Below are 72,089 nucleotides of genomic sequence, written 5' to 3' on the forward strand. Positions count from 1 at the left end.
GTTGATGTTAATCTTATATCCTTCTTTCAAGACATTGTCCATTCCGTTCAACTGCTCTTCCAAGTCATCAGCGAACCTCAAAGTTTCTATTTCTTCTCCATGGATTTTAATACCTACTCCAAACTTTTCTTTTGTTTCCTTTACTGCTTGCTCAATATACTGATTGAATAACATCGGGGATAGGCTACAACCCTGTCTCACTCCCTTCCCAACCACTGCTTCCCTTTCATGTCCCTCGACTCTTATAATTGCCATCTTGTTTCTGTACAAATTGTAAATAGCCTTTCGCTCCCTGTATTTTACCCAGTCACCTTCAGAATTTGAAGGAGAGTATTCCAGTCAACATTGTCAAAAGCTTTCTCTAAGTCTACAAATGCTAGAAATGTAGGTTTGCCTTTCCTTAATCTTTCTTCTAAGATAAGTCGTAGGGTCAGGATTGCCTCACGTGTTATCTAGTGAGATAAGCCTCTACATCCTTACATTTGCCCTCTAGCCATCCCTGCTTACCCATTTTGCACTTCCTGTCGATCTCATTTTTGAGACGTTTGTATTCCTTTTTGCCTGCTTCATTTACTGCATTTTTGTATTTTCTCCTTTCATCAGTTAAATTCAGTATCTCTTCTGTTACCCAAGGATTTCTATTAGCACTCGTCTTTTTACCTACTTGATCCTCTGCTGCCTTCACTATTTCATCTCTCAAAGCTACCCATTCTTCTTCTTCTTCTTCTTCTTCTTCTTCTTCTGTATTTCTTTCCCCCATTCTTCTCAATCGTTCCCTAATGCTCTCCCTGAAACACTCTACAACCTCTGGTTCTGTCAGTTTATCGAGGCCCCATCTTCTTAAATTCCCACTTTTTTGCAGTTTCTTTAGTTTTAATATACAGTTCATAACCAATAAATTGTGCTGCCCCTGGAAATGTCTTAAAATTTAAAACCTGGTTCCTAAATCTGTCTTACCATTATATAATCTATCTGATACCTTCCTGTATCTCCAGGCTTCTTCCATGTGTACAACCTTTCATGATTCTTGATTCAATTGTTAGCTATGATTAAGTTATGCTCTGTGCAAAATTCTACCAGGCGGTTTCCTCTTTCATTCCTTACCCCCATTCCATATTCACCTATCATCTGCGGAGCTAGTCGGCATATAAGCTTTTACTACTGTGGTAGGTGCTGGCTTCGTATCTGTCTTGGCCACAATAATGCTTTCACTATTCTGTTTGTAGTAGCTTACTTGCATTCCAATTTTTTTTATTCATTATTAACCCTACTTCTGCATTATCCCTATTTGATTTTGTATTATCCCTGTATTCACCTGACCAGAAGTCTTGTTCCTCCTGCCACCGAACTTAACTAATTCCCACTATATCTAACTCTAACGTATCCATTTCCCTTTTTAAATTTTCTAATCTACCCACCTGATTAAGGGATCTGGTATTCCACACTCCGACCCGTAGAACGCCAGTTTTCTTTCTCCTGATAACGTCCTCCTGAGTCAGGCTGTTCCAGCTCGTCGGCTCCGTTGTGAGCCGCGGAGCGCTCCCTGCTCCAGGGAGCCGCGTTGCTCGCTGTGGCCAGTCAAGTGGGCCGGCACGTGGCACGGCTGGCTGAGGCAGGCGGCAAGGCAAGCGTTTTGATGTGCCAGCTGCATCTTACAAATTGGCAACCTCATACCAGGAAATACGATGTTCAGGAAATAAATAAGAAACAACTGTTTTACCATAAATTGCATACCAAATTTATTGGGCCTCTGTAGCTTGACATTTTCTTTTCATTACAAGATCGGAAATATCAGGCGTCAAAGTGTTCGCAGCGTTAAAGCGGAGGATGGCCTTAATTGTTGCATCCTGAAGAAACGATCGTTCCTCACTTTTTACTCTTTTGATCGCTGAGAAAAACTGCTCACAACAATATGTAGATCCAAACATGCACATGAACTGAGTGGCATTGTTGTGTAGCTTGGGAAATATTTTTTGCTGTAATGAACGATACCATCGTGACAAATCCAACGTGTTGTAGTACCTCTCTTTCAACAAAGTTGAATTTTGCAAATCAATAATCTCCAATTGAAGAGACGATGACAAGCTCTAGTGTTTCAGTACACAGTGCCTCTTGGTGAATAAAACAATGAAGAGTCACAATGTCTTTCCCAAATTCGTCCCTGAGTTTATTTTACAAACGAGAAGCAAAACCTTGGTGACGCTCGATCATTTGTGGTGCACCGTCTGTCGCAACAGAATGGAACTTATCCCACGGCAAATTCATATTGTCCACTGATGCACAAACAGCTTCAAAAATGTCACGTCCTGTTGCGGTGTAATCGAGTGGTACCACATCAAAGAGTTCTTCAGTTACTTGCAGCTCCATGTCGACACCACGCACAAAGACTGCAAGCTGAGCACAGTCCGATATGTCGGTGCTTTCGTCAAGTGCTAGCGAAAATGCAACAAAGCTCTCCGCCTTTTTCCTGAGCTGTGTCTCTAAATCCGCTGCCATGTCCAGGATTCGACGAGACATTGTTTGCTTAGACAGGCAAACCCCTTCAATTGCCTGCACCTCCCTTGGAAACAAACATTCTGCAACTGCTACCATGCACGATTTTACGAGTGATCATACCGAAAACGGCTTGCCACTCGTTGCAATGATGTGAGCGACCCTGTAGCTTGCTCGAATTCCAGACTCGGTAGCGTTTTCTCCGCTCTCATTCACCTGAAAATTATAAACGCATTACAGAACACGAACTATGTTGCATGTTTTGATACCCTCCGTATTACGAAACAGTTTTTAAACTTACGTCTCCTGGTATGTCGTTCTTAAGCCTGGCTACCAGTTCTCTGCGTGCAACGCCTTCTATAATGATCGTAGTGCGCTGCGTGAAGACTTCTATAATGTCGTTGTATATTGTACGTCTTCGCAGAATTAAACACTTTATGACATACAAGACACTGCGGACGACCATCCCTCTCAATGAAAAGACAGGTATCCTCCAATAGAGGTACAGGGCTCCCGCGGCTAGTCATAGTTGTCATTGAACACAGATTATTGCGCCAGTTGCGGCTGCATGCGGCCAGGGGGCAATGAGCCCGCTTTTCCCCTCCACGCGGGCTCGGAGCTGCCGCAGTGAGCGCTCCGGAACGCTCCGGCTCCCTGTAGCTCTGTTGGAACAGCCTGTCCTGAGTAGTCCCCGCCCGGAGATCAGAATGAGGGACTATTTTACCTCCGGAATATTTTACCCAAGAGGACGCCATCATCATTTAACCATACAGTAAAGCTTCATGCCCTTGGAAAAACACCCATTGTACTTAATAAATAGTCACTCTCTCTTTAGAAATTGCATTTTTCATGATTCCAATTACAGATGTAGCATGTTCTGTGGGAGCGGTCCAATGCTGTTACTAGAGCGGCTGCATGAAGACTGATGCCTTCTTACCAAAATCATTTCTTATAGGAAAAACTGTTGCATCCTTGAACCTCCGGTTCTCGATGTACCCTCGTCCGGTTAGTGGCTGATGCCACAGTTTTCTAAGTCCAGCACGTGTGTTATCCCGGACAAGCGCTGAGGTCTCTTTAGCAGTGCTCGTGTTGGTGTGCGGGCAGAAATAAGTGTTTGCGTAATCACTGAGATAGGCTCTCACAGAGTGCATCCCAGAGTGCCACTTTTGAGCAAGCGAGTCTCTTAATTGCAGTGGAGTACTGCTGATGGTGGAAAACTCTTGCCCTTCCACTCCATCTCACAGCATGTTATATGGTCCACAAATTATATAGGTGTGTGTGTGTGTGTGTGTGTGTGTGTGTGTGTGTGTGTGTGTGTGTGTTGAAATGTTTAACCTCTCAGTTTTGAGTCCATAGTTATATATTAAACATGCATTTCCAGTGAGTCTATGGAGGAGCCATGCCAACGATTTTGTGTGACGCTGGGAGCCGGGCCTCAGTGGTGGTCCTGATGCCCCCCATGCCGCATGTAGTGTGTCTCCAATCAGCACAGAGGGCAGCGGCGTGGGGAAACAGAATGAGCTCTCTGTGAGCCGACCATGTGAATTCAGAGATATATGTCCTGTAAGTATGACTTTTATAATATTGTTGCTTTTGTAATGTGTGGCGGTGGTTATAATGCTAAAACATTAGCATCACCTATTAATTAGTCTCATTATTATTTAGCACGGATAAAATGTTCTGGTTATGTTAGTGTGAACATCAATTACTGGTTTATAGTGAAAAGCTTTATATTCCCTACATTAATAAATTATTTGCAGTAAATTGCATAATGTAAATCAAATACTTCAAACCCAGCCTATTAACTCTGAGACCTCACCTAGCTTGAGAAAGGAAACTTATGAAGTTATGCCCCTAATTACATACTGGATACTTGAGATGTAGTTACTCGGGTAATGTAATTCCAGTGTTTCTACTTCAGAAGCGAAGTGTCTGTCAAAGTAGCTTTTTGTCTGCATGCACCAGATAGGGGTTTTGGAAAAACATTTGTTGTAATTTGCATGCTTGACATTTATCTCCACCATAAAAATACAGATTTTGTCAATTTATGTTGACATTTAACAAAAAGTTATTTAAAGAGACTGACATGTAAGTAGGGTCCAGAACCCACAAATGTCTTTTAGCACTTTTTACACACATAGATATTGTATTTTTCGTGTGCGGAGTCATTTGTTTACTCTCATTATCTTCAGTTGTCTGTTTAATTTAGAAGTAAAAGTGAAGAAAATGTCAATACAATGAAAAATATAGCAAATATTTTAGGTGATGTTTACACAACATATTTTATGAAAAAAATATAAATAAGTCTTCAGAATTACCTCACACTTGGAACATACAACAGTTTCCTTGTTTACCACACATATCTCTTAAAATTGTCACAGATTGTTGTTCTTTTGTTCGTTTTTTGTACTTTGCTGCTTTTGACTAACTTTCAGTAGTACACAAATGGCATACACATTCACCACCATAAACGTCTTGTTTACTGAAGTACTGCTTGATTTCCGTCTGAGTCCCTTCCATGGCTGAAACCTCAGACTCATGGAATTCTCAAATATTTGTAGCCCTTTCTTCAATATGTGTTTCATCTTTTGAAGAAAGTCGTCACCTTTTAGACTTTCAGTCTGGGAAGTTTGTGTAGAAATAATGTGTAACCATTTACTGGTGCTGTGTCCACATGAGTTTAAAAAATATAGTGGGTACCTTGTAGCTCTTAGTTGAATATTTGCTTGCCATTTGATAAATTTAGTGCAGCCTGTGGTCTCTTTATAATATAAATAGACTTCTCTTGTTCTTGTCAATAAGTGAACCAGCTGCAGTGTTATAATGTTGAGATAACAGCAGGAGGTTTACTTTGGGTTATTCATGGGACATATGAAAAAAGTGTTTGGATAGAAGCACTGGGAGCAGATTTATGAGACTATAACTCTCTTGTTAAGACACATTTCACTTCTTGAGATTATATATATATATATATATATATATATATATATATATATATATATATATATATATATATATATATATAAAGAAAGAAAGATGATGAGACTTACGAAACAAAAGCGCTGGCAGGTCGATAGACACACAAACAAACACAAATATACACACAAAATTCAAGCTTTCGCAACAAACTGTTGCCTCATCAGGAAAGAGGGAAGGAGAGGGAAAGACGAAAGGATGTGGGTTTTAAGGGAGAGGGTAAGGAGTCATTCCAATCCCGGGAGCGGAAAGACCTACCTTAGGGGGAAAAAAGGACAGGTATACACTCGCACACACACACATATCCATCCACACATACAGACACCTGGTGTGAAAAGAGGCGAAAAGGGGTTGGTTGGAGCTGGGTTATGTTGATCCTGTGGTGAAATAGTGTAGGTAGAAAACGATGTGCATTAAGGTTAGGTGGTTGTGTTGCCGCCAAAACACGTTAAAGGGTGGAGAAATTCGGGAAAATTTCGAAAAAACTACGTGAGGATGTATTAAAAGTAGTGGTATGGTGGTGGCAGATTATGGAAATGAGGCTAACAATTGTCTGGTGGAGAAATAATAACGTTAAAACCTGTGGGAAGCGGCTAAAAATGATCGGTGATGTGAAAAAACGGAAATCGAAATAAAGCAAAAGTTATTAAAACTAGCCGAAAAGGTTGTTTAATAGCTGAAAGGAACTGTTTGTGAACTAGAAACGGTGGATTTTATAGCAGTAGCGGAAGAAAAAATTTTTTTGGTTATGGTTTGGAAGTGGGTTACGTATTATTACGTATTGTTGAGTATATATCGGCGGGATAAAATTGTATAGTGGATTACGGTAAAAAGCAGAAGGTGAATACAAAGGGAAACTACTGGCAAAAACAGAAGGAGGAAATAAGACGACAGAAAAGACTTCGAAATGTAACAGTGACAATAACAAACGTCATTGTTGGGTTCAAATTAATGATATGAATATAACAGAGGGAAACATTCCACGTGGAAAAAATATATCTAAAGAAAGATGATGAGACTTACCAAACAAAAGCGCTGGCAGGTCGATAGACACACAAACAAACACAAATATACACACAAAATTCAAGCTTTCGCAACAAACTGTTGCCTCATCAGGAAAGAGGGAAGGAGAGGGAAAGACGAAAGGATGTGGGTTTTAAGGGAGAGGGTAAGGAGTCATTCCAATCCCGGGAGCGGAAAGACCTACCTTAGGGGGAAAAAAGGACAGGTATACACTCGCACACACACACATATCCATCCACACACATGGTGTCTGTATGTGTGGATGGATATGTGTGTGTGTGCGAGTGTATACCTGTCCTTTTTTCCCCCTAAGGTAGGTCTTTCCGCTCCCGGGATTGGAATGACTCCTTACCCTCTCCCTTAAAACCCACATCCTTTCGTCTTTCCCTCTCCTTCCCTCTTTCCTGATGAGGCAACAGTTTGTTGCGAAAGCTTGAATTTTGTGTGTATATTTGTGTTTGTTTGTGTGTCTATCGACCTGCCAGCGCTTTTGTTTGGTAAGTCTCATCATCTTAGATATATTTTTTCCACGTGGAATGTTTCCCTCTGTTATATATATATATATATATATATATATATATATATATATATATATATATATATATATATATATATATATATATATTCCACGTGGGAAAAATATATCTAAAAACAAAGATGATGTGACTTAACCAAACAAAAGCGCTGGCACGTCGATACAAACACAAACATACACACGAAATTCTGGCTTTCGCAACCAACGGTTGCATCGTCAGGAAAGAGGGAAGGAGAGGGAAAGACGAAAGGATGTGGGTTTTAAGGGAGAGGGTAAGGAGTCATTCCAATCCCGGGAGCGGAAAGACTTACCTTAGGGGGAAAAAAGGACGGGTATACACTCTCGCTCTCTCGCGCGCGCACACACACATATCCATCCACACATATACAGACACAAGCAGACATATTTAAAGACAAAGAGTTTGGGCAGAGATGTCAGTCGAGGCAGAAGTGCAGAGGCAAAGATGTTGTTGAATGACAGGTGAGGTATGAGTGGCGGCAACTTGAAATTAGCGGAGATTGAGGCCTGGTGGATAACGGGAAGAGAGGATATATTGAAGAGCAAGTTCCCATCTCCGGAGTTCGGATAGGTTGGTGTTAGTGGGAAGTATCCAGATAACCCGGACGGTGTAACACTGCGCCAAGATGTGCTGGCCGTGCACCAAGGCATGTTTAGCCACAGGGTGATCCTCATTACCAACAAACACTGTCTGCCTGTGTCCATTCATGCGAATGGACAGTTTGTTGCTGGCCATTCCCACATAGAATGCATCACAGTGTAGGCAGGTCAGTTGGTAGATCACGTGGGTGCTTTTTCACACGTGGCTCTGCCTTTGATCGTGTACACCTTCCGGGTTACAGGACTGGGGTAGGTGGTGGTGGGAGGGTGCATGGGACAGGTTTTACACCGGGGGCGGTTACAAGGGTAGGAGCCAGAGGGTAGGGAAGGTGGTTTGGGGATTTCATAGGGATGAACTAAGAGGTTACGAAGGTTAGGTGGACGGCGGAAAGACACTCTTGGTGGAGTGGGGAGGATTTCATGAAGGATGGATCTCATTTCAGGGCAGGATTTGAGGAAGTCGTATCCCTGCTGGAGAGCCACATTCAGAATCTGATCCAGTCCCGGAAAGTATTCTGTCACAAGTGGGGCACTTTTGTGGTTCTTCTGTGGGAGGTTCTGGGTTTGAGAGGATGAGGAAGTGGCTCTGGTTATTTGCTTCTGTACCAGGTCGGGAGGGTAGTTGCGGGATGCGAAAGCTGTTGTCAGGTTGTTGGTGTAATGCTTCAGGGATTCCGGACTGGAGCAGATTCGTTTGCCACGAAGACCTAGGCTGTAGGGAAGGGACCGTTTGATGTGGAATGGGTGGCAGCTGTCGTACTGGAGGTACTGTTGCTTGTTGGTGGGTTTGATGTGGACGGACGTGTGAAGCTGGCCATTGGACAGGTGGAGGTCACCATCAAGGAAAGTGGCATGGGATTTGGAGTAGGACCAGGTGAATCTGATGGAACCAAAAGAGTTGAGGTTGGAGAGGAAATTCTAGAGTTCTTCTTCACTGTGAGTCCAGATCATGAAGATGTCATCAATAAATCTGTACCAAACTTTGGGTTGGCAGGCTTGGGTAACCAAGAAGGCTTCCTCTAACCGACCCATGAATAGGTTGGCGTATGAGGGGGCCATCCTGGTACCCATGGCTGTTCCCTTTAATTGTTGGTATGTCTGGCCTTCAAAAGTGAAGAAGTTGTGGGTCAGGATGAAGCTGGCTAAGGTTCCCACTTCCAGCTCCACTCCCTCCAAAACCTCAAAATTCCAATCAATACAATCTGGAACCACAACACCCTAATTTGGTAGTTAACTTTTCCTCCAAACCTCTCTCCCAATCCGAAACCTCTGTCCTATCCAAAGGCCTCACCTTCAGCCCCACTCCCAGATTCAACCAAACAGCCCTCGTCAAAGATTTACTGTCCTACACTCGTACTCTCTGCTGGAAGTATCACTTTGCCACGAAGAAAAATGATCCTAATCCTACTCCTAATGATCCAACTCCCCAAGACACTATCCAAATTGAACCCTGCCTGGAACAATTCCGTCCTCCGTCGCAGCGGGACCCACCTCCTCTTCCTCAAAATCACCCTCTCCAAACCTTCCAGGAATTTCTGACTTCCAGCCTTGTCTCTCAATCCTTCTTAAAAAACCTTAATCCTACTCCCAACATCACCACTGCTGAAGCCCAGGCTATCCGTGATCTGAAGGCTGACCGGTCCATCGTCATCCTTCCGGCGGACAAGGGAAACCATCCTTGTAACCATTGATGCCACTTCCTTATACACAAATATTCCGCACGTCCAGGGCCTAGCTGCGATGGAGCACTTCCTTTCACGCCGATCACCTGCCACCCTACCTAAAACCTCTTTCCTCATTACCTTAGCCAGCTTCATCCTGACCCACAACTTCTTCACTTTTGAAGGCCAGACATACCAACAATTAAAGGGAACAGCCATGGGTACCAGGATGGCCCCCTCATACGCCAACCTATTCATGGGTCGCTTAGAGGAATCCTCTTGGTTACCCAAGCCTGCCAACCCAAAGTTTGGTACAGATTTATTGATGACATCTTCATGATCTGGACTCACAGTGAAGAAGAACTCCAGAATTTCCTCTCCAACCTCAACTCCTTTGGTTCCATCAGATTCACCTGGTCCTACTCCAAATCCCATGCCACTTTCCTTGATGTTGACCTCCACCTGTCCAATGGCCAGCTTCACACGTCCGTCCACATCAAACCCACCAACAAGCAACAGTACCTCCATTACGACAGCTGCCACCCATTCCACATCAAACGGTCCCTTCCCTACAGCCTAGGTCTTCGTGGCAAACGAATCTGCTCCAGTCCGGAATCCCTGAAGCATTACACCAACAACCTGACAACAGCTTTCGCATCCCGCAACTACCCTCCCGACCTGGTACAGAAGCAAATAACCAGAGCCACTTCCTCATCCTCTCAAACCCAGAACCTCCCACAGAAGAACCACAAAAGTGCCCCACTTGTGACAGGATACTTTCCGGGACTGGATCAGATTCTGAATGTGGCTCTCCAGCAGGGATACGACTTCCTCAAATCCTGCCCTGAAATGAGATCCATCCTTCATGAAATCCTCCCCACTCCACAATGAGTGTCTTTCCGCCGTCCACCTAACCTTCGTAACCTCTTAGTTCATCCCTATGAAATCCCCAAACCACCTTCCCTACCCTCTGGCTCCTACCCTTGTAACCGCCCCCAGTGTAAAACCTGTCCCATGCACCCTCCCACCACCACCTACTCCAGTCCTGTAACCCGGAAGGTGTACACGATCAAAGGCAGAGCCACGTGTGAAAAAGCACCCACGTGATCTACCAACTGACCTGCCTACACTGTGATGCATTCTATGTGGGAATGGCCAGCAACAAACTGTCCATTCGCATGAATGGACACAGGCAGACAGTGTTTGTTGGTAATGAGGATCACCCTGTGGCTAAACATGCCTTGGTGCACGGCCAGCACATCTTGGCGCAGTGTTACACCGTCCGGGTTATCTGGATACTTCCCACTAACACCAACCTATCCGAACTCCGGAGATGGGAACTTGCTCTTCAATATATCCTCTCTTCCCGTTATCCACCAGGCCTCAATCTCCGCTAATTTTAAGTTGCCGCCACTCATACCTCACCTGTCATTCAACAACATCTTTGCCTCTGCACTTCTGCCTCGACTGACATCTCTGCCCAAACTCTTTGTCTTTAAATATGTCTGCTTGTGTCTGTATATGTGTGGATGGATATGTGTGTGTGCGCGCGCCCGCGCGAGTGTATACCCGTCCTTTTTTCCCCCCTAAGGTAAGTCTTTCCGCTCCCGGGATTGGAATGACTCCTTACCCTCTCCCTTAAAACCCACATCCTTTCGTCTTTCCCTCTCCTTCCCTCTTTCCTGATGAGGCAACAGTTTGTTGCAAAAGCTTGAATTTTGTGTTTATGTTTGTGTTTGTTTGCGTGTGTATCGACGTGCCAGCGCTTTTGTTTGGTAAGTCACATCGTCTTTGTTTTATATATATATATATATATATATATATATATATATATATATATATATATATATAATTTGCCTGTAATATTTCTAAGAGAGTTAGCTTGGCATTGCCCCACAAATCAGTCAAATCAACTGAAATGTAACATTTGCCAGTGGTGACATATGTAGGAACCAACTAGGCATTTTACAGTTTTGTGAAAGACACAGAGACATTATGAAATAAATTTTTGATAGTGTACAGCAGCCAGCAACAAATTGGTTTTAGGTTACTTTATTCAAAAAGTACTGCTAGCAGTTTCAAATTTATACAGTTTACCATCAGTTGGCTTTCATGGTTTCGTCAAAACATTCAATGCGTTGGTTTCAACTCAACTGCAGCTGAATATGGTTGTTGTGTGCCATCATTTTTCTTTCTTGTATACATCTTGCTGATAGCACATCTTGCCTTAGGGTCAGTAGGCATGTAAGTACACCGTAAATGTTCCAGGATTTTTCTTGCTGAAGACCTTGAAGGGACAATTACCATGGGACAATGACATAATTTCACGTATAACAGTGTGCATCCCAGCAGAATATCTCGGCAATATTTCATTAATTTTATCAAATACTTTTTGTATTGAAGTGATCCCTGCATTCATTTCATATCTGTGATAAAATCTGACTTTTAGTAAACTGCTGTTACCTATAGAAACGAAATTTTCACTGTGCAGCAGTGTGTGTGTGTGTGTGTGTGTGTGTGTGTGTGTGTGTGTGTGTGTGTGTGTGCTGGTATGACACTTCCTGGGAGATTAAAACTGTGTGGCAGACTGACTCAAACTCGGGACCTTTGCCTTTCATGGGCAAGTGCTCTACAGACTGGGCTACTGAAGCACGATCTGTCCTCACAGATGTACTTCTGCCAGTACCTTGTCTCCAGCTGTCCCAAGGTAAAGCTGTGACAATGGGTTGTGAGTCATGCTTGGGTAGGTCAGCCAATATAGCCCAGTAGGGTTAAACCTAAAAATTAGACAAATCAGAAATAATTGCTACAAAAGGTTTTATTGTTTTAATGGCTTCATTTGTGGCCAAATATGACATCCTAGGTTTTCCAGCTCGGCGGAGTTGAAAAATGGTGGGGGGCAAAAATGTACCCGAAAAAGGGGTATTTTTTCGGTTTTGTGATAATATCTTGTAAATGACTCACAATATCGAAAACATAATGGAATTAAAAATTGTAGGGCATGAAATCCTGCATTGAATGAGACCATCCGCATATTTTTTGGACCACACGTTTCCATACTAGTGCTCTTCAAAATTGGACCAATTTTACACGTTCATGGAAAAATTTTCGTTTTAACCTCTGTTTTTTTGGTAATATCATTGAAACTAACCCATCTATCAATAAAGTAGTTCATACAATAGATATAGAGGAATAAATTCTGCGTTTGATGAGACCAAAAGTGAAATGGACCACCCGTTTCTGTATGGCTAAGTTTGTACTTTCATTGCTGTGCATGTAAGGTACTTCACATTTACAAATCTAGGTATCTAGATCAGTTTTATGCAGAGAACTCAAAAAACATTATCATGAGTGTTGTTGTGGTCTTCAGTTCTGAGACTGGTTTGATGCAGCTCTCCATGTTACTCTATCCTATGCAAGCTTCATCATCTGCCAGTAACTACTGCAACCTACATCCCTCTGAATCTGCTTAGTGTATTCATCTTTTGGTCTCCCTCTAATTTTTTTCCCCTCCACGCTGCCCTCCAAAACTAAATTGGTGATCCCTTGATGCCTCAGAACATGTCCTACCAATTGATACCTTCTTTTAGTAAAGTTGTGTCACAAGCTTCTCTTCTCCCCAATCCTATTCAGTTCCTCCCCATTAGTTATGTGATCTACCCATCTAATTCTCAGCATTATTCTTATGAGTAAAGATTGGAAAAAAAATTTTTTTTTAGTTTTTCAGTCACGGGTAAATTCAGAGATAAGAAATTTAAGGTCAACTTTGACAGTCCCTTATTAAACGGCAAAGCCTTTTTGCACCTTTTTATTCTGCCTTTGTCTATATGTTCTGCCTGGCAAGCCAGTGTAATAATGACAAAGGTGTATCTTCTGTAATTCCTAAGGTAATCGTCCAGAAAGTTACCTTCAAAAAATCAGAACCCTACGTTTGGCCAAATTTGGAGGCAAATAAAAAAAAAGAAAAAAAAAAAGGCACCTCTGATTTCAATTTAAAATGTACCATTTGGAAGAGCAGCTTTTGCTTTACTAGAATATCGTGCATAACGTGTGTGTGTGTGTGTGTGTGTGTGTGTGTGTGTGTGTGTGTGTTACCAGGTGGCAGCATCCTGCGTCCGCCCACTAGGTGACACAGTTAATTGCTCTCTAGTGGCGCCTGGCGCCAGCCGTGGACAAAAGGACAGGTGTGGCCCAGGCAAAAGCTTTTCCTGGATGGGTCTCGCCAGTTCCCACTTTTCTTCCGGGGTGGACGCACACCAAACGACGCAGTTATTTACCCATAGACAACAACATGCCATGCAGCGATAAGTGCCGGTGTTTCGCGTGACCGCGACGTGCAGCGTGCCGCGACGCCAACGTGCCTCTGCGCCTCACACCCACGCCACGCCATGATGTGTTTTCCTCAGGCCACCTCTGACACATTTACGCATCACCTCACTGCCCTTGTGCCATAGTCACTGCTACCGTAAGAAAGAGCACCATGTTTTTGCATATCAATACATACATTGCATATGACAAGTTGCGTCATCTTTAAAGTTCTATAATCATTCAACCCATAGAGGACCAATGACAGAAATAAAGAATGTCTCATTAGCTTGCTTATTTCGAGGCTTGAGATGAAGGCCTCTCAGTAAAGCAAGCTAATGAAGACTCAGACCACCTAATTGTTGCTACAGCACTTGAAGTATCACAGGAACATTAGAAGGTTGTGGTTGTTGGTGGGGATATGGACCTTCTCATCGTGCTCAATGCCCTAGCTACACCATTGGCAAATATATGTCTTGAAACCTGGAAGAGGAAAGACCTCATCACAAGTATTTGGTTCCAGAAGTTTCAGACTGGCAAACATCAGAAGGTCACTCATATTTCTCCACGCCATAAGTGGATGTGAAACAACTTCAGCACTCTTCGGTCAAGGCAAGAAGAAGGTGGTCAAAAATAAATGTCTTCTGGAAGATATCAAACCTTTCTTAGAGCATGACACTCAAGCTGAAGCTCTTGTCGAAGCTGGCCTCCGATTTTTAACAACCCTCTATGGAGGTACGGCAGGAGACACTTCAGACAAATTGTGATTTGACCTGTTTTCCAAATCGATTGTGAAATTCAGATTCACCCTAGCATCCCTACCACTACCGTCGGAAGCAGTTTGCCAGCATTGCTTGAGGACCTACTTAAAAGCACAAATGTGGATAGGACACTAGATGGATCTGCTCCTCTGGGGATGGCAGGCTTCAGAGTTTGGTCTTGGCTCCCGTTCCTACCTCCAAAGAACCAACTCCACAGTCTCTTCTCTCACCAATTTCCTGCAAATGAAACAAGCGGGCTGTGCAGGTAGTTGTGGGTGTCAGAAGGCTGGTATTCAGTGCTCATTAATTTGTCAACTGCAAGGGGACAAAAATTACTGACTTTGAGGAGCTGAGTGACGGGGCGTCGGACTCGGAAATTAGACTTTAAGGAGCCGAGTGGTGCAATGACAGTCAAACTTCATCAGTGAAATTTGTGTACATACATACTTTTGCCCTTTTCATCCTGTACATTTATGTAAAATTTTGTAATTACGAAATATAATAACCACGTATCTGACAAAAGACAAAATTTTACAGGGGAGCTAAAAAACATAACTTTTTAATAAATTTTTTGATTGCTTTGATTTTTTATTTAGAGCATAATCATTTATTACTCTCAGGTTGTGCATTGTCTTTTTTTCATCATTTTGTTATAACAATTTTTTTTTTCACTTAAAAGTTTTTTGAGCCAGGATGTTTTCTGACATCTCAGGTACGAAGTCTCAGTTCTTAACCCTCGAGATATGAAAGACATTTTTAATATTATTTTTCAGATTTTACAACATTATTTTATTCTATTACTATATTTAATAAAGTACAAGACAATGGGTTGCTATAGTTCTGTATTTAAGAGAGTGTACATAAGAATTACTAAAGAACTACATTTGAAATTGTCTTCATTGATGATTAGAAATGGTCCAACTTTAGTGAGGAGGAGCTGCACACAAATGGGTGGTCCAATAAATTCTTTTGGTTTCATCAAATGCAGAATTTCTCTCTCCATACCATTTTTATGGAAAACATTATTCATCGGTGGGTTAGTTTCAACGATATTGCCAAAAAAACAGAAAATGTAAAATTGGTCCAATTTTGAAGAGCACTAGAATGGAAATGGGTGGTCCAAAATATATGCGGATGGTCTCATTCAATGCAGAATTTCATACCCTACAATTTTTAATTCCACTATGTTTTTGATATTGAGTCATTTACGAGATATAATCACAGAACCGAAAACATACCCCTTTTTCGGCTACATTTTTGCCCCCCCCCCACTTATCCACAACTCCGCTGAGGGGGAAAACCTAGGGTAGTCATACTGGGACACAAATGAAGCCATTAAAACAATAAAACCTTTTGTAGCAATTTTTTCAGATTTGAATGCTAATTCTACTAGACTAGTAGAGCACTTGCTGCTAAAGGCAAAGATCCAGAGTTTGTCTTGGTCTGGCACACAGTTTTGATGTGCCAGAAAGTTGCTGTCACCTAGTGTGGCTTAAGGTAACAGTATAAACATTCACGAAGTGCTGGACCTTAATAATGTTGTTGGGAGTACTGTTGCTGTGCACACAGAAACTTGATGGTTAGGTATCATATATTACCACAACGCATTTATTTATTGAATAAGGCATCTGTTGTGAAAAGTTGTATATACTACAAAAAGGGTAGACTATGATTACTTCAGGTAGACTTTATTTTTTATAAAGTTTAACTTAAAAGTTTAAAACAATCGTAGAATCGTTTAGAATTCTTTACAGTTTTTTCACAGTATTAAAATATGACTTACATTACTAGATTGCAATATTTCCAAAAGGTTGGTATAAACAAGAAGTCCCACCTCCCACCCCATACAGAGTGGTCATGCTGGGGTTAATGTTGATTAAAACATTGATTTTAGCATGTGTAGGCTGACAATTACTGTGCATTAAATAGCAGCCTCATACATTGCTACAAGCTGAAAAAAAGCCCTTATTTAATAGGGCAATAACTTTGATTAGTTAGTTCTTAGTATTGATTCCTCTAGTAAGGCAGTTGTTGCCATGATTAGTAACTACCCTATGATTTTAGTCGTGGGTTAGAGGAATTTATTTGTAATCTATATTGTGATGGTTTGCTGCTGTGATGAATTTTTTAAATGATTTCATGCTGTCTTCAGCTGACATAATCTTTATTTGATGAACAGTTGGACAATTTCAACTTGAAGCCTTTGTAAAGTATCTGAAATGGAAGCATTATACATTGGATACTTAAGTATCAGTTACGTATTTAACATAGGAACAAGTCATATCCCAAAATATACTAAAAGAATTATAACTTATTTTATGGAAGATTCATTAATGATGCATTATGCGATGTACATCTTTGCTCCTATGACTAATGTAATTGTCATAAAATAAATTAGGACTAGTTTTACTTTAGTTTATGCAGTCATATTTACACCAGTGGTGGTTAAATATGATTGAGAAAAAGAACAATATAGTTTGATCAAAAAGTTTCTATAAAATTATAATCTTCCTAGTTGAAGTACATTAAAAACATAGACATTAAATGTAAGAGCTTTGCAACAGCTGTTCAAAAGTAACATGCTTGTAAAAAAAAAAAAAAAAAAAAAATTATTTTATAACAGTTACATGCAGTCATAGGAACAAAGACATAGATGGCCTAATATACCATTAAAGAATTGTCCATAAAGTTATTTATAATCCTCCTAGTATATCTTGGGATATGACTTGTTTGTATGTTACCGTATTTACTCGAATCTAAGCCGCACTTTTTTCCGGTTTTTGTAATCCAAAAAACCGCCTGCGGCTTAGAATCGAGTGCAAAGTAAGCGGAAGTTCTGAAAAATGTTGGTAGGTGCCGTCACAACTAACTTGTGTCGTCGAATATATGTAGCGCTACTCAGGCATGCTTCGCAGGCACAAAGACAAATACTGGCACAAAAACCTCTGCGTCAGTAAATAAATAAAAAAAAAGGTGGAAGACGAGCTTTTTTTTTCTCCGCCCCGAGTTTCGACCACTGCATTTTCATACATTATCCAATGAAGTAAATACAAATTCCGTATTGTCCCTCTTCGAACGTAGCAGCATTTCAATGTACTACGAAAATCCGACTGGCAAAACTGTTTGGGATATTTGTCAATATGGCCAACTCTGCTTTCTGAATTTTTTCCTAACTTTGAGAAGATATGGTTGCTAATACGAACTTTTATGAATTGTGAATCACATACAGTATTCTCTTCACCATAAGAATAATATGAATATAAACATTTTGCCATGTATTCTTTCGTGTTTGCTGCTATCTCATTTAAATCCTGTCCGCCTAATAAACTACGAAACTAGAGTGAGACAACAGCAGACGCGGACGAATATACATACCATGTCATGTTCATATTCGTATTATTCTTATGCCTAATAGTGATACAGTCAGAAATGAAGCACGGCAATTGACTAGATTTTTAAATCTAAGATGACTAATTTCTGTGCAGAATGTAATGTACAAAAGAGGCGTCTGCAAAGATTTTCAAACGGAACAAATTTTCGCTAAATTCTCGTTCAGAAAATCTTCTATCATACACAATCTATTATTTGGTTCTTGTTGATCATTATCAAAGAAAGCAGCAGTGTAAGTAGCAACGAATAGCAGTCTCTTGCCATTGTTTCGCTAATGAGACGATTCCTCTTTGTTTTTTTAATTGTAAGCGGCGGTAGCGTGCACAAAAGCAAGCCATGCCGCGAGCGGCGACAGACCGTAAACCCTCATTTTCAGAATGCGACAAACAATGCATGACACAGTACAGCAATGCATTTTCAGCTTTGAGTGACAGAAACACCTATAACAAAGAGAACTGCACCTATCAGATCAAAGAAAAATAAGCAATCAATTCAAACCAGACGAAGCACGTGAAAAAGGAAGGCTACCCGTATAAATACGGACGGAGCGCCTGACGCATAACGGCTACCTGCTAAAGCTTAACTGCTAAGCTTACGACGACTCGAACCAAACTACTACAGCTGTATCGTCATTCATTCAACCTAAATTGTGTCTCGTATTACAATGGACCAACTTTGTTTCGATTTGGAAGTGCGGCCTAAAACTTTTCTCTCCCCTTGAATTTAGAGTCTCAGATTTCAGGTGCGGCTTAGATTCGGGAAAATTTTTTTTCCTCGATTTCGAGTCTCATTTCTCAGGTGCGGCTTAGATTAGAGTGCGGCTTAAATTAGAGTAAATACGGTAAATACATAAGTGATACTAATGCATCCAATGTATAATGCTTCTGTTCTAGGTACTTGAAAGTGGCCTAAGGACAAGTGTACTGTCATTTCAGCTAAGACAGCATGAAATTATTTTTAAAAAATTGTTGGTTGTTAGGAAATTATATTGTTGTACAGGGATGAGGCATGGTGCAGGAGTGTTGTACGTTATCAACAAACAACTACCCATTTGTGCAGGTTGTTTCTGTTTATATAAAACAGTTTGACCCACTCAGTCAGTACTGTTTTGTAAGGTAAATTCATGACTCACTTTTTACAGGTTCTGTGGTATAACCAACCTGCAGACTCCACTCAAGTGAAGTCATTTAAGAGTCCCTCCCCCTACACACACACACACACACACACACACACACACACACACACACACAAAGTGAAGAAATGAAACAATGTTACACACAGTGCTAAAATGCTGTCAGTCAAACAGTAGTACAGACTACTCAATAACCTGAGCAAATTATACGAAGTGTATTAAAACAGTAATATAAATTTTGAAATTTTGCATTTTGTATTAGTCAGATGTGCACATATTTCATTGTTCATTTGGTAAATATTCCCAGGAAGTGTCAGTACAGTATTAGCCATGCTGCAAATTTAGTCATTTGTCAGCTGATAGTATTGATGATTGAATTATTTAAATACAAAATAAATACAGAATTTGTATTAATTTTGCTGTAAGAATGGAATAAATAAAACTGTTTCAGGAGTGATCAATGTTGATTCTGGTGAGTGTGCTATGAGTAAAGCAAGGGTTTTTACAAGTATTATAAGCATTTAGAAAAAGCTGTAAAGATGTTGATGACAAGAAACATGGACATCCCAGCACATCCTCAACCTATGAAATTGTGAAAAAAGTGAAATAAGTGATTGCCAAACTGAAATCAGAGAAGTCTGATGTTGGTGTATCAATTGGCTCATGCCATTAATTTTTTTATGGGTGTTTTAGATGTGAAACATATGACAAAGCAAAATTTGTTCCAAAAATGTTGAATTTCGAACAAACCAGCTGCAATTGCAAGTTCCTTAGGAGTCACTAGGTGAAGTCAACAATAATATAGAACTACTGAAATGTGTCAAAATAGGTGAAGAGTCATTCCATGTCAAATCAATACTGAAAAGTACACTTTCCAACCTGACCCTCATAAATTTCCATACAATTTGGTGTGCTCATTGCACATGACGAGAATGAAAGGTGCCAGATTACAGAATTTTAATGAAAGTAAGACAAGAATAATGTCCGCTTGAAGTTCTAAAAAGTGCAGAAAATTTGACAAAAACAGTTGTAACTTCTGATCTAATAAAGATAGAACAATGAACCAGGTATTTTGGAAAACCCTTGTAAGAAGCTTTTCAGCTATATGCAATTTCATCAAATTCGAAGGAAGTACAATATTACGTTTAACGACCTTGACCTTGAATATCTCAAAACATGTCACCTTCAAAATTGACAAAAAAAAAAAAAAGGCTTCTCCATGTTATGCTATACAACATTGTAAAAATTCCAACTGGGCTGGCATGAGATATAAATTAATACATACACAGTGTGTTGCATTAATACAAAATAAATTGTATTCAGACTCAGTGTGACACAAAGCACTGAAAACATGTTTATTGTTAATAGGGTGGTGGTGTAACAATGTAAGCAGGCCAAACTCAAGCTATCTAGTATTTGATGGCAGTGTGGCTGTTGCCTGTAAAGTTAGTTGCTGCAAAAGCTGTTGTGTATGAAAATTATACAAATCTTATTTGAAGATGGAGTTTGAGAAGATCATGTATCACTGTAATCCATTCAGGAAAGATGGACACAGCAGATACAAGAAATATGTATGTAAAGTGCAAATGTGGACGGTTGGTATGATTGATGCATAATGACAGTTACAAAATATGTGATAAATGTAGGAAAAATATTAGCTTGTTGACAAGGGCCTGTGGCTGACTAAACTACATTGAAACGAGTGGAAACCACAAACCAGCGTAGCTCATCAGGTGAGTCAGACAAATCTGTAGCCACAAAAATTGCTTTAGATGCTTTAAATGATAGTTTGGTATGTCCTGGCAAGTCCCCAGTGGAAAAGAAGACGCTTGGGGAGAGTGAACATACGTGCAGAAAAAGATCAAGTGTGTGAGGTATTCTGAAGTAAATACATACCTAGTGTGGAAGAAAATGCATATTAAGAAACAAATGTTGAATCTGAAATGATGCAATTGAAAGAGAAATTCAGTACCAGCACCACAAGCAGTGAGGTTCCAGATTAGAGTTGACATATGATGCAGACTGCCAACTTTGCACCTATAAACAATATCTTGCTCAGATCATTTGTAATCCTGCATGGGCAAAATGTAATATGTCCACTTGTGAAAACTACCCAGGTACACATTCTACCAAGACACACATACAAGAGTTGTTTGATCAAAATGGAATTGGTGAAATAACACACAAGCTGTGGATATGTACAATAGAAAAACTCTCTAGACACGTGTATCATCTGTGGAAGACTTCTTGGAAAACCTTGCAGACAAATTAAAAAGCTTCTGTTGCATTCATTCATAGCTGCCGAACAGTCTGAATTTCTGCATGTGAAAGAAACACTTAGTGACAATGAGTGCATATGTGATTTTGCAGAAAATTATGCATTTATCATGAAGGGTGAGGTGCAGGGGTGTCATTGTAACAATTCACAGGCCACCATTCATAGATTTGTTGTTTATTATAGACATCCAGAAAACCATGCACTTCATCACACTTCCTTTGCTATAATTGCAGTATACCTTAAATGTGACACAGTGTGTGTTCATCTTTTTCACCATCACTTGGTTAGCTTTACAAGATCTCATTTCCACAGAGCACCAAAATGTGTGTACTACTATTCAGAGGGTGCTGCTGTGCAGTATAGGAATCACAAGAATTTTGCTAACATAACTTTTCATTAGGCTGATTTAAATATCTCTGCAGAGTGGCATTTCTTTGCCACATCACATAGCAAAGGACCATGTGATGGTATTGTTGGTATCATCAGGAGACTATTGCCCATGCCAGTCTGCCAAGCATCTAAAACTGACACCCAGACTATTATTTGAATGGTGCTTCAAGAACATTGCAGTGTGTCACTTTCGTTATACAACTAACAGTGAGTATGATGAAGTATCTGTCCTTCAAGAGCAATTTGCCCAAGTTCACACAACTGCAGATATCCCCCCAAGTTAATGTGTTATTCCCACAGGCTATTAGAATATTCAGACAAAAGTTTTCAACTCACCAGACATCAGAAATGAATCTCTAACTAGGACCCAACAAGACTTGTACCTGGGTGATATCACAGGGTTTGCTGCATGCATGTACAAAGGTCACTGGTGGCTTGAATGTGTTTTGAATGTTACTGCAGGTACTAGTGAGGTCCCATTTAGTTTCCTACATTCTCATGGGCCTTCACCCTAGTATGTATACTGTAAGAAACCTGACATCTTACCTGTGGGCAAGTACAGTCTTAACAAAGGTTGATGTGAGAACAGCAACAGTATTTCCTTGCACCAAAAGATGCATAGGCAAAGCTATATGTTGCTTCCCAGTATTGAGACATAGTAAGTCTAGATGATACACTTGTCATGTTTGTTTCTGTAAATATGAACCTGTTTACCTTGCCTTTCAAGCATGTGTTCAGCTGGGGTGGTTATTTCATATTTTGCATTTTTGAAGGTCAGATGCCCTAGTGTGACCTTGCATATTATAAATGCTTGCTATTGGCCTGTTGACTGTACTAACTTACTGTGCTATAACACCTGCTTTTTAACAATAAACATGGTTTTCAGTGCTTTGTGTCATTGTTGGAATCTGATTAAAATTTATTTTGCATTAATAAAACACATTGCTGTATATATCTTTGCTGAGTCAATTGTGATCCCAAATTAGGTATTTTATTATGATGTTTAGTGTAACTTGAAAAGCAATTATTTTTTTTTAAGGTAACATATTTTGAGATATTAAAGGTCAAAGGTAAAGATCACTGACCTTAACTGTGTACATCCTTCAAATATGATAAAAATTGCATATCATTGAAAAGTTTATTTAAAAATCTTTCCAAAATTACCTGGTTAACTGTTCTATCTTCATTAGAACATAAGTTACAGTCAATTTTGTCAGCTGTGTTTGTCAAATTTTCCGCACTTTCTAGAACTTAGTGGTCATTGCTCTTTCCAGACTTGCGTTAAAATTCTGTGATTTGGTAGTTCATTCCCTTATCATGTACAATGAACACACCAAATTTTATGAAAATTGAAGAGGATCCATTGGCACCTGTGTTGATTTGACATGGAATGACTGATGAAACATAGGTTTATAGATACGATGTTGAAACTAAGCCACGATCATCTTCGTAGAAGAATTTAGGATCATAGGTGGGAAAAAATCTTGGCAGTTGCGATCAAATGTGTAGGTTATGCTTACTGTGTGTTTTTAGATTTGAATGGCACAGTGCCACAAAATCAAATAATTAGTAAGAGTACTAATTAAAAGTTCAATACATTTGTGTGAAGCTATGCAAAAAAAAGTGGAGGTTTGTGGCAAAACAATTTGTGGCATTTGTACTGTGGCAGTGAATTCTACTCGCACTTTGTTTGTCCATGAAGTTCTAGCCAAAAACAATACTGTAATGACGCGTCAGCCTCCACACTCACCAGACTTGGTCCTGTGACTTTCTATTCCCAAAAATAAAGAAAACGTTAAAGGGCTACTGTTTCACAAGCATAGATAAGATCACACACATTGCTGAGAAAACTAAAAGTTATTCCAAAGATAGTTGTAGAAGCAGTTTGAAAATAACTTGTGCAAAAAAAATTCTTTAAGACTTTCATGCATATTGGATAAATTGATTTAAATGAATAAATTACATAAACACTTTTATCTAATTTTTGTCAGTCTCCACACTTATCAAATAAACTAGTTGATTAGGTTTTGAAGTTTTCACTGGTCTGTACATTAAAACTTCAGCTAACTTACAGGATTTGTGTAATAATACTCAATCTAATGCCATATATCAACTTATTTCCAGCAACTTGAACTGTCATAGTTGTAATTTATTTGAACTTTAGGTGGGGAATGGGTATATGAATATCACAAACATCAGCTCTTCAAACCATTGTACTGTATGCTGCATGTCAGCAAATGGCACTTTCTTAACACAAAAACAGAATCAGTAACGGATATGGTCCTGATTGCTCAGTGGGTTGGCGAGGCTATAAATCTTAATTCATGATGCTCATTCCTCACCCCCACAGCAATGGTTTTTATGTGAAAATGCTGAACTGGTCTGGGTTCTTAACTGCAAACATGGCAAATGAAAGAGCAGCAAGTCCAAATGATGAATATTTGGTCTGTTTATAACTTGTCTGCTAAAAGGTCAGATGAAGACATCATGAAATGTAACTTCACACATTAGAGCATTGTTCTGTTGACTTGTTTACTTAGTTGTCGTTATCTCCAAATTGCTTTATGTTGTAGGATGCTTCGAAGATTTAATACAAAATTATATATGACGGTATTATCTGTTCCCGAAAGAACAGTTACCGTGGATGACCATGCAGCTTTGCTAGAAATGAAATGATAATCAACGCCTGTTTGCAGCTAGAGTGTCCATTTAATTATCATTTCATTTAATACAAAATTGTCATACTGATATGGATTTCACTATAACAACTCTGTGGTTACTCTTACCTGTGGGTATTTTTGGATGTTGTTGTAAGAACTGATTGGCTTACTGATATTGAAATATTGCTGTGAGGTTTGCATTGCAAGTGATTTCCAACAGGATGATAGATAAAACTGTAAGTATTGTGGGGTGGGGGGTGGGTGGGGGGAGGAGAAAGAGGACTTTGTAAGTGTAATACTCAGCAATTTCATATTGCAGTTCACTAGTGTCTTGAAAATAGTGAGGCAGTATTAGTCACTAAATTACTGGATAGAATTGTTTTCTGGACACGTGTGGTGCCAGGGAAGTAAATCAGTAAACTGCAACTTGGAAACTAAAGAAATATTACACCTGCCGTGGAGGCTGTGCATCATCCTCTCAAATCTGACAGTAGTGTGTCCCATCTGTGACTAATATATTAAACATCAGATTACCTTAAAAATTCATTTACTGTGTTCATCTTTGGCTTTGTATTGTCTGACAAGTGCACTGCAAGCCAATAAAGATAGTTGCAGTCGTCTAACTAGGTAGCAAACAAAATTGGCACCTGGGAAATAATTTTGTGATTTTTTTTTTTTTTAATGCATCAATTTCATTTTTATGTACTCTGAACGTTAAATTTCTTTATTTTGTTATTTTACAGGAAAAAGAACTGCTAGAGGCAGCAGAGCACCATGAATCTCTTCGTTTAACTTTCGTGTTACTGCTAACAGAAAATACACAAGTAAGCTGGGAAACAGTGTTATGGAAACAGCGGCTGTATATACAAGTGCCAGGGTGTATTTTGCCTGAAGGATCAAAAGAAGGGTTGGTTTACTTTTTCATACAAATTTTTAAGCTATTTAATATTTCACTTAGGAAATTTCAGGTAAATTTGATACAGACTACTCAACATCCCTGATATATTTAGCATCAAATTACCTTTATAATGAAATTGTTGTATTCATTGCAGTGTTCCCTTTTCTGAATAAATGAAGGTTGTCTGAATGATAAAAGTGTAAAAATAAAGGAATTCTGCTGATTGTTCTATAATCCCATTCCCTACCATAGCAAATTATGTCAACCATTGCTTGTCTCAAGAGTGTCTTAAATTTTTAGAATTACATATTTGTCTACATTGATGATAGGCATTAGAAATGATGAAAAAAGATTTAGGTAAAACATGTTCTTAACATGGAATGAACAGTGAAAGACATAAAGATTCCAAATACATAAATTGTAAGTAGAGATGAGACCTGGATAAGTTGAAACATTCATAAGTTAAGTGTTTCAAGGGGAGCATTAGGCAACAATGAAGGGAAATGTAATAGAATATGATTGAGTAGCAGTGAAGACAGCAGAGAAACAATTACACAAAAAGACAGGGTCCAGCAAATATATTTAATTTTGGATTTAGGCATCACAAAAGAGAATGGGTGTCCAAAGAATTAGTCTTAAGTGTCCAAAATGGCTAAGGAGAAATGTAAAAGCATACATAACTGAGGGGGAGGTAAGAACCCTCTATAGAAAAGTGAGAGGTCTTTGCAGAACATAGTAGCATCTGTACAATAGTTCAGATGACAAGTAAAGGGAAGGCTGAAAGGTGGAAGGAATATATAGGACAGTATTATGTAGTTGTAGAGTTGGGAAATGTGCAAAAATAATTTGAGAATATTGAATAACATAAGGGGAAAAGAAAACATTCCCTTACAATTAGAGATTCTTGGGAGAACCAACAATGACAAAACTATTCCACCAACTATGTAAGATACTCTTGAGACTTACCCTCGCCCTGCCACCCCTCCCTCCCTCCCTCCCTCCCTCAATATCGATGCTTGAATAAAAAATAGTCGGTTTTCAAGCAGTGTCAATTCAAATAAAATCCTCGGGCTGTCGATGACCATCTCCACCATCGTCGTCAGGAGTTCACTGACTGCCGAGGCTGCTACGTTTTCTCACTTCTATAGGCATGATATCAACAAAAGAGACATCGCAAACACTTTCAAGGGCTGCTGACGAAAGGCACCTGGTGAATCGGAAGAGGCCAAATGGACTGTATTCGTGCCATACTGTGGAGCAACTTGCAGTAAGTTAGGACGTCTGCTGCAGAAACATAGGCTAAGACCTGTGTTCTGGCCCACCCCGAAGATATGAGATATGTTGCACTCTGTTAAAGATGATATTGCTCTTAGTGTATGGTGTATCCTGTGACTGTGGCAGCATGTATATCGGACAAACAATTCGCATGGTTTCAGAGCGTTGTACGGAGCACAAGTGCCATATAAAACAAAGGGAGCTTGACAAGTTGGCCATAGCGGAGCATTGCCTAAAAAATGGACATAAAATACAGTTTGAAAATACAAAAGTGTTGGCTCGTGCGTCTACATATTGGGACTCTGTTGTAAAGAAAGTGACTGAGATCTGTTTAAACAACAGTAATTTCAACGGAGACCAAGGGTACACTCACCAGGATATGGGGGCGGGCTATGGACATTGAAAGAAAGCAAAGACAGATGCACGACGCGGGAGTGGCAGTTTCAAATGTGGTGCCCGCCACCTGACGTTACTGGTGCTGCCACGGGCAATAGCTCTGCTAGCTGTGCAGGTAGACTTATGCGCGCACACCACATTGGGTCTATCTGATTGGCTGCTGATGATGTCATCATGCCTATATAAGCGAGAAACTGTAGCACCCCTGGCAGTCAGTGAACTCCTGATGACGATGGCAGAGATGGTCATCGAAAGCTCAAGGATTTTATTCGAATTGACATGGCTTGAAAACGGAGAATGTTTTATTCATGTATTCAGTCGCGAAAGACTGAGGATGAACATCGATGCTTGCTGATAAAGTAACAGCCCAAGAGGGAGAGTGAAGTTCTCATTTCCCAAAAGTGACATTTACGCAGCTGTGAAACTACACAGTAAAGATGCAGGTCATATATAATGTTGTTTTTGTGGTCTTTAATCCAAAAACTTGTCCGATGCAGCTCTCAGAGCTATTCCAAAGTGCAAGCATCTTCAGCTCTAAATAGTTACTGCAACCTGCATCCATTTAAACCTGCTTGTCACACTTATTTTGGTCTCCCTCTACAGTTTCTACTTCCCACACTGCCCTGCAATCCTAAATTTGGCTTAGAATGTGTGCTATCAACTGATCTTTGTTTAGTCAATTCATGCCACAGTTTTTCTTCCCATTTCTGTTCAGCATTTCTTCATTAGTTACATCATTCATCCACCTCATCTTCAGCATTCTTTTGTAGTAAGACATTTCAAAAGCCTCTCTTCTCCTCTTTTCTGAACCGCATATTGGCCATGTTTCAGTCCTCTAAAAGACTACACCCAATCAACCACATGTCCCTTCTGTACAAGACTATACCTCAAACGCCTGTTGAAAAGATTTTCCAACACTTAAATTTATATCTGACGATAAACTTCTCTTCTTCAAAACACTTTCCTTGCGATTGCTAGTCTACATTTGATATCATCTCTACTTTGGCCATAATCCATTATTTTACTGCCCAAATAACAAAACTCTTCCACTACTTTGTGTCTCATTTCATAATCTGAGTCCCTCTGATTCACCTTAGTTAATTCAACTGTGTCCCATTACCCTTGTTTTTACTGTTGTTGTTCATCTTATAACCTCCTTTCAAAATAATATCAATTCTATTCAACTGCTCTTCAGAGTTACAGAAAATCAGTGTCATCGGCAAACCTCAGTTTTTCTTTCTTTTCCCTGAAATTTGTTTCCCAAATTACTCCTTTGTTTCATTTACCACTTGCACAATGAACAGATTGAATAACACAGGGTATAGGTGACAACCCTGTGTAACCCCTTCCGCAACCACTGCTTCCCTTTGATGCCCCTCAAATCTTATAACTGCTAAGTGGTTTCTGTACAAGTTGTATACAACCTTTCTCCCCTGATACCTTCAAAATTTCAAAGAGTGTATTCTAGTCCACATTCATAAAAGCATTTTCTAAATTCCACAGAAGCTACAAGTTTCCCTTTGCTTAAACTATCTTCTAAGAGAAGTTGTAGTATTGCAACGTATGTTCCTAGATATCTCTGGAAACCAAATTAATCTTCCCAGAGGACGGCTTCTACTAGTTTTTCCATTATTCTTCTTCTGTAAAGAATTCATGTTAGTATTTTGCATCCACAACTTATTAAACTGATAGTTTGGTAATATTCACACCTGTCAGCACCTTCCTTCTATGGTATTGGAATTATTACGTTCTTCTTGAAGTCTTGACTATTTTGAGAGTCCTATATATCTTACACAGTGGGTGGAATGGTTTTGTCGTGGCTGGCTCTCCTGAGGATATCAGTTCTGGGGGAACATCAGCTTCTGCAGGGACCTTGTTTATATTTCGCTTTTTCAGTGTTCTATCAAATTCATCACACAGTATCATATAACCCATATTGTTGTCTAGTTCCTCTTCCCTTTCTATAATTTTACTTTGCAGTTCATTTCCCTTGTGTAGCCCGTCTGTATATCCATTCCACCTTTCAGCTTTTCATTCACTTCGTACACGATTTGCATTTGAGGTATTGATGTCCATAAAGCTGCTCCTACTTTCTTCAAAGATTTAATTTTCCTGTAGGCTTTATGTATATTTTCTCTAGTTTTATGTCCTATAGATTTGTGTGTGTCCTCTAGCCATTTTGTACTTTGTCAGTCTTTTTTAAAGACATTTGTATTTACTTTTGTCTGCTTCATTTTCTGCATTTTTAAATTTTCTGCTTTCATGAATTAAATGCAATATCTTATGTTATTCACAGATTGCTACTAGGCCTTGTCTTTTTGCTTCTTTGATCTTCTGCTGCCTTCGCTACTTCAACTCTCAAAGCTACCCATTCATCTTCTGTATTCCTTTCCCCTGTTGAAGTCAATCATTGCTTGATTTTTCCTTCTGAAACTCTTATCAGATCTTTTCAACTTATCCAGGTCCCATCTCCTTAATTTCTACCTTTTTCCAGTTTCTTCAATTTTAATCTGCAGTTCTTAACCAATAAATAAATTGTTTGGAGTCCTTTTTTGCCCTTGAAAATATATTAAAATTTAAAATCTGGTTCCAAAATCTTTGTCTTAACATTATATTATCAATCTAAAACATTCTGATGTCTACAGGTCTCTTCTATGTGTACAACTTTCTTTCATTATTCTTAAAGTGTTAGCAATGATTGAATTAGGCTCTGTGCAAAATTCTACCACGTGGCTACCTGTTTCATTCCTTCCCCCAGTCCATATTCACCTATTTTTCCTTTCCCCCCTTCTTTCCCACTACCAAATTCGTCACCCATTACAATTAAATTTTCCTCTCTTGACTGTTTGAATAATTTCTTTTATGGCATCACACATTGTTTCAATCCCTAAATCATCTGCAGAGCTGGTTGACATACAAAATTGTACTACTGTGGTGGGTGTTGGCTTAGTGTCTCTTGGCTACACCATTCACTATGCTGCTCTTAGTAGCTTACCCACATTCCTGTTTTCTTACTCTTATTAGGCATACTCTTGCATTACCCGTATTTGGTTTTTTATTTATAACCCCGTATGCCCCTAACCGGAAGTACTGTTTATCCTGCCACCGAACTTCACTAATTGCTACTGCATTTTACTCCAATCTATCCACTTGTCTTTTTAAATTTTCTAACCTACGTGCCTAATTCGGGATCTAACAATTCCACATGTGACCTGTAGAATACCAGTCCTTCTAAGTAGTCCCAGCTGACAGATGTGAATCAGGTAAGACTGTTTTTACCTCCAAAACATTTTCCCAACAGGATGCATCATCATTTAACCTTACAGTTAACATTTGGTTTCCTCTCGGTTTGTCGCTCACAGTACCAGCACAGCAAGGTCATGTTGGCTCATATTAGAAAACCATACCAGTCAATCATCCAGACTGACACACTGCCACTAGTAAAAAGGCTGCTACCCTCTTCAAGAACCACAAGGTGGTCTGGCCTCTCCACAAGCACCTCTCCATTGTGGTTGCACTTAAGATAAAGCTATCTGTATCATTGAGATAAGCAAGCCACCTCACCTTGGCCAGTTCCATGGTTCATGGGGCCATATAGAGTACATGTATACATATGGAATAAAAGGTGTATCTAGAAAGTTGGGTGAATGGACTCTGAAAATAAAGGAAAAGAGAGTTGCAAATAAAATACTATTACTGGCCTTCAAAGTAATCATCATCAGCTGCAACACAACTCTGACATAGATTGTAAAGCTGTTGAAAACAGCTATTGCTTCCTCGTGAAACCACTTAAAGCAATGTGATCATGTGTTGTTGGATATCTGCAATCTCTGCATGATAAACTATCTTGCACTACACAAAGTGACTGTTCAAAGCCCTCCTTATTCTCCACATTTGATGCTGACAGACATTTTATTTTCCTGCCTTAAATTAGCTCTGAAAGGTTTATGTTTTGCACAGTCATTGTCTGTGAGCATAGTGCTGAGAGAGGTTCCTCTAGAAGTGTTTGTTGACAGTTTTCAACAGTTTTACAAATGCTGTCAGAAGTGAGTTGTAACTGGTGGTGGTGACTGCTTTGAAGGCCAGTTATCATTCTGTAACACTGTTTTCCTTTATTTTCTGAAAACCATTTACCAAACAGCAGATGCCGCTTGTACATGTATGATACAAAAAACCATCTTAACCCTTTCACTGCTACAGACGTGCTCTTTGCATGTTGAGATGGCTTTCATTATGGCTGTATTGCTTGCTAAATGCTGATGGCTGTGCTGAGACAGTGTTCTGGCCAATATGAAATATTTCTGACTTTTTGAAAACTATTAGGTGAAAAATTTGTTTTGCACACCTTAGTCTGATACCTTGACTCGATGAAGATCTAAATTTTCACCATACTTACTGTGCTGTATCAAATTAAGTAAAATATTGCACAATGTCAGTGTTCACAGATGTAAAAATGTATTATGTAAACTTTGCATGTGGCCGATTTTAGCTCGTACATTGCAGTGAATGAAATGCAGATACGATATTGAAATTTTATTTAAAATTGAGAGCAGAAGAATCTCTCATTTTGTTCTCTAGTTTTGGGTTTAGTATTCAGAGGACAGTCAGGTGCAATCCTCAGATTCACATCCACCATCAGGTGGCTTGCGGAGTATGGATGTCGATGTAGATGTAGATGCGCATTGTGAATCACATGGTCGTAAAAATAGTCATCTCATAAACTATTAAAAATATTGAAATGAGATTTTTTTGCAGGTGATAGCATGCAATGAGTCACATATGTTGTATAAATACTCGAAACTTTTATTCACCAAGACCTCAAAGTAACTAATCTGCAGCATTGAGAGGTCGGCAGCCCTTACGCATTCAGATGTACATAGCACTGTAGGAAAAGCCAAGCAGTGTGTGTATACACATCCACAAAACCTAGGGAACAGTATAAGAGGATGTGTACACACACCCACACCAGTGAAAGGGGTAATAATATGGTTATCACATAAGCTCCTCAACAAGCAGACAAATTGAGTATAAAAAACAATGAAGCTTGGGAAAAAATCAAAATCCTAAGCCAGGATGAAACTCTGCTCATGTAGGCTGCAATGTATTCCTAGCTTAATGCGTGACGGGAGACTTGTTTGTTTAAAGTGACAGGAAAATTTGTTGTATATTGAACTAAAGCAATGATCTTGCCATAGAGAGGCTTCAACTTTAAGCTGTGATAGCTGACCATGCATCTCAATTGTTAGTTATTGCTTACAATTGAAGTACACCAAACAAAAAGAATTAGTCAGCTCCAGGATACAGTACAAAAATTTTTTGAACAGTGACTCTCTTGAAAAATGGCCTCAATACGGCGAGGAAATGTCAAGAAATTTTTTCATGTATGTCACATCCAGCTGAGGCCATTCATTAATTACAAGGTCCCATAGTGTTACTGAAGTGTGGGAATGTTGATTTGCATTGCACTTGCTGTTACAAATGGTCCAAAATGTTTCATATGGGATTGATATTGGGGTGCTTCAGTAGATGAGTTGAAGTGTGATACAGTTCCTGTGTGGAATTCAAATCAGGAATGTATGATGCACACCTGTGAAGACTGCTGTTGTCATCTTGGAAGACAGGAGTGTTTGCACAATGTCCATCATGAAGATGTAGAAGAAGGGACACTTGGTCACAGAGAATGTTGAAATAAACATTTGGCTCATGCTCATTGTAAACTGAGGGAGTTGCTCATTGTAAACCGAGGGAGTAGAGCCAGAGTCGTAGTACGACAACTTCTCATTGTACCTACTGATATGTTGTAGAGTGGTAGTCACAACATTGTCCTTCAACTACAGGTATTGTTGAGGACATGTTGAGCATTTGTTATAAAGAATAGCTTTGCTAAAAATAAATTGTTGTTCTAATTACTGCTAGTGTATCACATGAAGTACCATGTGTTGGTCATTTTGTGCACTTTTTCATATAAATAAAGCCCTATGACATTTCACACGTGTCATTTTTTACCTCTCAACCTATACTATTCTGTGAAGTATTGAATTTTTCAAATATTATGGTGTTTCGGGTCACTGTGCACTGTAAAGTTCCTTTGTTGTTTGACCCACTAAAGACGTGTGGCTATGTGCCCATATGAACAGTAGCCTTTTGCGAGATACTAAACCACAGGTATCCATTGCATGCTGGTCCCTTCGCCATGTTTACTCAGAAACTAGTAGCAACAGACCTGAATTCATCAGTATCGGTCATTTCTGTCTGGTTGAAACATTGTCATTAAAATGTAAATGTTGTGTGACTAGGGCCTCCTGTCAGGTAGACTGTTCGCCGGGTTTAAAGTTTTTCGATTTGATGCCACTTTGGCTACTTGCGTGTCGATGGGGATGAAATGATTAGGACAATACAACACCCAGTCCTAGAGTGGAGAAAATCTCTGACCCAGCCAGGAATTGAACCCAGGTCATCAGTATTGAGATTCTGTCGCACTGACCACACAGCTACTGGGGGTGGACACTTTGTCATTGGCAAGGTGTGATGCTCGTCTGCAGTACTGTTGGTTAGGATTTTTGTAAGACTGCTATTGTTATGCTGTGTTAAGTGACGCGAATGGTATACCTTCCCTTTTAGACAAGCTGGACAGTCCTTGTTGATCCAACAACATATTCGGTAACTACGTTAACATTGGTGTCTTAGGCACGGCTATTGTACTGTGCTGATTCTGTACCACACACACACACACACACACACACACACACACACACACACACACCACTTCACTGCCATGACTTAAGTGTTTGGTAGAGCCCTGCAAATGCTTGGCCTATCCACGTGGCCTGCATGCACCTGTGGTGTGCAAGTGAAAGCACCAATACACTTTGCAAATATTGGTGGAAGTTACCGAAGGTAAAGACAGCCACGTGAGCGCGCACACACCCAGCTGGCACAGCCTCATCAGCCATGTGGATATCATGCACCTGCACACAGGCTGTGAATTTATAGTGCACGCACGCACTATGCCCTTCGCTTAGTGCTAGACTTGGGTGAAATTTAAACAAAAGATGAATAACTAATACAGATATAAATTACTATTTGTTATTCATGAATAACTAATATTATTCAAAACATTATTCACTTACATGAATAAAAACCCTTATTCGGCATCTGTGAATAAAAAATGTGAAGGATAATAGATAAATTTAAAGTTCAGTTGCATTTATAACTCTGCTCCAATACTTTATCATATATCAAATGAATGTACTGTCAGTTTCTTTTAGTTTTCAGAACAACTTCTTGTGATAAGATGTTTAGAATAAAGCTTCAGCTGATGTTATTTTTTAGCTTTACTGTTGTGACACCAAGGGAAATACGTTCTTCACATGCAATGCACTCCTGAATTCCTCTTTAATCATGACTTCAGTATATGGCTTTCAGATCATCAGCACCAAAAATTGAGATCTTGTCAATTCCACTGTAGTTTTTGGCAAATAAATTGTTGTGATCCGTTGTAGCTTCACTTCTCAAATAACATTCCTAAAAAAATCTTTTTACATCAATCTGTCATTTGAAGCTCATGGCCCGATTTCTTTGCCATTTCTGTGGCTATTATATGTCTGAAGTTTCTTGTAAGCCTCCCTTGGTCATGAACAATAGTAGAAGTGAACTTCATGTTTTTAAATTGTAGGTAAGACTTTGCTGCAATAATTGTAGTTAGTATAGAAAGGTGAAAGTCTTAGAAATGTCCTTGACACCTTAACAATACAAACGTTGTGCGTGCGTGCGCTGAAATGTTACAAACTGGTATATACTCTAACCCAATGTCTCTTCCGAAAATTTAAAGTCTCAGTGCTCAACATAATTGCATAGATGGATGTTGGATTGAAAAACTATTACATATTCTAATGGCAATCTCACCCAGAATTAATCCTAAAACATTTTGGATGATTCCAGACATCCAGCAAACTTGCATTAAATGTTTTAGGAGATGTTAAAAGTTTGGTGACATTAATGCTGAGGAACCACAGAGTTTTCACTTGGTTCACTCATTTTGTAGCAGCCTGTGTATTGGTGTGCTGTGACACCCAGCATTTGTGAGCAGGCTGTCTCGTGGAGAATTTGTGGCCGCCTTAAGTGTCTGTGAACTTGTTGAACCAGCCAGACCTTAGCATTGTGAAAGAGATTTCATGATGGCTTTCAACAGCTTATACGACTTAGGGAATTTCCATTTCTGGGGGATATAAGACATGTCCTCAGATTTATAGCCATCTCTTTCTGGCACATTTAATTTAAGACACGGCATGAATTTATCACGGCAATTGCAAATTAATGTCAAACATCCATTGGCGATGAAATGTTCTCTATTCTTCATTCTTTTGTCAGTGTGTATTCTACAATCCGCCTAGTCGGAGACAGTCAGTTTTTAAAGGTTCTTTTATTGTTTAACTCCTTCCTGCATAAGGGCACATTACATTTTCAGGTATACCAAATGCTTCGTCTCAATGCTGCATGGCAACAGTACACCCTTGTTTAACTGGGCACTTTTCTGTGGTATTTGTAAATTTTTATTAACGAGAGTTTCATGCGAAATTGATTGCATAAAAATAGCCAAGTCACAATATTTTCTGTAAGCTCCCACATCTATGAAGTGAATTTATAATCTGCAGTGCTTAAACAAAGTAAATCACGGAAAAATAATTTTTATAGTTAGTCAATTTGTTGTGATGGAAAGGCATAACATATTCCAGGCCCATTGTGCTTGGCTGATCAATCATGACTAACCACCAGCTGGCTGATTAAATAGGCTAATTAACATTGCTGCTGCCTAGAGTGTTAAAGCCCAAACTGCTGAGGTTGTCTGCCTATAAGCATTTTTATGTTTAAATTGTTACGTTGTAAGTTAGGAAAGCTCTGCTCAACTTGAAGGAAGTTTGGATTCTGGAACATAGCTGCTGAGCCACAAAGTCACGTTTCTGGACAGATCATTGATAAGTTGTGTATAAAACAGAAACTGCACTGAACCAAGGGAATGAAAACTAATTTTGTACAAGAAGTAAACAAAGGAAATAGTGGCATTATTTTCTTTGTTATTTTAGTTTATAGATAATTTATTGGTGAATAAATTTGTTTGAATGACCTACTTATTCGAATAATTATCCAGAGAGTAATGTATTCGAACAATACCCAACTTTTTACACCACTACACCTTATGCTTCCTTTCTTTTTCTGTTCATATTATCAAATGTAACTAGTTCACTTGCCCAGTTTATTCACAAAAGGCTATGATGTTGCTGGATTGAAGTTTGTTAGTAAATTATAAACAAAGTTGACAATCATAGTGTGTTGTTTCACTTTCAACATAAATCTTTTAAAATTATTCTGTTCAAAATATGTCTAAATGTCACTGCAATTTCAGAAGCTGACTCAAAGCGAGCATTAATTCATCAGCTTTTATTTCATGGAAATATACAGCTCCACAACTGAAACAATGACATTCAGTAACATTACGTATTATGTTATCACTTAAATTTTCATTATACTGTAGTAACACTTAGTGAATCTTAGGTATAGTGTGTGCACTTCTCCATAAGAAACATGGAAGTTGACAGCTCAAAAGAAATTCCAAATCGAAATGCATTTGAATGCTTGCCGGATGCGTTAGTGCCCCTACGTTCTGTCAAAGCTATGTGGATAGTCTGTTTCCCTATCCCTATGGCAAGACCACACAGCTGTTGCCCATCACTCTTGTGTGAGTGCCGCATGATACCGAGTGAATGAACTGCCAGCTGTGTGTGTCCATATGAGCTTGTGTAGCGAGTGCCATAAACAAGCACTAATGCTGCAGATTAGCCATGTGACTACAGTGCTATAGTGGTGGGTCACGTGACTGCCTGGTAACAGTGTGCTCTAGTACTCTGCTTGATGAGCTTATCTTTACTGAGAAGTAGCATATTTGTATGATAAAACAATTAACACTGATAAATACAGATTGTTGTGGAAACTAAAAAATCAGAGCTGTATGCAGTGTGTTAATATAAGTGTAGTTAAAGTGCTGCTTAGTGGTGATTTAATGTGTGGAGCAAAATGGTTACAAAATATCTGGTATGATTGTCCCATTATTGGTCATGTGACCACCCAACAAACGCCATATGTGAAGTTGCAAATCTACATGTTCCCACTCCAGAACAACCAGCATAAATTAATGTAATGACAGAAGACTTCATGTAGCTCAACTTTTCAGGAACATATAGTAAAGAATTTGTTGTTTTAGCCTTAGAATGTCATTTAAAGACGTAATAGGGAACCTTCACATTGGTAATTTTTAACTATCAAAAAAATCTCTCTCTCTCTCTCTCTCTCTCTCTCTCTCTCTCTCTCTCTCTCTCTGTGTGTGTGTGTGTGTGTGTGTGTGTGTGTGTGTGTGTGTGTGTGTGTGTGTGAGAGAGAGAGAGAGAGAGAGAGACTGTGTGTCGGTTAGTTAGTTATACTCTCCATCACCTGCTACATGCTTCAGTGCTCTTGCTACTGCTACTCATCAAAAATATTTGTCAAGTTGGAGTATAGGTAGGGAGTACACATGATTAACACAGCTTGCAGCAGCTGAGGAAGATGTTGAAATGCTGAGCAAAAATATGGGAACTACTACTTGGCTGAACACACACAAGCACACCATTAATCAATTGTGCCAAGAAATCGTGAGATGTGATACCATAATAACTTTCATTGGGGGGGGGGGAGGTGGGGGGGGGGGAGATGTTCACTTTAAAAGTATGTTTTGATGGATTCAGTATGATTTCTCTGTGAAGAGACAGTTGGGTGCAGCAACCCACCGTACAACACACTTCAATGCACAGTTTCATTCATGGAGCACCCTCTCCTTCACCATGACAATGCCAGACGACATACGGGTGGCGTGACATCTTCAACTATCAATTGCTTGAGGTTCACTGTCATCCATCATCCTCCATACAGTTCCAACTTGGCCCCAACAGATTTTTGTCCTTTCCAAAACTTACAAAACTCCTTCGAGGACTTCACTTTGTAGTGATGAAGCAATGCAGGCAGACATAAAGTTGTTGATCTGTCAATATATTCAAATATTCTTCAGTGAAGGTTTGAACGAACTGGTATATTGTTGGGAAAAATGTTGATTGCAATGGTGACTATGTAGGGAAATAAATATGTAGACACAAAGAATAAATATATAGAATGTTACTTACATCTGTGTTTTAAAAATGTGTAAGAATGTTCACACAGGTACAAATGCATTGCTCTTCAGCACATTCTCATACATCATTTGCAGATTAAGTCTACGAAGACTGTGTGACATGTATTGCATCTGTATGTACATAAGTGTGATGGAGTTAATAAAGTATATCAAATTGAGTGTTCCTTCATCTTAAGTGAGGAATAAATTAAAGCATCCATTTTTTATTTTTGTATAACACTATATGAGTACTTTATATATAAAATAATGTTGAATTCTTCATGTGGTTCCTGTTCAAAGCGAGTGTTCCATTTTTTATGAAAAGCTTCATTCAACTTGCGAGACACTGAAGTGGGACAATATTTCACTTTTTCTGACTATCAGATATGCTCTCAAACCTCCTAGGCATAATCCTGAAATATTGCAAAGGTAGGAAAATTTATTTTATTTTATTTTATTTATTTATTGATTTATTTAACCTGGCAAGATTAGGGCCATCAGGCCCTCTCTTACATCTAACCAGGCATTCTACTTATTTTACATTCATATGTTTTAGTAGGCATGTTAAACTACATCTAGTATAAAAAGTGAAATAAACAATTTGAAAGGTAAACCTGGAAAAATGCATACATATAGAGTTTATATTCTTAGATCACAAGTACTGTTATAATTAGACATTATTGAAGAGAGAGATTTTAGATAGGAGTGCTGGCGGCAGGGAGTATGAGGGAGACTCATGGTGAAGGGAGGAGAGGAATAGAGACATGATGAAACATAATTAAGGAAATATAAAGGAAAAGAAGATTGCATCGCTAATAGAGATAGATGAAGAGGAAGGCATCTCAGGAGCAAGATAGCTTTGTTATTTGACAGATGAGGGGATTGCCCTTGTACATTAATTTTGTGGAGAACTTTATGAGGATGATAGTAGGAAATGCTTCAACTTCTTCTTAAAAGCAGCAGGAGATTGAATTTTGCGGAAGGTAAGGGGCAGTTTGTTCCAGAGGCGGACAGCGGCAACTGAGAAGGAGTTTGCAAAAGTTTTTGTTTTGTGAGTGGGCACAGTTAGGATACCAAATGAGAGTGACCTCGTGTTTCGATTATGATGAGATGACAGGTTTTTAATCTCTGAAGCAAGGTACTGGGGTGCTTGCGCGACGAGGAGTCGGTGGAGTAGACATAGTGTGGTAGTCACGCAATTTGTCCGGCCGCAGCCACCCTAGCTCGGGAGTATGAAGCACTAACATGATCATATCGACGAATGTTGCAGGTGTAACGCACACAGGCATTCATGGTTAGCTCTAGCCGTCTTTTGGTTACACTACTCATGCCTTGTTGAATTACATCACAATAGTGGAGGTTCAGTAGAACGAGTGCTTGCACGAGCTGGCATTTCAAGTCCTGTGGAAATATGTTCCGAAACTTTTTGAGAGCATAGAGACAAGCAGACGTCTTTCGGCACACTGCAACTGTATTCTCCGCCCAGTTGAGATGCTCATCCAAAGTTACACCCAAGTTCTTCACTGTTTTCTGATATGGTATTGGAGTACCGTCGAGCAGAATAGGAGGTAGCTGTTCGCAGAAATCTGAACTTATTAATTTCTGATGGGCTATTAAGATTACTTGCGTCTTTTTTGCATTTAGTTTAAGCCCCAGGTTTTTCGCCCATGTCACTACTGAAGACAGATCATCATTCATCTGAGTGATTGCAGTGTTTACATCTTCAGGTCTGACGCTTAGGTAGAGCTGGAGGTCATCAGCATAGAAATGATATTTACAGGAGGACAGAACCGGCGAAATATCGTTGACATATAAAGAAAACAAAAGTGGTCCTAAGACTGATCCTTGGGGCACTCCCGAGGAAACATGTTTCCAGGAAGATTTTTCATTTACTCAGACAACACATTGCTGTCTGTCTTTTAAGTAGCTTTCAAACCATCACATTGCACTATCAGAGAAATTAAGCTGTTGCATTTTTCTGAGCAATATGTCAAAGCTAACAGTGTCAAAAGCTTTGCTGAAGTCCAGTAGCGTCAAAATTGTTGCCTTTTGATTGTCGATGGCATATTTCAGGTCATCAGTTACTTTAATTAGAGCAGTGTTTGTGCTGTGATGTTTATGGAAACCGGATTGAAATTTGTCATATAGGCTGAATTCATGCAAGTGTTCAGTGATTTGGTCATGAACAATATATTCAAGTGCTTTGGAAACAGCAGGCAGTATGCTAATTGGTCGGTAATCACTAGGCAGTTGCGGGTTTTCGATCTTAGGGATGGGTCGAATTAGGCTTCTTTTCCATGCAGTGGGATATATTCCGTTCACGAGGGAAAATTTAAATATGTCAGTTAAGACAGGTACTAAGATATCGGCAACATTCTTAATCATGGTTATACCGATACTGTCGTTGCCTATTGCATCAGAAGAGATTCTCATTATTGCTTTTCTTGCCGTATTTGTTGTTACATGTTTTAGATGGAAGGTATCGTTGTTAGTTATCCTGTTTGGGGATTCTTGTGGACGGTAACTATCAGCTGTGCTGGTATTCAGAGGTGCAGAGAAGAATTCATTTAATTCATTAGCAGACACATGAAAAGTAGTTTCCGATTTTGCCTTTCCGACCCCCAAGCTACGGAGATTCTTCCATAGAGTCGTGGGCGTCAGATCGCTGCATACAAGGGAGCGAGCGTGCCTGATTTTAGCATTGCGAATGCATTGTTTCACTCTGTTCTGTAGCTTTTTATATTCTTTGAAACGCTCGGGTTTCGGATCTGCCTTGAAACGCCTGTGGGCAGCATCCCTATTAGTCATCATTTGACGTAATTCAGCTGTCAGTCATGGAGCAGGAGATTTTCTTACACGGATTGTGCGCACAGGTGCATGTTTATGATAGAGGGCAGTGAGTTTATCACCAAGTTCATTAATTTTGCCGTCGATTGTGGATTTTCTGATTATTTGATGCCATGAGATTTCTGAGCAATCGGCTGTTAGAGCCTCAAGGTCAATACGTTTCATGTTCCTACAAGTTATGTAACGCGATTTGATCCTTGGGGGCTGCACAGAGTAGGCCAGGAATATTACATCATAGAGGCCAGGGGCCAATGTTTGACCAACATCTCTTACTTTGTCAGTCTGTTTCGTTGCGATTACGTCTATGAGTATGACTGTGCGCCGTATGGTGTGTAGGTTGTAATGGAAGAATGTTCATGCTATTGCAACTAAACAGTCTTTTTAGGTTTATTGCGGAGGGAGTGTCTCTTAGCAGGTCTATGTTCAAGTCACCCATTACGATGACATGTTCGTATTGACACTGAAGTGAATGTAATTCCGACTGGAAGGAACTCACTGAGCTTATTTTTGGCATCTTGTACACGACGCCAGTCAATAATTTCCGACTTTGTATATTTATTTCAATGAACATGAATTCAGCCTCTTTTTTCTTCAGCAGGATTTGACGTACATAAGACTTTCGCTTTGAGATCTGTTCGTATATACGCGCCGACCCCGCCACCTCGCTTTTTTGATCTGTCTGCCCAAGGAAATGTGTACCCTGGGAGATGAAAAGATGCAAAGGATGTGTGTGGTTTCAACCACGTTTCGGATAAGAGGATTACGTGGTAGTTTAGTTGGTTGAAGAGGAGGCTAAGTTCTTCGTAATGTGCAGGTAAAGACTGGATGTTGCAGTGAGCTGCTAAAAGCTCTGACGCGTTCCGCTGAGCAGCCTGGAGTAGGGTGGCAGACTGGTTTGTCCCTTTGTTAGGCACTACCTGCCGCGAGGGGCACTGGCCGCTGCTTCCGCCAAGTGACATAACACAGGGGTGTCAGAGATTTTGCGCGCCCTGTTTGTGACACCGCGAGTGCCGAAAGAAAGGCGACTGCTAGAGATTTCCTGAGGTTGCGAAAGTATAGAAAATGGATTAGTGGTATTCGGTGCAAGGAGAATATGACCAAAATAGTGACGGCTGTGTGTCACTGTGTATCCTCTGTCGTAAGAGGAGAAATGTAATTAGCGTATTTGAAACAACTTAGGGTGGAAATAAGGGAAAAGGGAGTGATTTAAGAGGCCGATGCTGCCAGCAGAGAGAAGTAAGCTTAATAATTAATAGATTATCGTAAGGAGCTAGAATTAAATTGAAATTTACTAAAGTGATACTGGTAGTGATTATTGTAGGAAGCTACAATTAGATTAAAGTTTGCTAAAGTGATACTGATAGTGATTTTTGTTATGAACAATTTAAACCGAAGAGATGGGTGATTAATGAACTAAAGGAGAGACTAATAATTGCAATAGAACTATTTCAGAACGGAAGAGAATAAACTGAGAAAATGAAAAAAGTATTAGCAGTAACTAAAATTAAGTAATGGTTAGAGCTACAGACACAAAAAAAGGTGAAAAGTTAATACAGTTACAAAAACAATTAGTTGAAGTTACAAATATAGGTATAATTAAAAAATTAATAAAATTACAAGACTATATCTGAGTATAGGGCTGTTACAATTTGCAAATGGTGTTAAGTTTACACTTTTGGCTCGAGTAGCTTCACTTAATACTATTCAGTTCTGTCATGTTTGTGACTGTCTTCTTTCCAGCTGCTGTCTTAATGATTACTCTGCCATCCTGAGCCTACACATTCTGAAGGCCGAAATGGGATATGGCACTGTTTAAAATCTTTAGCCGTTCGTGTGTCGGATCTTCCCTTATTGTAAGCCCTGTCCTTGCTAACTTCTTCTTCTTCTTCTTCTTCTTCTTCTTCTGGGTAAAGATCTCTGCCCTTTTTCGGTACGAGACAAATGGTGCTTGTTGAGTACCAAGGCATATTTGCACTAACAGACATTAGATCATTTAGACCAAGGTAACTGACAATGCTATATTGTATTCTGTGGCATAAACAAGGTCCCCATTCATCCAGATTTTTCTGGGACAGTCCAGATTTTCAGTGATATGCCCCAGTGTACCTAAACCCTGTCTGGCAACAGTGAAATGTTCCATATTTTTGTCTTGTGTATGAAGATTCTTTCTACTCACCTGTTCTGATAAAATACTTTGCTTGCATGAAGTCTTGGAACATTGACATAGCACTTCATTTGCATAAAAAATTTAAACTTTTGGTTATAAAGTTTGATACAATATACAGATTCTTCCACAAAATGGATCATGCCATGTTTTGTAAACATGTACAAGTGTTGGAATGTTGAACTGTTTTATGGTTGTTTCCAATGCTTGCGACAGTGACTTACATAAAGTTTATATTACCTTTGTTAATCATGGGAAATTGCAAGTGCACATTAAACAGTAACACACTGCAAGAATTCAGGTTTTTCAGAAACATGACAATATTGAGTGTGCAATTTGTGTGAAATTGAGGATTGCGTTACAAGGTATACACCAATATGTCACATGAAGTCGAACAAACATAAAACTGCACTTAACTCTTACAGATCAAAAGTTGATGACTACTTATTGGTGAAGATAGTTAGACTTGGATAACGTTTGGTGCTAGAAGCCAAATTTGCATATCACACAGTGGTGCACAACCCGAATCCGTGGACTGCACAGCCGACACAATTAAATTGCTGTTCAACAATAATCTCTTGTGCTTGTATCTGAAAATCAGATTAGTTGTCACAAAGGAGATTGTGCTGTTAGCTATGCAAAAGCTAGTGAACTGAAATCAGGCCATTTGACTTTGTATGTCTTAGGTGTTTGAAATATTCAGTCTTATGAAAAAACTTGCTAGATGATTCTCTTTTACCAGTTGTTAAGTCATTTGTATTTTTCAAGCATTAAAGTACTACTTCCTGTCCCTTGACATGTTTATCATCCTGAATGAAGTTACGGATGAAATAAACATGTTGCTCAACAAATTAGAAAGCTGAAAATCTAAGATTTTTGACATCTGCAGTAAAACAGCAGCTACACAAGTGTGACAGTTGATCAGTTAGATGTCACTATCGCTTTCTATGATACCTGCATTGGATGTGTTTGTGTGTGGTGTGAACTATTTCTGGGATCTCTTTAGCCAGTGGATTGTAGATGGCCATAAAACCATCAGCTGGATTAGTATTCAGTAATTGTGTAGTTTTGTAAAATAGTCATCAACTTTTGTGTATGAGAGAACTGTTTGATGAATATTGTTCTGCAAGTAAATACTGGAGAGAAAGTTGCTGGACTGCAATGTGAAATTGTCAGTGAAAAATGGTAAGAAATTTTTCCTGATATTTATGCTGAGTGACTTGGTCTAAAACATAGAAGCTTGGTTGAATTTTCATTAGCTATTACGGGATATAATGCGTCTATCAGGAATGTTTTCTACAATTACAGCTTTGTGTGCAAATGAACACATTCAAGTTAGAAACAGCAAAAGCTCTGGCAGTTGTAAAAACCATATTTGCTAGCCTCCCTTGTGTGGGCTTCTACAATTTAATACTCAATTGCAATAAACTTCTAGAGCAAATACACACCACTAAAAGTACCACTCAAGTACCGGGGAGTCTGCACAATCATCTTCAGTACAAAATGTGTGAAATTTGTGTTTATATTTACATCCAAATTTCAAATACTGTTACTCTCATTCGTTGTATGGTATATTATGTGAAAAAGAATTAAGAGGCGTGTTGTTTAAGTAAGTACCGTTAAAAATTAAAAAAGACTTGTTAAGATATCTCAATAATTTTATTTTTACGTGAAAGCCTGTATTATCTTAATCTACTTTTCTACATAATTTCTGTCAGTATTGGGCCACTTGTCATAACATTGTACCAGTTTTTGTATACTCTCCTCATAAGTCTGCCGGCTGACTTGTTAACCACTGCATCACCACTGTTTTGACTTCATTGTCTTGAAGACGCTGACCGCCCAGTTGTTTAAAGTGCACAAGTGCAGGAACAGATGGTAGTCACTGGGCGCAAGATCGGGGCTGTACGGAGGATGATTTCGAGTTTCCCATCGAAAAGACGTGATGAGATCTTTGGTCTGATTCCCCACATGCGGACGGGCATTCTCTTGCAGCAAAATGATGCCAACGCTCAACTTCCATGGAATGTTGCTTTGATTCTGGTGTGACGTAGGCCACCCATGTTTCATCGCCTGTAACAGTTTGGCTTAAGAAATCGTCACCATCGTTGTGGTACCGCTCAAGGAAAGTCAACGTTTGGTTTCATGCGCATCTGTCAACATTTTCAGTACCCAACGTGTGCACAATTTTCGGTAATTAAAGTGCTTGGTTACAGTGCCATACAAAACACTACGAGAAACATTAGGAAAGTCATCCTGCAAGGAGAAAATCGTAAAGCACCTGTTTTCTCTCGCCTTATTGTCCACTTCCTGCACCAAACTTTCCGTTGTTCATCATGCACATTTGTGCGGCCATCTTTAAATGCTCTTGCCCACTTTCTTACCATTCCATCACCCATAATGTTTTCTTCATAAACTGCACAGATCTCACAATGAATATTAAGTGCTTTTAGGCCTTTAGCTCTAAGAAATCTTATAACAGCCCGTACTTCAGTCAGAGGGACTCAAGATTATCGGAGGCTTCTTGAACACTCAGTACGCAATGTAAACAAGGAAGAATCAGACTGTAATGGCGTCAGTGCATAGATTAAGGTACAGGCTTTCATGTAAAATTAAAATTATTTAGATATCTTAGCACGTCCTTTTTTTAAATTCGAAACTGTACTTACTTAAAAAACACGACTCGTATTATTAAGCCTGTATTGATGATGATTCTATCATGTCCTGAGTTTTACTCATTTGTCCTGCATGTTTGTATGTTTCGAAAATATCCTGAATTCTGTTATAATATATGAACCCTAGGCCTAAAGTTCTTTTGTTAAACAGTAACCACACTTTAGTGAAAAATACTGATAATGGAAAATCAGCAAACAGAAGTAAAGAAAACTAATTTGTTATGTTAACATTTGACTACTTTTAAGGCCATAAGCAGTCTGATTGTTACATGGCTCATTATCCCCTTTGGCAGTTTCCCCAACTGAAGCACCATATAGTTAGTTGCACTTGCAAGGTATCAGGTGTATTACATTATTTTCTGGAAATTTGTTGTGTAGTGTTGTAGGTAGTTTCCATTCTATTTCAGCTTGCACCTAGTTTCAGGTTAGGAAGCTTAGAGTACTGCACACATTTTGCTTCTTTACTCCATATGTTCTTTTGTATCACACCACTCTCCCCTATGATTTTACCTTGATATTGACCTCTATGTGAATGTGGTGTCCCTTTGACAGTGGTCCAGATGCTTAGTGTGCTACCTTGACCAATGTGAGGAAGAAACTGAAGTTGGGTGCTACCCTACATCTCACTCACAGATGATGAAATGTCAGATGAACCTCTCCTCTCATGAGGAAAGACAATTCTACAATAAACTGTTATGGTCCACCAGTTTTGTTGTCAGCATTAGTGGTGGCTTTGGAGGATGAAACCCCTTCACCACAATTTGAGCTTGAAGCAGGCACCTGCTGGGTCATCTCCATGTACTGACACTCTGTATCAGGTCAATGTTATTTTTATTTGTAGAGTGCTTCAGAAATCATCTGTTTATCACAATACTCACTGAACACACCGTAATATAAAGCTGCTGAGGCTAGACCTCTAGTATAAAATAAGCCACAGTTCTCCCTTTGTGTTATCACCACAGTGGCAGCTGACCATTTTGCAGTTGAAAGGACTGACAACAATGCAGTCTAGTTTCTTAAAAGCATCGTAATCATCATCTTAAGTTAGTTTAATTTGGATTTAGTTTATTAAACAGAAACTGTGTATTGTTCTGGCACTTGAGTTGGTTTAACACTTTGTCTTATACCTAATCATTATTTCCTGAATGATACAGTGGACATCAGAGACAGTACCTTTGCATACTGATGAACTTCAGTTTAAAAATTTATGTGTCTGTCAGTAAATAACAACTCAAACAGGAATTTTGAATTAGATTAGAGGGTCTGTAATGCAGCAGTTTATGTCCTCAAAGAAGCAAGACCAAATGCTATAGAATCAAGTAGTGATTTATAAGTGAAGCATTAGGTGCCAAGTTTAGTTGGTGTTAATAGGGCATTTATAAATTCTGTGCTATTCACACATGTAATTTCATTTGAAGACCACTAAAATTTTTATATAAAGTCTTGTACTACTATTCTTATGCATATTGTAGTTTTTTAATCGTTCAGTGATTCAGTATTAGTGGAACAACCCGGGCAATATTGCAATTTGCGAATGCCCCACAAGTGCTGAAGTGGAGATCACCTGACTGTCAATGTGGCATGGTGTGCTATCTGTGTAAAAGTGTGTTTGCTTTGTGTGCTCCTTGCTTAGTGTGCTATGTACTGGTAAAACAAACTTTCAGCTTGCTCAGTACAGCTTCCATACTCTTTGATCGAACGTATCTGAACACTCATATGTAAAGCGAAACTGACCACTAGATGTCATGAGAGGTGGGCCCACCAGTATGATGAGACGGGTATACCGTGTGTTAGTAGAGAAGCAGTAATAGCAAAATACGACAGTCAGGGGAGTTCAGTGACTTCAAATGTGTACTAATCATTGGATTTGACACGAGTATCAAATTCATCAGACACACTTAAATCCTCCTAAAGCTGCCCTAGTTGACTGTTGATGTGAAATGGGAATGCGAAGGAACAACCACAGCTAAACCAAGACCAGGCAGACCTCTTGTATTGACAGGCAGGAGACATCGAGCATTGTGGAGGATGTTTGTAAATGGTTAAATAACATTGGTGGAAGGAATCACTCGGGAGTTCCCAAACTTTACCAGTTACCACAGTGACTTTGTAAGAAGTTAAAAAGAATGGGGTACAATGATTGAGCAGCTCCTCATAAGTCGTATACTTCCGGAGTCACTGCTAAGTGACATTTAAGATGATATAGTGTGTGATGTCGCTGGGTAAAGGATGACTGGAAATGAGTGATTTGAAGTGATGACTCGTGCTATACGCTGTATCAATCCAGTGGAACAGTGGGGTTTTGGCAACTGCCTATAGAACGTTACCTGCCACCATTTGTAGTGAAGTTCGGATGAGTTGGTGTTACTGTGTGGGAGTGGTTTTTCGTGGTTGGTGTTTTCACCTTATTGTATGTAAAGCACTAAATATGGCAGGATTTTATGGTATTATTTACTGTGCACAGCACTGTAGAGGAACAGTTTGGAGATGGTGATTGTATCAGCATGACAGTGCACCCTGTCATAAAGCAGCATGTATGTGGTAACGGTTGGTGACTAACAACGTTTCTGAAATGGCTGGCATGCCCAGAATCCAGACACCTATGGAATGACTTGTGTCGATTTCTGCTCCAGACCCCAGTGTTCAACTTCACTACCTTCTCCGGTTTCAGCTCTTGTAGAAGAAAGAGCTACCATTTATCCAGACATTAATACACTTCATTGAAAGTGTCCCCAACAAAGTTAGTTGGCAGAGAAGGTGAAGGGTGTAGACACCCTGTATTAATGTCCACTAATAGGTTTCTGGATACATCTGATCAGATAGTTTGTCGTTACGTTCTTAAGAGGTACAACAGGTTGGTATGGAAACGTGATGACTGTCACAGGGTGAATATCAGGTAAATATTGACTCAGTTGCTCCGCTAAAATATGAAAATTATTTTTCCGTTTATATTAAAAGTGCATAATCCAGTAAGTCATAAACTGGCTTGAACACCATAGACCATTTGTTCCTTTCGTAACTGGTATGTCTGTGCTGTCTTAACACTACCACCCTTGTCCACCCCCACAGAATAAAATAAAAATAAAAAACCCATATTTATGGCGAGTGTTCAGTATGTTGATGTGGTGCAGTGGTAATGGTCAGGCTTCCAGTGAATCCTAATGCAAAGTAAATATATATTCCCACTACAATCCATTAAATGAATCCTGGCTTAAGCAACAACGTCTGTATTCGGAAAATATCTTTGTTTGTTCTCTCTCTCTCTCTCTCTCTCTCTCTCTCTCTCTCTCTCTCTCTCTCTCTCTCTCTCTGGACGTTGACCCGTAGTAAATTGTCAAGATTCGTTGTACCCATTTCTATTTTTCCTTCCTGTCTTTTACCTGGCTTTCTTTTAGATTGTTGTTGTTGTTGTTTTTTTGTTGTTTTCTGTGCTTTAATATTAGAAATACTAAATTTTACACCACCAGAATTGTTTTACATAAACAGCTGGCACTCAGATTTCAACAGGAATTGTACGAGGGCAGTTCAATAAGTAATGCAACACATTTCTTTTCTGAAACAGGGGTTGCTTTATTCAGCATTGAAATACATCAGGTTATTCCCCAATCTTTTAGCTACACAACACTATTTTTCAACGTAATCTCCATTCAATGCTACGGCCTTACGCCACCTTGAAATGAGGGCCTGTATGCCTGCACGGTACCATTCCACTGGTCGATGTCGGAGCCAACGTCGTACTGCATCAATAACTTCTTCTTCATCTGCGTAGTGCCTCCCAGGGATTGCGTCCTTCATTGGGCCAAACATATGGAAATCCGACGGTGCGAGATCGGGGCTGTAGGGTGCATGAGGAAGAACAGTCCACTGAAGTTTTGTGAGCTCCTCTCGGGTGCGAAGACTTGTGTGAGGTCTTGCGTTGTCATGAAGAAGGAGAAGTTCGTTCTGTTTTTTGTGCCTACGAACATGCTGAAGTCGTTTCTTCAATTTCTGAAGAGTAGCACAATACACTTCAGAGTTGATCGTTTGACCATGGGGAAGGACATCGAACAGAATAACCCCTTCAGCGTCCCAGAAGACTGTAACCGTGACTTTACCGGCTGATGGTATGGCTTTAAACTTTTTCTTGGTAGGGGAGTGGGTGTGGCGCCACTCCATTGATTGCCGTTTTGTTTCAGGTTCGAAGTGATGAACCCATGTTTCATCGCCTGTAACAATCTTTGACAAGAAATTGTCACCCTCAGCCACATGACGAGCAAGCAATTCCGCACAGATGGTTCTCCTTTGCTCTTTATGGTGTTCATTTAGACAACGAGGGACCCAGCGGGAACAAACCTTTGAATATCCCAACTGGTGAACAATTGTGACAGCACTACCAACAGAGATGTCAAGTTGAGCACTGAGTCGTTTGACGGTGATCCGTCGATCATCTCGAACGAGTGTGTTCGCACGCTCCGCCATTGCAGGAGTCACATCTGTGCATGGCCGGCCCGCGGGCGGGAGATCAGACAGTCTTGCTTGACCTTTCGGCGATGATGACACACGCTTTGCCCAACGACTCACCGTGCTTTTGTCCACTGCCAGATCACCGTAGACATTCTGCAAGCGCCTATGAATATCTGAGATGCCCTGGTTTTCCGCCAAAAGAAACTCGATCACTGCCCATTGTTTGCAACGCACATCCGTTACAGACGTCATTTTAACAGCTCCGTACAGCGCTGCCACCTGTCGGAAGTCAATGAAACTATACGAGACGAAGCGGGAATGTTTGAAAATATTCCACAAGAAATTTCCGGTTTTTTCAACCAAAATTGGCCGAGAAAAAAAATGTGTTGCATTACTTATTGAACTGCCCTCGTATTACTTCTGTGGATATGCACCAGTGTGGCTGGTAAAGTTGGTAACAAGATTTCAGATCATTCTCAAAAATTGCTGGATACAATATTCCCTTGAATGGCCATAGTTCGATATTTAACGTTTCTTTTTCTTTTGGCTTCTAATTTATTTGTTGTCCTGCTCTACAGGTTTGTATCACTCTTGGAGTATGCAGAGGAGGTCTTAAAGTGCACACAGGTCATCATATGTTTCAAGAAGGAACGCAGTGACAGGGGTAAGCCAAAAATTTATATTAAATTTGTACATATTACCGAGCTCTGAAGACAGCAGATTTTATCTCATTTTGTCATTGTTAATGTCTGGAAACAAAACACTTTCACAATGTTTCATTGGGAGTATTTTTACTTGCATGGTCAAAATCTGACTCGAAATACGATTTTTGCTTCTCTTAAATTTATTATTGAATATTCTGTGGTTGGTTTTGTTTCAGCTCTCTTAATTCGGACCTTCATGTTCCTGGGCTTCTCAACATTGGCACCTGGACATCCACTGATTCCTAATGCATCTGATACAACCAATCTCTACATGTTATATTCTATTGACTAGAAATATTTTATTCTGGTGACTGCTGCCTGTAGCTTGCCCAGCCATACCTGTAATTTTTAATTCCAGTTGTTATGCCCTGAGATTGGATAAGTGAAACAGCAATACAGCTTGAAATTGTTACACCCATTAATTTCCCTGTAGTGGTAAATTGAAATTGTTTGTATACTGTTAGAAAGAAGATGCTGACAATGAACGGAAGTAACTGCGTATCTTTATAATGAAAGATTTTTATTGGACATGGCTTGGAAAGTGTGTTAACATACATAGAGTAAACTTAACATTTTTATTTTTTAAAGCTGGTTGACAAAAATCTTTAAATGTTCTTCACCAAAATGTTTACATTCTTGACTATGCATTTCATTTGCAATAATATTAGGTTTCTCATTTGCACACTTAAATAAGTTAAATGTCTGGATAGCACTAATGTTAGCAGTTGTAGTCGCTGTGTAGCCCTAATTCCTTATATTTATGTAATGGCTCTTATTCTTTTTGAGGCTGATTTTAATTAAGGAAAAATTTTTGGTAAACATCTCAGGACACAAACAGCAACATTGGTGGCTGGTAAATAAAATGTTCATTGCTATTTGTTATAAACTTTCAACAAAAATGAGTTTTATGTATAGCATGTGAATTGTAATATTATTTATATTTGTTATACTGAGGCTCTTCCTTATTATATTTTGAAAGATCAGTTTTGTCTGATCATTTCTTAACATTGTTTTACTTTTGTGTTTTTTTTTTTTCTCTCTCCATTTATTTGGTAATTCAGGGAATGTTTTGCATAGACGAGGGCATGAAGGTGTAACAGAATTAATGAGGTTTAATAACAAGGTGTTCAGTTAACAGGGTGTAATAATTGTGGAGTTGAATCTTGACACATTTGTCTGGCAAGCATAGGTGCTCATCTGTGATTCCATTCCAGAAATTTGTTAAAGTTTCATTTAGTATCTCAAGAAAGAGCTTTTAAAAGTTGGATTAGTTAGGAAGTGTTGCAGTTAATTTGTTTGTTTCTAAAATGTGCACTGTCAGTTTAATGGCAACAATGCTCTTGTGAACAACTGCACAGAATCTCATATATACAATATTCCAATATTGTTCTCTCTGCTGTTATAGTGACAGGCAGGAGAGGTATTTAAGATGTTAATAAATTATCAGCCCTTTCACCCACTCTGCTTCGTTTGATGACACTTAAAAGCAAAATTAAATAACTGTGTAGTTCAGTATTTACAACACACTCTGTTTTATGTCTAAATACATATAAAGTTACAGAATGTTGATATGCTGCCCCCGTGCTGATTGGAACTTAGTGTAGTAATTAATATATCATCAAAGTTAACAAAAGTATCTTATCCTCCATTCCACTTTTATTTTGGAAGTTATATTTTCTTACTCTACCCTTGTAATGGCCTGGACCTTTATCTCAATATCCACATCTTGCATCTTGTTTTAATTTACTACTTCAGATATACTTTCTAAAAGGTTTTAATTGTAACTTTTTATTACTATTATAATTACTACTATTACTGCTATTATATGATAATGTAATATCTCATTTATCACTTGGGCGCAGATGTGTATTGTTTCCGTTGGTATAGTTTTAGTGCAATAAACTTGTGCCACCTAGCTGAATTTTTCTCCTAAAGTTCAATCATTGTACACTAGCATTATTTTGTAGATGTTACTGTGGCTTACTGTCAATATGATTTACATTTTCTTATGATTGCACTGTATGAGTTACATTAAATTTCGCAAAAAAAATTATTTTTTAAATTCTTGTGTGATGTTGGAGTCAGTAATTCTTTGGTTGTATGATGATAAGAATTAGTACTAATTACACTCTTTCAACTAAAAAGGTTTCTGACAATGTCAACTGGTGTTTTTTAAAGTCCTGTTGCTTTGTATGTAGAACAACTGATTATCGTATTGCTTCAACTGTTATTCTCAAACCATAATTAACTGTATGGAGGAAGGTACTTAGTGCCAATATAATTTTTCCCTTCTATCCCAGTCATGAATAAATTGTGGGAAAAACAGTCGCATTGTTTCAATTTGTGGTGATATTATTTCTATATACCTGTAACCACCATCTTAACAGATGAAGAATAAGAGTTTTGCTGTTGTGTGATATTAGTTTCATTTTATTTCCTCTTCAGTGAAATATTTCATTAGTATCTTAGCTCCACAACGCAGTTTTAAGACCATAAGAAATAGGGTGCAGTTACTAGTTGTACTGGTCTTTTATAGTTATTTTTGCTATCAAGACATCCCCCCCCCCCCCAATTTCTATAAACACTGAGCACTATATTGTCATTCAGCTTCAGTGCAGCAAATAGTTGTAACAATTATTAAGTGAACTTAAAACAGAAGTTTGCAACTACTTAATGAACCCAGCTTACATTTTATGATGACTATTGTTTCATTCATTGGTATTGTAACTAAGGCAGTCTGGATCTTATTGTTTCCTTGTAATGTAGTATTGTCATACAGAATTGTTAGAGGTATCAAGAATATTAAAACTGGTTTGCTCTGTCAGTTTTATACTTCAGGTATTGGCAATTGTGTAACTTTCCAGTTGAGACTTAAAAGCAAAATAATGCAAAAATTAACTTGAGAGTTCGAATATTTCATTTGTAGTCACTTGAAAATGTATGTGAAAAGATTAAAAATATGCCTTCCTGCTAGCGACTGCATTCCCAGGGCCAGTATTAGGTATTTTGGTACCCAAGCAAGTAACTTAGTTTCCTTGCTCTCCCCAACACTGTGTTTCCCTCAAACACCCCCCCCCCCCCCCATACACCTAAAATTCAATGTTACATTTTTTTTAATGGTTAAAATCATAATGTATGAGAAGTTGGTTTAGCAACAATCTGAGGAATTAGGTTAAAAAAGAAAAGTGTCTGTAGACAGCTGAACAAAATCAAATTACATGTCTGAATTTTGGGAAGTAAATGCTCAGTTCAGCTGACAGAGAATAAACTGATTGTTACCCTTTCTGTTTGACTGACCGTAGCTAAGTGTCCACTAAAATTTTTATACATATCATTGATTGGAATGTGTGTCAAAATTCTTACCTGAACAAGAGTGCATGGTCAGGTAAGTATGGTATGGTATGGTATGGTATGGTATGGTATGAAGTGATGAAGTGAGTGTCAACATGCACTTGCAGAAAGATTCTTTATTTTCTAAATATCATTCTTCTTATGGTGAATTCTTGTAGCAGCTGGTGGCAGTGGAGTTTCTTGACCAGCATGCATAATTGTTGACCGGGTCAGGTGCTTGTGTGTATCCGCAAGAGTAATGCTTTTATATTCTACTGACTAATGTGTAAAACCACTAAGAACATAGTTACCTTGTATTGTAGCTCTGGCTATTTGTGCTAAAAGAACTTGTAGTTTCTAAAGGCGTGGCTCATTCAAGATAATAGGTGGTATCTGTTCTTACATTTGGTTGCCATAAATAATTCTTCCAGCCATGTAAGTTGTCAATGTATCCCACCATGGGATAAGTTTGCCTGGTAGTTCGTAACTTACAAATGCCCTTGGGATCATGTAAATGGGGAGTGCTGCAAGGAACTTTGCCAATAGTAACTGACTTGTGGTATGGTGAACCCAGAGTTGGGAGGTTCATCAGTGCATAATAATGTATTATCACAAAATATGAGAATATATCGTCTGAAATAGTGCTTAATGCATTCTCTGAAAATTATTTTGAGCAGTTAGTTCATGAGCCCATGTGAATAGTAAAGTTGTGAAAACACCCTTGACCTAGGATTATTTGTTGCTGAGTTAATACCGAGCATCAAAACCAATTCAGGGATTAATGAACACAGGGTTGTCGTAGCAAGATTGAATATTGTAATCCCCAATCCTCGAAAATAAGTGAAAAATATACCTAAAAAAAAAAAGAGAGAGAGAGAGAGATAAAAATTCACTTAACACTTCCTGAGGGAAAATCTCCACTCATTCCAAATTAATAACATAAGTGTAGACCAGATGTGGCTTAAATTCAAAGAAATAGTATCGGTAGCAATTCAGAAATTTATACCAAATAAATTAACAAATGACTGAGCTGATCCACCTTGGTACACAAAATGGCTGTTGCAGAAACAACCAAAAAAAACATGCCAAATTTAAACAGACAGAAAATCACCAAGATTGGCGATCTTTTACAGACGCTCAAAATTTAGCGTGGACCTCAATGCGAACAGTTTCCAAACAAAACCTTGTCTAGAAACCTGGCAGAAAAACCAAAGAGATTCTGGTTGTATGTGAAGTATGTTAGTGGCAAGAAACAATTGATTCCTTCTCTGCGTGATAGTAATGGAGATGCTATCGAAGACAGTGCTGCCAATGCAGAGTTACTAAACACAGCCTTTCGAAATGCCTTCACAAAAGAAGATGAAGTAAATATTCCAGAATTCGAATTGAGAACAGCTGCCAACATGAGTAACGTAGAAGTAAATATCCTCGGAGTAGTGAAGCAACTCAGATCACTTAATAAAAGCAAGTCTTCTGGTCCAGACTGTATACTAATTAGGTTCCTTTTGGAGTACGCTGATGCATTAGCTCCATACTTAACAATCATACACAACCGTTCGTTCAACGAAAGATCCGTACCCAAAGACTAGAAAGTTGCACAGGTTACACCAATATTCAAGGAAGGTAGTAGGAGTAATCCACTAAATTACAGGCCCATATCGTTAATGTTGATATGCAGCAGGATTTTGGAACACACATTGTGTTCGAACATTATGAATTACCTCGAAGAAAACGGTCTATTGACACACAGTCAACATGGGTTTATAAAACATCGTTCCTGTGAAACACAACTAGCTCTTTATTCACATGAAGTGTTGAGTGCTATTGACAAGGGATTTCAGATCGATTCCGTATTTCTGGATTTCCGGAAGGCTTTTAACACTGTACCACACAAGCGGCTCATAGTGAAATTGCATGCTTATGAATATCGTCTCAGTTATATGACTGGATTTCTGATTTCCTGTCTGAGGGGTCACAGTCCGTAGTAACTGACGGAAAGACATGGAGTAACACAAGTGATTTCTGGCATTCCCCAAGGTAGTGTTATAGGCCCTTTGCTGTTCCTTATCGATATAAACGATTTGGGAGACAATCTGAGCAGCTGTCGTCGGTTGTTTGCAGATGACACTGTCGTTTATTGACTAATAAAGTCATCAGAAGATCAAAACAAACTGCAAAATGATTTAGAAAAGATATCTGAATAGTGCGAAAAGTGGCAGTTGACTCTAAATAACGAAAAGTGTGAGGGCATCCACATGAGTGCTAAAAGGAACTCGTTAAAATTTGGTTACATGATAAATCAGTCAAATATAAAAGCTGTAAATTCAACTAAATACCTAGGTATTACAATCACTAACAACTTAAATTGGAAGGAACACACAGAAATTTTGTGGGGAAGGCTAACCAAAGACTGCATTTTATTGGCAAGACACTTAGAAATGTAACAGACCTACTAAGGATACTGCCTACACTACGCTTGTCCGTCCTCTTTTAGAATAATGCTGCGCGATATGGGATCCTTACCAGATAGGACTGAAAGAATACATCGAAAAAGTTCAAAGAAAGGCACCACATTTTGTATTATTGCGAAATATGGGAGTGTGTGTCACAGAAATGATGCAGGATTTGGGCTGGACATCATTAAAAGAAAGGTGTTTTTCGTTACGACGGAATCTTCTCACGAAATCCCAATCACCAACTTTCTCCTCAGAGTGCGAAAATATTTTGTTGACACCGACCTACGTAGGGAGGGATGATCACCACGATGAAATAAGGGAAATCAGAGCTTGTAAGGAAAGATATAGGTGTTCATTCTTTCTGCGCGCTATAAGAGATTGGAATAATAGAGGATTGTGATGGTGGTTCGATGAACCCTCTGCCAAGTACTTAAATGTGATTTCCAGAGTATTGATGTAGATGTAGAATATTTAATGACCCCAATGTGGTGTGATGTCACAACATTCCTTTTAGACCTGCCCACTGTTTTAAGTCTATGCTTGAAAAAGCAGCATCATCAAAATGAGCTTTGCACTAAAGCAGTTGGTAGCTGTTGAAGCAAGTTTGTCAGCAATTGGCAACACTTGTATCCAAGTTGCACTGTGCTTTATTTTGATTCTGGTAAAATATCTCAAGTTTTTAATGAGGTATTCATGGAATGTATGTCTCACAAACACTCACAACTCTTTACATGTTTCATTGGTTTTACACTCACCCAATCAAAAAATCTGGATAGTCTTCTACATCTGAAGAAGTTAGTAGTAGTTGCAGAATCCGTGCAATGGTAAACAGTGCAATTGCCTTCAAAAGGCACAATTTCCAATACTGATGATTCCAAGAGGATTAACCTAGAGTTAGCTAACTGCTTATACTAGTCTTCATAACTTTCTTCCAAATAATCTCTTTCCATCCTTACGAAAGAACAATCATTCATAAGCAACAGCCAAATGAAAATGAGAGAGAAGAAAAAAGTAAATAAACTTTAGTATTTCAAAAGTAACAGCCGTAACTGTTAACATGTATCGATAAGACAGTCAGTGCCTTTCTGGAAAAGTGTTTGCAGTAGCCAAGGAACCATTATTTTACCCAGGCGTGCACCTCTTTGTCCAGCACATATTCGTGATTTCTTCCAGGCATTCCTGCAAGTCTTGTAGCACTCATGGACGTTTTGTGTTTTTGTTATTTGTTGGTCTGTGCATGTTAATCAAGTTGTACACCTTGTTTCATGATGTTATTGACAGTGTTGAGAGTATTTCTGAAGGTGATGGCTTGCAGTGCCAGAATTTTGATGCTGAATCTGTAAAGCATATTTGTTAAGTGTTTCAGTGTCCCAGATTTCAACAGAATGTTTTATGTTTAATGTACCACTGATAAATTTTTGTTTTGTTCAGTTTTGAGAAACTCCAGTCCATCTTTACATGACATGTCTGGCCCCTGGAATCCTATTATCAGGACGGAAATCCAATCTATTGACTGGGGCGTAGAACAGTGGAAGTCTTTCCTGTTGTGTCATGGTTGCTTCAAGCTGAAGATTAATTGTTGAGATGAAGGCATAAGTCTTAACACCTGCAGCAACTAAGTGAACATACACTCACAAACAGCCGCTGGATACCACATCAAAACTGATAGTATTTCATCTGCCCTTCCCTCTTTCCTGATGAAGCAACTGTGGGTTGCGAAAGCTTGAATTTTGTGTGTGTGTTTGTGTTTGTTAGTATCTTTATCACCATACCAACGCTTTCATTTGGTAAGTTGCATCATCTTTGTTTTTAGATATATTTTTTCCACGTGGAATGTTTCCATATGATCTCTGCCCAAACTCTCTGCCTTTACAAAAGCTGAACATAGTTTGCTTGTTAGTGGTCTGCCACAGTAAACACTTATCTATGCTGAGCCCTAAGAACTTTGTGCTTAGGACTAACTTCATATCCAGTTTTTGTAATTGTGCTGATTCCAGTATGCCTTGTTGTTGTTCCTAAATAGTATTATTTTAGTTTTCTGTTTATTGACAACTGGCCTAATCATTCCAAGCCATTGAGTGATATGCTCAGGTATCATTTTGCTTTTTGTTGTGGTAGCATGTAGATTTGAGCCAATAATAATGATGGTCATATCGTCTATGAAAAGAAGTTTTTCTTTCAGCATTAAAGGTAAATCATTTATACAGAGCGTGATTCTTATTAACTTGTAGAAACCTCTGAAGTGATGTAGATGGAATTGAGACAACTAATCTAGTATAAGACACTTGGGGCCGCAAATGTTGGAAAATAGCTCAAAAGTGAATGACAAATGTTGAAAATGTGACGCCACAGATGACTTACCTCACCACACATGCAACAGTTGAGCCTATCGATCTGTCACATCTTATCATTCCAATATAAATCAAGTATTCATGTTGGTGTGGCTCTGCGCCTACGTGCACGACTTTTGCGCGTAGGGCTCAGGGTTCGAGTCATGTGTCTAGCAGGCAATATTTTTTCATTGTATAAAACAACTGTGTGTTTATGTAGGGGTATTAATTTATTTACCCATCTCATGGTCTCCACTGGTTTATTGCAAAGTATAGTACAACTGTAATGACCTATATTTTCTTTACTATGTAATGTCTGTAAACAAAAAGAGAAGGAAACATAAAATAAGAACAGCTTTTGCATGGTTATAGTGACAATAATTTTGTAACTTCTACATTTACAACAGATCACATTTGTAAAAGGTGTGTAAATTTGCATCGTTTGTTTGAATACAAGTATTGCATCACTCAATCACCCCTTCACACATGTGCTCGAAAATACCGTCCATATTGTGGATGTGACATTCATTAGATGTTCAACATTTGTCCACTTTAGTGGTATTTCCCAACATTTGCAGCCCCATTGTCTTATATTAAATTACTTGTTCAGCATCATTTACATTGCCATGGCGTTTTTTAAATGTTAATAAGAACCACCCTGTATATCAGAAACGCCATGGAATTGTATTTCTACTGTTTGTTTTCCATTTTGCTGGTATGATTTAATGATACTATGTGCTGTTCCTCTAAACCATAGTGATCAAATTTTCTTACTTAAATGTCATGGTCAGCTAGGTCAAAATCTTTCAAAAAGTCACAAAATATACTAAGAGGATTTTGGCCTTCATCTAATTCCTGTGGGATTATGTTGTCATATTTTAATCCTGCTTATATTGTTGGTTTCCTATCTAGAATCCAAACTGTCTATCATTAATTATGTCATTTCTTCCAAAATATGAAACAAATCTAATGTATATTATTTTTTCAAGAACTTTTGAGAAAATGTGCAGTAGTCCAAGTGATCTGTAGTCGCCAGAGCGCATTAGATCTCCAATTTTGTATAGTGGTAGGACTCTGACTGTTTTCATACTGTCTGTGAAAACTATCTTCTGCCAGATAACTAGGTGGAAAGCGGTTTGTCCATTCCATTTGGTGTTAACTTAGAAAGAATCCCATTAATGTCAGTAGTTGTTTTATTATCAAATTTCTATATCACTTTTGATATCTCTTGCTCTATTGGAGGATACAAATAATATGATTTAATGGTGGAGTACTGCTTATTTTTAAGCACCTGTAGTGCTTGCAGAGGATCACTTTTGTTATTTTGCGTTAGTCTCTGGAATATGATGGAAAATACACTGAGAAGCCAAAACATTATGACCACTGCCCACCGTGATGTTGGAAGCCGTCTGGTGGTGTTGTACCCATGTGACACAGTAACAAAAGTATGTAAGCGGTGCAGACACGGACAGGGGATCATCCTAGTGAAAATATGGGCTGCAAATGGGGAAATCCATAGAGATAAGCAACTTTTACACACAGCCTGTGAACGAGTATCTCAAAATAGCAAAGCTGGTCAGATGCTCATGACAGTAACTCGTGAACACCTACGGAAAGAGGTAGGAGGACAGTGAAACTACCACTAGGTGCTAAATGGTCGGACATCCATAACTCTTAACAGAATGTGGGGTTTGAAGGCTTGTCTGCTATGTAAAGTAGAATCGATGGCGATCTGTGGCATCTCTGCCAGAAGAGCATAATGATGGTGCACCCTCAAGTGTTTCAAAGCACACCGTTCAGCATACATAGTTGAACATGGAGCTCCAAGCAGACCATCCCTACATGTTTGCATGTTGAACCTACAACATCATCAATTATGATTGCAGTGGGCATGGGGCCATCAGGATTCGACCGTTAATTAATGGAACCATGTTGGCCCTTCGGGTGAATCATATTTTTGCTACACTAGGTCAATGGCCATCTCAACAAACACCATTGTCGAAATGAACAGCGGCTTGAAACATGCAGTGCACCATGGATGTTGGCTGGTGGGAGCATTATTATGCTATGGGAGACATTCTCCTTGGCTTGCATGAGACCTATGGTAGTAATCGAAGACACACTGACAGCTGCAAACCAACTGCATCCCTTCATGCTTGATGTCTTCCCCAATGGCGATGTCATCTTTCAGCAGTGTAATTGTCTGTGTCTCAGAGCCAGAACTGTGTTGCAGTGGTTTCAGTAACATTGTCGTGAATTCAAGTTGATGTCTCAGTGACCAAATTTGCCTGGTGTAAATCCAATGGAACCCATCTGGGTTGTTATTGCGTGCCATCACTGCATACACAAATCAGCGGTCCATTATTTACATGAATTACATAACCTGTACTTAGACATCTAATACCACATACCTCCACAAACTCACCAACGAACTGTTTGATCCCTATGCAAAATCAGTGATGTATTTTCTTCTAAAGACAGACAAACAAGCTGTTAAACAGGTGTTCATAATGTTTTGGTCATCAGTGTATTCATTGAAAGTACTTCTAACAGCTACAGTATCTCCTATGACTGTATTACGAGGGCCGTTCAGAAAGTAACCTCTGGTTGATTTAAAAAAATACACCAAGTTAAATAAAAATATTTTATTATATACATCTTACAACTACATCTTTGCACTATTTTTCTACATAGTCTCCATAGCGATTGAGGCACGTATCTCTTCACAAGCTTTGAAATTCCTTCTGCATAAAAATCACCCGCTTGTGCCTGGAGCCAGCCTGTGACCGCATCTTTGAGCTCTTCGTCGTCATCAAACCGCTGTGACCCGAGCCATTTCTTCAAATGCATGAAGAGGTGATAATCACTTGGCGCCAGGTCTGGGCTGTAAGGTGGATGGTTGATAACGTCCCACTTGAAGGACTCAAGAAGGGCCGTTGTTCTGCGAGCAGAGTGAGGACGGGCGTTATCGTGCAAAAAAACGATACCGGAAGTCAGCATACCACGGCGTTTGTTCTGTATAGCCCATCGTAACTTTTTTATTGTTTCACAGTACACGTCTTGATTAATGGTCGTACCACGTTCCATGAATTCAACCAACAACACCCCTTTGGCATCCCAAAACACCGTTGCCATCAGTTTTCTGGCAGAAAAATCTTGCGAGGCTTTTCTTGGTTTGGTAGGCGAATTTGAATGTGCCCACATCTTTGATTGTTCTTTTGTCTCAGGGTTCACGTACTTAATCCAGGTTTCGTCACCGGTCACGATTCTGTTTAGCAATGGTTCTCCTTCATCCTCATAACGTGACGGAAAGTCTAATGCAGAGGCCATTCTTTGAGTTTTGTGGTGGTCGGTAAGAATTTTGGGCACCCATCATGCACAGAACTTACGGTAACCCAATCTTGCTGTCACTATCTCGTACAAGAGAGTCTTAGAAATCTGTGGAAAACCAGTAGACAACTCCGGCATTGAGAAACGTCAATTTTCACGAACTTTTGCATCAACTGTCTGAACGAGTTCGTCAGTCACCAATGATGGTCTACCACTCCTCTCGTCATCATGAACGTTTTCTCGTCCACTTTTAAATAAACGTACCCATTCACGGACAACTCCTTCACTCATAACTCTTGGTCCGTACACGGCACAAAGCTCACGATGAATAGCTGCTGCAGAATATCCTTTGGCTGTAAAAAACCTTATGACAGCACGCACTTCACATTTGGCGGGGTTTTCTATTGCAGCACACATTTCAAACTGCCACAAAAACTAAACTAGCGCAAGTACGACGTTCACTCGACCACGGCTTGATGCCGACTGACCTGTTGAGTGCGTGACGCACAGATGGCGTCGCTGCTCCCCCCACAACCCGCACTGTGACCAATCGGAGGTTACTTTCTGAACCGCCCTCGTATTTACTTTGAGATTTAGGCATTTGTTATTATTGTGTGATAATTTTTCTGTTTGATTGTTAATTATCTTTGTTGTGCTCCTGATTTTATTTGATGACTGAGAAATGTTTTCCACAATTTTTTTGCATCTTTTAGTGTCATATTGTAAGTATTTTTTTAACCTTTACAATATTCATATAAATGGTCAGGCCTGCGTAGATCTTCACTAATACGGCAAAGATGTAATTGTTTTTCACGGGATACAAATAAACTGTTCATCAACAATTACACATGCCCATGATTTTTCTTCACTGTTCTTGTTTTGCTTGGTAGGCACTCTTCTATAGCCTTCAAGTAAATATCCAATAAAATGTTATATTTATCATTTATATCATCAGAAAAGTACAGTTCTGGCCACTTTTCATTTTCCACGTTTTTCTTTAGAAACTCTATGTTAAAGATGCTGATGTCTCTGTAAGAGAAATAGTAGTGAGTATCTACCGTCACAGCATCTTTTCTAATTAAAGTCTGTGAATTGTGGTCTGTCTCATTTCATTTACCAGGCATCCTTGGATTCAATATTTATAATTATAAAATCAGTGACAGATTGAGTATTCGCGCTCATTCTAGTAAAACTGTTAACAGCATTATGAGACCCATATGTTGCCAGTAGAGTGTCAATCTCTGTTTGAAATTATATGTCTGATAAAGACAATATTTAAATCCCCACATAAAATTAGTTTATTATTCCAGAAGTTTGATTGTACCCTATCCATGATTTCTATAAATCTATTGAAATTATCACTTGGTGCCCTAAATACAGACACTACACGGTCCAGTCACATTAATGTGACAACTGCATATGTTTGATGTTAACATGCAATAACCCCTCACAGACGGCAACTGGCAGCACTAGCAGTGGAAGGTATATAAGGCATGACAGGAGGGGATATGAGAAACAGTGCAGTCATTGCCGTAATGTAGAAATGGAGCAATTTATCTAACATCCAAAAGGGCATGATCATTGGCTTTCAGGTCAAGGGTGGAAGCATTTCTGAAATCGTATAAAGTTTGTAAACTGTTTGTATGCCACAGTGGTTAAAATATACCATACATGGCAAAATTGCACTATCCAAAACTGGTGCCGAGGCAACTGTGGTGCACCATGGGCCATACATGATGGGTAATGATGGCTGTGAAGATGTGTACGGGCAAATAGAGGTGCAGCTGGCTGCCCAGATGAACCAAGGGGCTACCATCAGAGTCTCCTCAAAGACCGTTCAGCGAACATTGCTGCATCTGGGCCTCTGCAACAGGGGCTTGGTTAATGCACCCGTGCTGACTACTGTTCATTGGCAATGAAGGCTGGAATTTACATGCCATTACTGCAACTGGACATCCACTGAGTGGTGACAGATAGCCATATCAGATTAATCATGGTTTATGCCCCACTACGTGTACGGTGTGCAACATCTGAAAACAAATATCCTGCATGCATTATGGTCTGGGGAATGTTTTTGTGGCTTTCTCTGGTTTATCTTGTCATTCTTGAAAGTACAGTGGGTCGAACAAGTAAGCATCTATCATTAGGGCCAATGTCCACCCCTAAATGCAACTTGTTCTTCCTCAGCACAGTGGCATCTGCCAGCAGGATAATACAATGAGTCCCACAGCTCACTTTGTGCATGGTTAGAAGAGTACTAAGATGAGTTTACCATAACCCCTGGCCATCAAACTCCCCTGATTTAAATCCAATCAAGAATCTGTGGGACCACATCAATTGAGCTGTTCATACCATCGATCCTCAACTGAGAAACCTAGTGCAAATGTCCACAGCACTGGAGTCAGCATGGCTCCTCATCCCTGTCAGTAACTTTCAGAACCTCAGTTACTCTCCTCCTGCATGTCTCATGGCAGTCCACTGGGCAAAAGGCGGTTATTCAGGCTTTTGAGAAGTGGTCATATTAATGTGAGTGCACAGTTTGCAGCTTAATTTCTGTACAACAGGGGAACTGCTACCACTGGGTACTTTATGCTTTCAGTTACAAATTGCAAGAACATCCATTACTGAACTGCTTTCTGAAAAGGTGTGATATTAATTTATAGTTCTCTGTTTTCATATCCTTAATTTCACTTTCTCTCAGCCAATGCTTTGTTATATGTAAAAGCCATGCGGTCTGAGGTGTCTTGTCACAGTTCACGCGGCTCCCTCTGTCGGAGGTTCAAGTCCTCCCTCGGGCATGGGTGTGTGTGTGTTGTCCATAGAGTAAGTTAGTTTAAGCTAGATTAAGTAATGTGTAAGCTTAGGGACCGATAACGTAAGCAGTTTGGTCCCATAAGAACTTGCCACAAATTTACAATTTTTTTATACATAAAACTGTATGTATTCTGGTAGTACTGTCAGCTGTCTCTCCTGGAGGAGTACTTGTCAGTGTGTTTTTCTTTATCTGAATTTAGTGTATTTTGCTAAAACACATCCAACTTATGTTACAGTTTACCCCCCACCCCAAAAAAGTAAAAATTTCATATTTGAGTAAGATACTGACCCTTCACGCATGATTCACTATTGATACCTGATGCAGGCAAGGATGCTAAATCCCTCCCCCCTGAAATCAGCATGTAGGGCCAACAATGAATGAGTTCGTGCTGTTGCCGGTGTCAATGGTTGGGAGGTGTGACTGAGTACCCCACCCAGGAACTGAGTGGCATGCCTTCATCTAGACTGGTCAACTAATATGATCCAGCTTGGTACTGCATTGTAAGTGGAGTTTGCACTGTGTTGGAGGCATATTAGGGGCCAGTAAAGCTGGAGCTAGAAGAAGTTTGGGCGATGGGAGTGGCTCTGTGTCCATGTGGCCCAGTCATCTGCCTACATTTGAATGGGGTAACAGGGGCACAGATTCTACCGGCGAATGGGCAACATGGGCTTAGAGCTAGCTGCACAGTTGGTTGTTGCTGGGGTGTCAGGGCCCTTGGTGAGAGGTAGTGGTGTGAGCAGGGGCACTTATTGTGACTGTAGTCATGGACAGAACTAATTTTGGTAATGAGTCATTAGATCATGACTAGCGACTACTTCAAACACATGATGTATATATGGTAGCCTGCAGTGACCCTTGTGTCCACCTCTGGCACTGGTCACATTTGTGTCCCCTGACACTGGTGCCTTGCATATAGGCTGATGTGTACTTTTGCTGGGCGTGCTACACAGGATGCAGGTGTTCAAGTATGGTTTGTTGCTTGCATCCGTGCAATATTTCAGCTGGATTGTCCCCGGTGATGGGGGCAGACTAATGCATCGCGAGGAAACTGTGGAGCATTTCCTCGGTCGATGTCACATGGAAAGCCTTATGCATTTCAGCACTAAATGTCCATACCATCCATTTTAGCCTCTGCGTTGCAGTCTGAGGAGAAGGGGAAATGGTCAGGTGCTCAATACTGTTGTGGCAACAGAAGGCCCCAAACTGCAATGATATGATGTGGGGACCATTGTCAGACACCAGAGTGTTGGCACTCCTTCATCCACATAAGGTTGTAGATAGGGTGTGGATGGTAGCACGGGTGGTCGTTGACAGCATTCGTGCCACAAAGGGGAAGTTAAAGAGAGCACCCACCACCAACAAACCACATAGCTCCCTTAAATGGCCCAGAAAAATCAATGTGTACTCTCTCCCATGGTTGGTCTGAGCATGTCCATGGAAAGAAACATTGAGCCAGGGCTGCCTGCTTTAAGGATCACATATAACAGGAGCAGCATGCAAATTCAATTTCAGCATCAATACCAGGCCAGTGTAAGATATAATTGTGTTCAACTATCAGCAGTTTTCATAAATCCAAGACTCATTGTGGCCAGTCGGTCTATTCAAAATCATTTGCTTTGAATGCAAACTGCTTTGTTTACCACAACCTAAATTTATGTAACGAAAGTTGGTTTTGATATGACATAATAGATACTTTTCACCACTACACAAAATTACTTGAAATTTTCTATCCATTATCATGTTGATCCTTTTACTTATATTTACCTTCCCAGCTTTCTTTGTGTGGTTAAAATTTTCATATTTGATTTCTTTTTTAGGTATTATACCCAATTTTACTAATGTGTACTGGAAGGCAGAACCATTTGTTATTCACAGTGACATAAGAGACTTTGTGGGGGATGTGTTCCATCAACTAATCCTGCAAAGCCTGATGTGAGAACACTGCTTATCTTAATTTTGATACTAGTTTAGAAAAGTCCTTTGAAACAACTGGTGAATTTCAGTCAAATCAGGAGGTCATAGTACCTTGCTTGTGACACCTAGTTTCACTTAAAAGACTTTGTATTAATTATTATTAATTAATTAAAATATCAATGAAGCCATATCAGTAACTTTCATAATGCTAGATGAAATCCCAATAGAGTTTTGTAATCACCTGATCAAATGGAACAGTTTGATTTACATCGTGATAGTCTGTTAAGTTTTTATTTTCGTAGTGATATTTGTTTTTGGGTGTTTCTAGCTCTTTTCACTTCTTTCAAACCAGTTCAATAAAAACATTATAAACACAATATGTATGCAAATCGGACCAAGTATTTATGAGGGATTCCCAGTGTCATTTAGATGCATTTAATTATCTGTATTTGAAAAAAAGCTATGAACATAGTCTGAATTTACACAGTACTTAATTTGAATCATTAGAAGTGTTATAAATTTTACATAGGGGTTGTTGGGTGCCATGGGAATGTTGCTAGCACCTAGAATAAATGCAGCTGCATCTCCTGAAGGCAGTCCTTTGCTTTTTGCCCGTACCACTGGCATTCTCACTGGCATTTGCATTGTTTATGCGTGTTGGCAATACTGATTCACCAGCTATTCAGTGCACTGATGTCATGTTGTTTGTAAATGTAGCAGAAATAAACCAAGATTATTTTAAGTGTCTGTTTATTGTTTATAAAGCTTAAGTATCACCACAAATATTCATATGAAACTGTGAACCCACACTTTGGACAACAAATGGCTGTAAGCTAAGTATGTCTACAGGAGTTGTGCATTTGCGATTCTATATTACTAGTGAGGGCTCAGTTTAATGCCAGTTATAATAAACAGTTGATAGATCTCAAGTATATGTGCTTACAGGCTAATGTCTTCATGCTCGTCATTCCCCAATGCAAGGCATGAAGGGGCTGAAGGATGGCGGACTGCAGCAGGGGCATAATGATGACCCAGCATTCAGAGTCATCAGTGGCCAATGTTAAGGCACTGTGGCACTGAGTCTGTGTTGCATCACAAAATTGTTAGAAAATTCCAGGTGTGCAGTTTTCAGGGCCGCTCTGACTGTGCTACTGTCAAAACTTGGTACAGAACTAGGTTCCAGGCCAACATTATGATTGCCTCATAGGCTATCAATGGAAGTTTATCCAGAGTTTGTTGTAGGTACTGACTGAGTTCAAAACAATACATTTCATGGTGACTGAAATCTGCATTGGGTCCCTAATAAAGGCAGGACAGGGTGTCTGGATTGGCATATTGGGTGGTCAAACAAAAATGAATTTTTTAGCTATAGCCGCTTAAAAACAACAGCCACCACTGCAGACAATGTGCTCTCTTTTCTGGGAGCTTACACTGATGCCCAAAAATCAATATTAAAAGTTTGTAGTCAATTAGCATATTTTATGGACTATAAGGTGCACTTTTTTCTTCGAAAAATTGTCCAGTGTTTGATCTAAAATTCCTGCCTGTCTTAAAAATAGCCATATACTCGATGCCATGGGAAACCTATCTCTGTCTGGCAACATTGGATTCAACTGGCAGCAGCAGTGCACTGATGTGATGAATATGAGTTGTGGGGATTCACAAGCTTGCTAACACTGTCTCCTTCCTGCCCCACCATCACAAGCCCAGAACACTGTCTAGCCTATGATGCATCATTGCATTCTATGGTGCCAGTAAACTCGAACTGACAGTGATTTGTCGTATCGGTAACAGTACACTATTTTTTTTTTAGTAGCTAGTTTCGTAATGGAAAAAAATAGGATGTATTCATATGATGCGAGCTATAAATTGAAAGTAATAATGTATGCAGAAGAACATGGAAACAGAGCAGCTGAGCAGCATTTTGACTCTCCACCAACAGAAAAAGCCATTCGCTATTTGTGGGCTAATAAAGAAGAACTGAAAAAAATGAGGAAGGCTAAATGTGCAAATAGAAGACTGAATGCAAAATGGCTGAAACTAGATGATAATGTATTGAAATGTATTCAAGGACACTGTCAAAACGGCATTGGAATTAATACAAAAGTGATTCAAATACATGCTCGTAAGCTAGTATGGCGGTGGAACTTAAAAGACTTTAAGGGTTGAGCTGGTTGGTGCTACAGGTTTATGAAGCCTCATGTGCTTAACGTGTGAACCAGAATCAGAATATCTCAGAAGATGCCACAAGAGTATGAAGAGAAAATATTATCCTTCCATTGCCTTATTATTCAACATCGAAAGAAAGCAAGTGTGGAACTAAGCCAAATAGTAAATATGGACGAAACTCCTATGACATTTGATGTGCCAAGTAACAGACCTGTTGCCATGAAAGATGCTAAAACTGTAACTATAAAAACAAGTGGACATGAAAAAACACACTACACTGTTCTCCTTTCATATTGTGCTGATGGTACTAATCTTAATCCAATGATTACTTTCAAGTGCAAAACAATGCTAAAATCTTCTGATATACTGCCAGGTTTTGTTGTTAATGTACGTGGCAAGGGCTGGATGGACAAAACTGGTATGAAATTATGGATTAACAGAGTGTGGGAGAGAGGGAAAGGTGCTTTATTGAGGAAGAGTTCTCTTTTTTGTGCTAGATTAGTTTAGGAATAATTTGAAAAATTCTGTGAAAGAGAAATTGAGGCTGGGAAATACAGAGCTTGCTGTTATCCCTGGAGGACTTACTTCACAACTGCAATCTCTTGGTCTTGATAAATAAACTATGGGAAGTGTATATGTGAGAGGAATGGAACAAATTGATGATGGACGAAACTCACCATGAATTCATGCTGAACAGAGCTATAAAACGACCCACAATCAAACAAGTGTGTCAGTGGATAAAATGGTCATGGTCTAGAGTGAGAGAAGACATTATTATTAAACCTTTCAAGAAGGGCAGAATAAGTAGTACTCTCAGTGGCAGTGAAGACCTTCGTATTTATGAAGAGGACAGTGATGATGATGAAGTACAAGAAGAAAGTCCAATTGACAATTTTCAGAGACTTAAAAGATCAGTTTGGTTTTGTAAACTAATAATTCTTTTTAGTCTTGTTTTGCAGTCTAATCATAAAAATGCTAAACACATTATTTAAAAAACTGCTTAAAAATTAAGATGCATGTTATAGTCTGTAAAACACAGTAACAGGTGTTATTTGCTGCCAAATAAATTCGCATGAAACTTCATTACTTGGTAAAGTATTCTAAAGCCTCCTTCTCAACTAGGGAATAGTTGAGTTGCAGTGCAGTTAATGTTTAAGAGCTGCCTGACAATTTACGAGGGTAATTTGAAAAGTTCTCGGAATCACCACGAGAGGTCAGTGCTAGCGCAACGAGTTGTTCATGTGATATTCATTGGACTGTTGCTTGTAAACACGTGCCACGTCAGTGCTCTTGGAAGAGAGCTATGGCGGTGACGTGGCTCTGTTGTTGTTCCCGATAGTGATTTGCAAAGACGGAAAAAATCGAGATTCGAGCAGTGATTAAGCACTTCGTAAAGAAAGGTGTGAAAGCAAAGGACATTTATACCGATTTCCAGAATACACTGGGGGACTCTGCTCCTTCATATTCAGCCGTTGCCAAGTGGACAAATGAATTTAAATATATTCAGGAGAGCTTAGATTATGATCCGCACAGTGGTCGGCCAAGATGTGTCACTACTCCAGAAATCATTGCAAAAGTGCACAAAATGGTCATGGAGGAATGCCGATTGAAGGTGCATGAAGTTACTCACACTTCCCAGATGTCATCTGAAAGGGTATATCACATTTTAACTGAAGAATTAGAAATGAAAAAATTATCTGCAAGATGGGTACTGCGACTCTTGACGCTGGACCAGAAACACGTGAGAATGGACATATCGGAACAATGTTTGGCCTGTTTTAGGAAAAATTAACAAGATTTTTTGCACCAGTTTGTGACCACAGATGAAATGTAGGTGCATTACTGTACCCCAGAGACAAAACAAGAGTCAAAGCACTGGAAACATGATAATTTGCTGCCATCAAAGAAAACAAAGACAATTCCTTCAGCGGGAAAGGTAATGGCATCAGTGTTGTGAGATGTGAAGGGGGTTCTGTTTGTAGATTATCTTCCCACTGGGCAAACAATTACTGGAGAATACTGTGCTAACCTCCTGGACAAATTGCAACAAAAGATACATGAAAAAAGGCCAGGTTTAGCATGGAAGAAAGTCATCTTCCATCGAGACATTGCACGCCCGCACACATGTGCCGTCGCCATGGCAAAATTACACCAACTAAGGTACGAATTGCTGCCACACTCACCTTATTCACCTGATATGGCTCCATCAGACTTCCATCTCTTCCCAAAACTGAAAATTTTTCTTGGTGGACAAAGATTCACTTCAAACGAAGTATTGATATCTGGAGTTGACAACTATTTTGCAGGCCTGGAGGAAACTCATTTTGAAGATGGGATCAAGCCACTGGAACATCATTGGACCAAGTGCATTAATCTATAAAGAGCCTACATTGAAAAATTTCAGTGATGAAGTACTTTTTTTTTTTTTTTCTATTCCGTTCCGAGAGCTTTTCAAATCATCCTCGTAGGTGACAAAACTGTCACAATCCCATACTGAGATGCATCCAGCATAAATGTCAACTGCAGGCCTGTGTATATGGCATCAAGTATTGTGCTGTTTTGAGGCAGTCTTTGAGGCATTGAAAAGCTTATTGGCAGGAAGCTGACCACATAAAGTTGACTACCTTTTTCTGCAGTTGATTGAGCAGGTACATGATCTTCACTTCTTGGGGAACAAACTTTGCATAGTAAGTGATCTTGCTCAGAATGGACTGTAATTGTTTGAGGTTAGTGGTGACATTATTATTATTATTATTATTGTATCAGTGTGGTTATGTGTCGGCGTAATACATTGCTACTAAGAATGGCCCCAGGTATTTAACAGTGGGTATGAAAAAACTGTGCATGCCTAATTGACAGCCTTAACCATTTTCTGAGAGGCACTTGAAAAGAGATTCAATTCTGGTGTTCCACAAGCCTTGCTCCTG

The 72,089-nt window shown here is 39.3% G+C and overlaps 1 protein-coding gene across 1 annotated transcript; it reads left to right on the forward strand.

Moving 5' to 3' along the window:
- Positions 1–3,912: 3,912 nt before the first annotated feature.
- On the forward strand, positions 3,913–53,143 carry LOC126248259 (ornithine decarboxylase antizyme 1; the record flags this gene model as incomplete). The annotated part of the gene is made up of 4 exons (XM_049949110.1): positions 3,913–4,056; positions 24,966–25,129; positions 50,693–50,778; positions 50,995–53,143. Coding segments are annotated over 4 exons (510 nt in total), but the record flags the coding sequence as incomplete, so codon positions are not given.
- Positions 53,144–72,089: the final 18,946 nt, after the last annotated feature.

The sequence above is a fragment of the Schistocerca nitens genome, chromosome 3 (genome assembly GCF_023898315.1).
Source record: "Schistocerca nitens isolate TAMUIC-IGC-003100 chromosome 3, iqSchNite1.1, whole genome shotgun sequence".
Lineage (NCBI taxonomy): Eukaryota > Metazoa > Arthropoda > Insecta > Orthoptera > Acrididae > Schistocerca > Schistocerca nitens.